This window comes from Dryobates pubescens, chromosome 8 (genome assembly GCF_014839835.1).
Source record: "Dryobates pubescens isolate bDryPub1 chromosome 8, bDryPub1.pri, whole genome shotgun sequence".
Taxonomy (NCBI): Eukaryota; Metazoa; Chordata; class Aves; order Piciformes; family Picidae; genus Dryobates; species Dryobates pubescens.
This window is the reverse complement of record NC_071619.1, coordinates 14227654-14299582: the sequence shown is the minus strand read 5'-3', so window position 1 is coordinate 14299582 and position 71929 is coordinate 14227654. Positions and strand designations below refer to the sequence as shown.

General features: G+C 39.1%; 2 protein-coding genes across 6 annotated transcripts in view; one reads left to right on the top strand and one right to left on the bottom strand.

Moving 5' to 3' along the window:
• ZNF518A (zinc finger protein 518A) overlaps positions 1-10019 on the top strand; it is a 10158-nt gene extending 139 nt beyond the window's left edge. Inside the window, exons 1-3 of one of the 5 annotated variants that reach the window (XM_054163518.1) lie at positions 190-765; positions 1887-2007; positions 4393-10019. In XM_054163518.1, the coding sequence (XP_054019493.1) occupies positions 4492-9138 (4647 nt within the window). In that variant the 5' untranslated portion in view covers positions 190-765; positions 1887-2007; positions 4393-4491 and the 3' untranslated portion in view covers positions 9139-10019. Of the gene's footprint in view, positions 1-189; positions 766-1198; positions 1229-1886; positions 2008-4392 lie in introns of those variants that run through there. The other 4 variants (XM_054163520.1, XM_054163519.1, XM_054163522.1 and 1 more) reach the window with 4 other exon arrangements.
• Positions 10020-15306: 5287 nt separating this feature from the next.
• BLNK (B cell linker) lies at positions 15307-59442 on the bottom strand. Its single transcript, XM_054163687.1, has 23 exons — positions 59335-59442; positions 44241-44306; positions 38897-38953; positions 37593-37642; positions 36607-36647; positions 35649-35805; positions 34336-34505; positions 33767-33848; positions 32915-32995; positions 31455-31480; positions 30859-30887; positions 30458-30553; positions 29667-29709; positions 27282-27306; positions 26904-26976; positions 26396-26426; positions 25318-25360; positions 24479-24554; positions 24033-24064; positions 20709-20788; positions 18045-18128; positions 16948-17103; positions 15307-15753 (listed from the first exon to the last, which is right to left on the bottom strand). The coding sequence occupies exons 1-23, from the start codon at positions 59379-59381 to the stop codon at positions 15634-15636; spliced, it is 1665 nt and encodes a 554-aa protein (XP_054019662.1). The 5' UTR covers positions 59382-59442; the 3' UTR covers positions 15307-15633.
• Positions 59443-71929: the final 12487 nt, after the last annotated feature.

Below are 71929 nucleotides of genomic sequence, written 5' to 3'. Positions count from 1 at the left end.
TCTGAGCCACGCGACAGCAAGCGGCCCTGCGCGGGCTGAAACGGGAAGGAGTAAGCAAGTGGTGCGAACCGCGGAGGGGCAGGAAGCTCTCCGTGGTAAGGCTGAGTCGTTAAATAGTCCGCGCCCCCCGCCCCTTCTGGCCGCGGGAAGCTCGTAGGGCAGCCGGGGCTGGCAGTGGAGCGGCCGGGAAAGCACAAGCAGCGCCAGGCTGTGGCGGGGAGAGGGCGAGAATGTCTCATGCTTGGCGCTCGGACTACTTGTGGCACAGTATTCCTCCGCCGGTCTACGCGGAGCCAGGCGAGGCGTCGCTGGCAGCGCGGCGCCCTTCGGGCCGTGTGAGCGCCCCACGGCGGACGACCCGGCGGAGCGGGGGCGGCACTGCCCACTGAGGCTGCCCGAGGAGCCGAGTGGCTCCCAAGGAGGAGCTTGAGGAGGGGAGGTGTCCTTCTCGCCCCCACCTCAATTTCAGGGAGCGCCTAACACTCTTGCCGCGGGCGGGTGGAGCCTCGGTGCGGCCCTGAGGCGGTGGCAGCCCCGGGAACTCTGCCGCCGGGTAGGCGTCTCAGACCACCTCGTGCTTGTCAATGCTGTTTCCTGCTTCCTCGTCCCTGGGACGGGGGATAGCCCGCACCCTGGCTCTGTTTCTTGGCAAGCCCCGGCAGCGCCCTGTGGCACGGCTGCTCGTGAACAGCGTGGCCGGGATCGCGAGTCGGGAAGCGTCCCCTCCACATCGCAAGTGTGGGCTGAGAAAGTGGCGCTTTGCAGGTACGTTGGTGGCAGTCGTGTATCGCTGTAGCGTTGGGCTACTCTTCCTGAGAGGCGCGTTTGCTGTGTGGCACGGGTGTCTGTGTTTGGTAGTTTGGAGAGTGATTTGGTCATTTATTTTATGCTTTGCTTGTAAAAAGTATCGTTTTGCTGCGTCAGATTATATCTGAATGCCAGAAGCTCTAGCAGTAGGGGTTCTTGATGATCTAGTTCTGTAAGTTCTTGCATGTGTTCAGAACTTCGTAGAGATGAAGGCACCGCTCTGGATCTGCAGACAGCGTGTAGGATGGGACCAGACACAGAAAACACTTTAGCATAGTTTGTTTGTTTTGTTTTCCTTTAAAGTAATAGTTAAATAACTGTAAACTATTTTTACAGAAAATTTGAAACGACTGCCTGCCTGGGAAAGTGTTTTTTTTTTTTTTTTTTTTTTCTTCCTCCCCCCGTGGAAAAACTATAAAAGGTATCAAATAGAGGTGTCTTGTTCCTATCTGGCATTTCTCCCTGAAGTATACAGCTAAAACTTTTTTTCTCTGTGTACTTTTTAAAAACAAAATATTGATAAGCAGGAACATTCTGAGAACAAGAAAGTTGAGGCTTAAAGCCTCAGGAGGGTACTCACGCTTGTTCTGTGTGTGGGCATTTATTTATTTATTTATGACGAGTTAATTGTGATGCATGCTTGTTTTAAATATAGGGAATTATAATTGGGTCTTTGCTATAGAATTTATTACAATTTGTACGTAAGAAAATCTAAGTGTCTTTTGAGTTCAAGTTAAAATTTGATGGCCTAAGGTACCAGTTACTTTTTTCTGCCTTGTTTTTGACCTCTCGTATGTTTATGCTTGCTAGTTATGAATGCCTGAGATGAAGTGACAAAGCGAAGACCTTGTTAGGAGGAATTTGCTAGCAATTTTTTTTATTTCACTCATTAATTCAGGGTTTGTATTGTATTTCATGGTGCTCTTTGGGAGAGAACGTGCTACGTATTTACAGGTTTTTTCCTGTCTTTGTATTAAAAACACACATAATTTAACACTGGAGGATTTGTGCTTTTCAGCTTTTTCTTTCAGTTATGCTTTTATGTATAGCTTCTAAAATACCTTTGCTTTTGTTTCCAGACCCTTTTTTTGGTGTTCCTCCTGACTGTGGCCTTTTCTGAGTCTTAACATATTTACCTCTTCTTTGTGTGTATAAAAATGTTGAAAAGACTGTTGAAGAATTGAAGTCAAGTCTTAATGTGTGAGTCTGACTATTTCTTTGATGATGTACATTTAAATGTCCCTTGGAATTTTTTTCCCCGTTTTGAGTAGCTGGTTGTTTCTAGTAAATATTCTTGTGTGTCTTGCTGCTGGTGCTTGATTATAGTTGCATGCTAGCCAATATTAACAGAATTAAGTTGTAGTATGTGTGGTTAATTAGTTAAAGGAAACCTCAAATCAGGTTTTAATATACCCAAGTGAGACTCTGTCAGGCGTACATGTTTTATTCAGTTGGTGAAGTGTTGCCCAGTTGAGGACCACACTGGCCCCATGTTAAAAGCCTGAGGCTTATTTTCTGCAGCTTACTTTCTACACTCCTGATTTTTATAGTGTTAATTGTGTGCATATTTCAGGTTTCAGTATTTGACAATATAATCTGAATGATAGGCAGCCTATCATCAGGCTGGTGTATTGCATCATACAACCTGTAATCTTTATGTACTGTGTATTTAAAAAAAGTTTGTCAGGCAGACAAGTCCAAGTAATTTTTAGTTATGTAGTCTTTATGTGGGAGTTCAGCTTGCTCCTTTTCCAAGAGGGGATTTACCACTGATGTGAGAAAGCATCATAATATGGTAATTTTTAGGTGAAAATGAGTGTAACATAGATAAGTTGTTCTATTCTGAAGGCTCAAAGTAGAGTAATGTTCCCATGTATTAATATTCTTCTTGAAAGAAGGAAAATAAACCATTGCGTTTTAAAAACCCCACAGTCCTATACACAATCCTGTGCTTCAGTTGAAAAGTCTCCCAAAGGGGGAGTGTTTGTGCGGCTATGGTTTGTGGGTGTTTTTGGCTTTTTTCCATGTCATATGTATAGATGAAATCTTACAGTCCCATAGCTGAAGGATGGGGTTAATTGGATTTATTTGATGTAGGAGCCTGTATAAAATGTCAAAGTCTGTTTTGCTTATTATTTTCAAGCATTGTGCCAAAATACTGTTAACTTTTCCAAAGAAATGCAATGCAGCATATGCATAATTTGCTACAGGATACATTAACACAGCCTTGAAAATTTTTATGCTGCTGTCCTTTTTGTCAGGTACTTACATGTGTAATACCAGATACTTTTGTGTAGGACTATGGGAAAATACTTGCAAGACATTAGTGGGGATGCTTATGATGGCCCAGAGCTCTAGAAGCAGCACTTGCACTTCATCACAGTGAGGGGGAGAATGTGATCATTCCTTCATTTTAAATATGAATAAATAGAATGATCTAATGAGTTCCAAGTCTCTATTGCTTCAGGGTGGGCAGGAGAGTGTAGTGGCAAGAGAGATGTTGATCGGATTTCAACCTATGTTTTACTAACTTCTGCTAGTAAAGAAGGAAATGATGCTGTGATTTCTGCTATGGAAAGAGTTTCAAGTAGAAAGTGCTAATGAAAACGCAATTATTCCTTTCGAATTTCCCTCTCATCTCATTTTCACTGCTATTCTATTTCTGCTTATTTTATGTTGACATGTGCATGTGTTGTTTGAGCATAGACTTGAGCTGTAAATTGTTTGTGTGCTTTTATGGAAGCACTGATGTTAAGTCTGTAGTGAGACAAAGATGCTGACCATACCTACTCCAGCCACTTAATCCACGGAAGGGTACTGTTGTCAGTCATGCGCTGGTTTTGAAAAGATTAACCTATACCCAGGAACATATGGTGAGAAGCTAGAGTACAGTTTTAGCTCTTGACTGCTTCAGACTTGAGTGTTACTAAAGGTGGGCATGCCAAAAAATCAATTGTAGATGAGTGTGGTGGGTTTTTTGGTGTTGAGAAAGGCATCTCCATTAATTTTATTTCTGTATTTTTTTCTTTTGTTTTTAACCATAATGGTTAGCTACTAGTAGAGTATCAGACTTGAGTAACAAAAATAGCAGATCATGATGAATGTCACTTGTTATTAGTACTTCAGCTAAGTTCAGTTAGTGATCCATGTCACAGTGGAGGAACTACTTGTCTGAAAACCAGAGTAAATCATAAACACTAGCTATTTATTTTTTTTTCTAGAGAAGACCCAGCTCTTGGGATTTCTTGTGCTTACAGGCTCTCCTAATAGGAGAAGACCAAAATTTGATGGCATGAAACTTCATGAAACTTTTCAACTTTCATAGATACAATTCTTTAAAGATTATTTTTCAAGATTCATGTAACCTTTGTGAAAAACTCTCCTAACCAACCGACACTTATCTTTCCAAATACAAAGACTGCAATGTAAGGTCTCGTTTTTTGCCTCATCCTTTTTTCTCTCAAATGCTATTATAAAAATAAACAATTTCTAAGATCGGTGCCTATTTATTAATGAATTGTAATGAGTGCTCTAATTGCATTATTTTTAAAAGTAATATTTGCTTTGTTTGTTTTCTGATTTCAGGAAAATAAAATGGGGGAGTTCTAGAACCTTGAGAACAACTCGACTCAGTATTCTTGCCCCAGGAACGAAGACTAATCCCAAGAGTTCGCACCTAAAATCATGCCATCTGAAAATGAACATTTTTTTTGTGATAAAAGGCAAATTAACTTGTTAAAGCACAATGCTGCAAAGAATTTTTCTACAGATACTACTTTGGAAAAAGCACTGGTGAATGATACTTTAAGTATGGTGACTCAACCAGCAATTGCAGATGTCAGTCTCTCTTACAAACTAAAAAATGTGAAAATTGAGTTACCTAAGGTGAACATTCCAAATGAAGTATTAATGAAGCACGAAGTTGATAGATTTAGAAAACTCTTTCAGTGTAAAGAGCAAACTGCAAGGAAGTCCTTAAGTTTAGAGAAAATAAATGGAAGCAATCTCAATTGTTCTGAGGAAATCCACTTGCAAAATAAACCAGAAGTGCAATTTGAAGAAGGGTTGAAAACTGCAGCAAAGATACTGAATTTCACCTGTACGAAGTGCAAGAATAATGTTAGATACAGCCCAAATGACCTGCAGAAACATTTTCAGTTGTTACACTATGGCGAGTTGCCTTCCTATCCTTGTGAGATGTGTAATTTCTCGGCTAATGACTTTCAGTCTTTTAAACAGCATAGACGCACCCATCGTAGCACTTTAGTAAAATGTGAGCTCTGTAATGATGAGCAAATATACACTTTGTTGGATTTGACAAAACACTTCACATCAGAGCATTGTGTAAATGGTCACTTTAAATGTGAGAAATGCGGGTTTTCTACCCAGGATGTGGGTACGTTTGTCCAGCACATTCACAGACATAATGAGTTTCCATCTAAATGTGGAAAATGCCATCACGTAAGCTTTACAAAAGAGGAGTTCCAGGAACATCACCTTGTTCATACCAGTACATTTCCTTTTGTTTGTCAATACTGCAATTACAGAACACCACAGAAGGACTGCCTTTTAAAACACATCATAGCTTTGCATAGAGACCACTTATATGCAAAAGAAAAACTGGAAAAGGAGAAATGTGAAAACGGAGTAGTGAAGACTCCAGCAGGACTGAAACTTGTGTTAAGAAGGTATAAAATGGGAGCATCTAAAAAGGCATTCTGGAGACGGGAAAATATAAGTGATAGTGGTGACAGAACTGGAGAAAATGTGCAAGTACTAAGAAGCGTGAATGAAAATCAAACAAAAGCTGAGGAGCGGAACCAGCGTATGAGTGATAAGAAGACAAATGAAGAAAAAGATCAAACTATGTATGTGGAAAAGCATAATTTTATGAGTGGAGTGCTCTCTGCTACTGCTGCACAATACAGTAAAGCAGATGATGGAACAAGTTACAGTTTGGGATTACTGAGAAATGCTGTTCATGGGCCAACAGTATTGATGGTCAGAAACAATAAAATATCTGTTCCAGCTAATTACAGTGCTAAATTTATGGGATTTAAAATTGTTGATGGAAAACAACATATTGTTATAAAATTATTACCTACAAGTAAGCAAAACACACATTTGATGAGGCAGAAAGCTGATCCTGTTAAAGGTGGTTCTACAACTCCTTTGCCACAGACTGCTGGTCCCTGTGGCTTGTCTTCAGGTGCTATTCCACATGTAACTGATCAGCCAACCGTAAAGAACAATTCTGTTCACCCATTCGTCTCCCCTCTATTTTCTTGTTCTGCTCCTCCTTCAGCAAAAACAATAGTGGAAAAACAAAATAGTTCCTTATTGTGTGGTAGGAGTGTTTCTCAAACTGTAGCATCTTCTAATGTAGCTGTAGGAAAAAGTTTGAATTATTTGCCAGTGAAGTTGAGCTCAACTATACCTGCATGTGATGATGTGACAAAAGCTGGAACTCAGAGTAGCATCTTGTGGGGAAGCTATAGTCCTCCATGTCATCCTCAGGTGTTACCACCCACTATTACAAATACACTTCACTATGATTCTATGAAAATGCCTTTCTTTCCTGAGCAGAAAATACAAAATGGTAGCCTGAATAATAGTAATGGAACTAATAATCTCTATTATTCAACTTCAGTGGATTCTTCCAATGAGGGGTTGCTGTCTTTTCACAACTATTCAAAAATGGACACTTCGTCTAATCCATGTAGCATTTGGATGTCAACTGATGACAGACACAAAGAATTTGTATCTAGTAAAACAGTTTCTTTTCAAAACAGTAGGAGAAATGAGTCTGCATCTTCATATTCAGAGTTGGTGAAGGGCTTAAAACCAGAGAAAATTGTATCAGCCCACTCAAATGTTTATAAAACTTGCGGACATACAGAAACTAAGAGTAACTCTTCGTCTTCTAAAAGCCCATCTAAATATGTTGTTGATGGCAAGTGTTTTGTGGAGGATCAGTATAATGGTCAGCAGTATTTGGATGCAAGCATACACCAAGGCTTTGAGAACATAGCTGAAAAATACCAAGAAAATGCTTCTGATTGTGTTAACTCAGTCTTAATGCCTAAAATCACATCTGTTTTCTCATTGCAGAGTGAACAGGCAGCTAATTATTTATCACCCGAAATAAACCAGTTGCTGCAAGATGTGTTAAAAGTGAAAGCCACTAAGCAAGAATCCCCCAGCAAATCAAGTAACTGTGTGAAATGTCATTGTGACAATCTGCTCTCTTGTCACAAGGAAGGGAATAAAGCCTTTACCCATTTAAAGACCTCAGCAACTCCTTCTGGTTTTCAGAGGCCTCCTTCTAATGTAGACTTTCATTTATGTAAGAGAGAATTGAACACAAGATGTAGCACAAATGAAGGTACACATTGTGGGAGAGAAAGACAGACACCCAGAACATCATTTGATTCACAGGGAATGGATAAATTGTCCAGGCATCTCGGTGGTGGTACGTTGTTAAAACCTCTTACAGATGCAATCGTAGCACAGCAGTTAGTAAAAGATAAAATGCTATCTACAACCCAGCATACCAAGGGCTTCTCACCGGTTCTTCATGAACAGAAGAAAACTCTTTTAGTTCAGTCACCTCCATCAGGAGTTTTTGTTCCTTTGCACCTTGCTAACCAACCTGGACTGCAGGTGGTTTCAGGAAGATCTCTTCCATCAACTAGTTCAGAAGGGCATGTGACTAAACATGTACCTGCATCTTGTGTTTTAAATAAAGGACCTGGAATGATTTTAGCTTTTGGTGGGGCAACTGGAACAGTTGCAGATGTCCCTAGTGATAGTTCTCAGGTTTTAGGGGGAGTTGCATCTGGAGAATATGGTAGAATAACCATACCAGCTTCAAAAGTGGAGGGGAAAAATGACAGTTCTGAAAGTGTAAGAAGGTCCTGTAATAGGAGACTATGTAGTACGGCAAATGTCTCATTGAATAGTGTGCCATTCAAAGGACCTCTTGTATTTACAAACTCATCAGAGTCATCTGCGAAAGGAATTTCTTCTGTGAAGGTGTTACCAGAGCATCAGGATACTGTCTTTGGTTCCTTGGAGTCGGTAAAGCAAGAGGAAATGAAACAGAAGGAATGCGTTTATGCACTTTTGCCCGATGGACAGCAAGCAGTTTTTCTGAAACATGCGACACCAACCAAACCTGTGGTTTGCAAACGCAGTGTTTTTCAGGATAATGCTCAGTATCAAAATTGTCAACCAAAGAAAACTGGAGCCATGCAACAAAAGCTTTTGCTGAAAATTGAGACTTCTATGTCAGATACCCTGGCTGATACCACTCAGTCAGTAAGCAACTCAGTGCCCTCACTGCAGTTGGATAACTTGCAGTCTCTTACTCCTGCACTAGCACAGAAACAAACTGATCTTACTTCTAATGATGCCTTAATCTTACCAGGTAGGTTAATGCCAGCAAATGCCTCTTTGGCGAGCTCCAGTCCAGTGTGTTGTGTTCCTCCCGTGGAACCTGTTTGTTCTATGAAATCTGCAGGGGCACTGTGGCAAAAGGGTTCTATGGAGAGTACACAAGTAATAACTGCTAACAACAGGAATAACTTCGTCAGTCAGAAGTCTACATGGAGCACACGAAACAGAACTGCAAAAGTAAAACCTCATTTAAAACAAACTGGGTCTAAAAGTTCGGAAACTGTGGATGTACAAAGAAACAAGAATTACAAACGGAAAACTAAGGATAACCACCCAGCACCTCCAAGAAAGAAAGTAGTGTTGCACAGAAAGTGTAAGGGAAAGAATCAGCCCAATGTTTTTAGTGAATCAGGTGTCCTTTACAAACCAAGGGCATCGAAAGACACTGTGAGGACTTTGAAATTACTTCCTTTTAATTCTAAACAGCTTGTAAAATGCCCTCGGAGAAATCAACCAGTGGTTGTGCTCAACCATCCTGATGCAGATGTTCCAGAAGTTGTAAATGTGATGAAAACCATTGCTAAATTTAGGGGACATGTTCTTAAGGTTTCATTGTCAAAAAGAACTATCAAAGCGCTTCTTCAGCCACCCCTCTGCAGTCCTTTGAGCGTAACTACTAATGGGCCTTCTCAGAAGAGGCACAGGACAATAAAACCTGTTAGGCCTGTAAAAGAAAGATTTGTCTTAAAATTGACACTGAAAAAGACTAGCAAAAACAATTACCAGATTGTGAAAACTACCTCTGATAATACCTTGAAAGCTAAGTTTAGCTGCTGGTTTTGTGGTAGAATATTTGACAATCAGGATAGTTGGGTAGGACATGGACAGAGGCATCTGATGGAGGCTACTCGAGACTGGGATTCATTAATATAATGATGACCAGTGAAGAAAACAATTGTCATACCTGACAGAGTTTTAAAAGAGAATCAATTGAATTGGGATACACAAATAATTTTGGTGTGAATTTCAGTGTTGTAACTGAAGTTTGAAAATGATGTAAGGTGCTTGGGTTTTAAAAGGAAGAGCAGATTCTCTGTTGCCATCAGGCTTTGAAAGAGATCAAGGAGCTTTGTGGTTTAGGTAACTTGTAACTAACTGCAAATACGATTCCATAAAAATACATATATTTTTTTGTTACTACTATCATGTCCTATATTTTTATTCTATAGAATGAGTCTTCAGGGCTTTTGTTCGATACGTATTTAAAACCTAAACATGTAAATATTTTTATACTTTTCAGTTACTTGGTATAATTCTTGCACAGAAATTATCCCTCCCCTTGCTATTTTTCAGTTCTGTGCATGCACTACTAAATCCAATTTAAGACAATTCAACAGTTGTTATCCTGGGATTTTTATTTTCACTTGTTAGCTCTTGATATTGTTTTTCAGGGATTGAACACTATTGTTAGCAAGTGCCTAAAAGATGTGAAGCAGTTTACATTATGTCAGCTGTATAACCAGGTCCATATAGGGCCATTTCCCCAATAGGTTCATTTAAACAAAGCCATATGTGAATGCTTTAAGCTATATTGCTATGCACATGACACTTCTACTATTTCTGTGCAGTTTGTCTACTTTCTTAGTGAAGTATTTTTCATATAAATAAATCATGTTATGATTGTGTTAATAAGGTGAGCTTGAGAATTGAATCAGTTGAAAATATATATATATTCATAATGTCCGGTGTTTAAGAATGGTGAACATTCCTAACCTGTATGGACTCTGTCACTATTAAATTCGCTATAACTTGTGTTTACAGAATATGCTTGTGAGCATTTGTGGAAAATATTTCTGGTTTTGTTTTATAATATGTCTGCTACAAAACCTATAGGAAGTCCAGGATATGGTAAAGTGCGAAGCACCATTTCAGGCCTGTAACTACATTGTAGTTTTATTCCAGGTGGATTTAGTTTGGCCCCATAATGACTAAATAGTATTTTCTACTATTGCTTATTGAGATGGAACTCTCTTTCAGAGTACCAAGGGTTTGGCAACAGCTGCTTGCTTCCTACTTAACAGTTTTAGGGATAGTGTTGAAGGGAGAGTATGCTTCATATTTCTTCATGTTTATGTGAGGGTATGTAAACAAAAGACCTTATCCATAGTGGATAAGAGAAAGTATGTAAATGATGATCCTTATTATCAACAGTAATTATATTTAGGGTCCTTGTCCTTCAGATACTTAATGAGTTTGGAGGCTTGATCCAGTCTTCACTGGGAGTACCCTTAACCATATGGCACCTTTTCCCCCATGTACTTGCACATCTTAGATGTGCAAGTCAGCATCCCAAAGTAATGATGGAAAAACTGTCAAAATTTAATACTAGACTTGGAGAGGACTGGAGCATTTATATTATTTCTATGTCTTGAGGTTTTAGATTGTGTGCAAGCCCAAGGGTAGTTCTCTGTGACTGTTTCCATAAGATGAAAATAAAGATCAACTTGCTACCAGTGAAACAGCTGGAAGTATTTCACAGATGTCACAGGGAAGTCACCAGTAAAAGTTTGACGTAGGTTTTAAAAGTGTTAAAATTATTTTTTAAAACTATTAAATTCTTTAGTAGCTAGATATATTTTTCTTTCTTGATGTGCCTTTTGGCAGGAAGATGCACACTAGCGTCGTAGCTGGTGAGTTATGTATGGGAGTCAACTGAAGTACCTGAGACAGTTAATGTAACAATTAATGTGTTCTGTATCAAAATTGGATCATTTTACCCTGCCCAATGGACTTGAGCTCTGACATTAATTAACTGTGAAGACGACTAGTGTAGTGGTGAGGAGGTGTATTGGAAAGACAGCATTAGGAAAAAAATTGTGTTAAGGTTTTTTGACTTGAAGGATCTATTGGCTGCCTCAATCTTGCTTTTCTCTAAAAACCCTGAAATTGAACTTTCGATTTCTGGATATTTCCATTGCTGCCTTTGGCAGAAATATCTGTGAAGTTAGTTTCTAAAACCTACTTGTCCAACTTGACTAAGGATGAGCAATTCTTGTTAACTGCTACTTAGCACTGAGGTGGGAATTCTGATGCAGAGTTAGGGGTTTTTCTCTGTACTGATGAATCATGAGTGGATTTTTCCCCCCCACCCCCCCAGCTTGTTTTCCTATGAATTGGGTAACCTTAAACAATATTGTGAAAAAGAACATTGTAAAACTAAGAAATGTTGAAATAAGGCTGCTTTATACAATCTTAATTCATTGCCATGTGTCACGTTATCCATGGACATCCATCTTGTTCAGCTCACAGAATTGTTGCTCCTTCTTGAGCAAGTGACTCAATATTTTGTTTCCCTACCCTTAATTACAGCCTTGTGTTACTTAGCATATGTTGCTCAAGTACTGGTCTGAATGTATAACTCTTTTTTTCCTTACAAGCTCTTCCATAATGCGTTGTTTGAGGTCCTAAGAGTTTGGCAGTTCTGCAGATCAGATTTCAAAGAATTTTGAGTGAAACTTCAGTGGAATTAAGATCACAACTAATGATCATCAGGAGAAAGTTTGGTTTAAGCAGTTTGACATGCATTGCAGTGGATGGTGCAGTAGAAGGTGCAGGGACAATACGCAGTTCTTCAATGAAATGTTCAGCTGCTTAAACAATAGAAGGCCACCTTTTTACTGTAGGCTGACTCCTACAGTAGTTTGCACATTTCTCTGTGCCTATGGTAAATAGGAAAGGTACCTTACAAATATCCTACTAATCACAATCTTTCATTGCACACCTATGGTTTATTCTTGAAGGAACCAAGTGAGATACATCCGTATGGAATATGTCCGCGTGTAAAAATAGTCAATCATATTTTTAATGCTTGTGTTGTAATGGACATGTGCTGTGACAAATCAAAGTTGCACAGGTTATCTGATTTGAAGTGTCTTGAGTTTGAGTACTTGATTTTGCAACTATACCATTTTAGGATGGCTTTTAACATTGCATATATAGCAAGATGAGAAAACCTAGAAAACCTTAACTTGCTTGTAGCATTTCGGGACATACATAAATAAGTGGAAATGCGAGGTCAGCTCTTTGCACAATATTCATGTGCAAACTGGCCTTAAAGAGGCCTATCATCGAACCCATTGTATATTATTTGCATGATGTATTAATCAGTAAGTCATAATTTCTCTTTCTTAGTAATTCCAGTGTTTTAACAAAAAAAAATGTGTTTAGTACTTGTTCCAGGGCTGTTGTCAAGGGATCTGTTTGTTGTTTTTTTTTTTTTTTTTTCACAAGACTTCCTAAGAATATCTGCTTGCTGCTGGTGATTTGGAATGTAATTTCATAACTTGCATGTCTGAACATTTGGATTTTTGAGAATGCAAATTCTTACTTTTTCATGGAACAGCAGTGTCAAGAGTGATGTATTCCTTTCTGTATCAGGTAGGCAGACAGCACTTTCACTTCTGTATACATTAGTAAATATGATACATTGCCCTGAGTTCTCCGACACGCCAAAATATATTTCAAAGCCAGTATTTCAGTTGGTTTAGGTCTTTGAAAAATATCAAAGCTAAAAATATCAAATATGGGGGAGAGGTGTATTGTTATGTCTGTCAGAGGTCTGACATAATTGTTACCCGGTAGAAACACCTAACAGTGGCAGCTGCTGGCACCGCAACAGATGTAAGATAAAGTGTCAGTATAGGATTGCACCAAGTTTCCTAGATTCTGCATTGACTGCTGAAGCAATAGTGTCAGAATTTTTAACATAGCATGCCCCATACTCAGAAGACTGCTGCTCCTTGCCCTCATCTCCAAGTGCTAATTGTCTTAAAAAAGATATACACTCAAATTTAACTTTTTTTATGCCTTTTTTCCCCTCCAGTTGTACAGTGATGGTAATACTACACATTCAAATCAGAAAGCAGTGTCTGAGAAGCCTAGACTCTTATGAGGAGCAACATGTAAAGCTTAAAGGAAACAGACAGTTTTGTTAAGAACAAAGTTTAAATATGAGTGAATAAGGAACTCTATATCAAAAAATGTAAACAGTGAGAGGTTGCTGAATATTTTCCAATGTGAGTATTGCTTGAAATAGTATTCTTCTATAGTGATGTTTCATGTAGCAAAATAATGGATACATATGGGAGTAAATGAAACTTGCCAATACTAGTAATTTTTGTTATATTTGAGGCCTTGGCTTGGCAATCTTACTGTTCTAAACATTGTACTAGTCCTAAATGTAGGATTAGTAGAAAATTAATACCAACTGAACAATCTATTAAAGATTGTGTTTGTGTAGTACTGTGAACAGTCTGCCATAGGTAAGCTTGTGTAAGGTCTGTATACATTGTCTTGCCAGTGTCTTGTTTGCTTCACATCTCAGGTGTTGCCTGCATTGCAGATGGAAGAAATGGAGATTCAGTAGGGTAGGCAGCCATATGTTGAACATCTCTATCATAGGACTAAGTGTTTTTTTTCTAGAAGATAGGTTCATTACTTGAAGTAGAAGCAATTGATCAAAACCACAAGGAAGTAATTGCAGAATACTGCAACATAGTTCTGAGTGACTTGCTGAAACTTTGCAAGTGCAGTGGAGAAGACTGCATAATCTGGAACAAAAACCCAAAGCATGTGTATATAGCGAATCAGTTTAAGATGGATGAGTTTTCAGGTCCAGTGAAATCAAACACCTCTTGAACTAGTTAACAACCATTCCTAAAAGTTTTTCATTGCAATTTATTGTTGATTGTAAATACTCATTGCAATGTATATATTAACCAATGTAATGTTCACCACTTTAACCTTTGTGGAAGTTACTTAAGGGTAGGAAGACTTTATAGAGGGACGTGGACAGGCTGGATTGATGACCTGAGGCCAATTGTATTTGGTTCAGCAAGGCCAAGTGCTGGGTCCTGCACTTGAATGACAACAGCCCCATGTGAATGCTCCAGGCTTGGGGAAGAGTGTCTGAAAAGACACCTAGCAGAGAAAGACCTGGGGGTGTTGATCAGCAGCTGGCTGGCTGAATATAAGCCAGCAGTGTCCTCAGGTGGCTGAGAAAGCCAATAGCATCTTAGCCTGTACAGGGAAGAATGGGACTAGCAGGTCCAGGGAAGCAGTCCCCCTCTATGCAGCTATGTGAAGCTGTTCCTTGAATACTGTGTTCAGTTTTGGAGCCCTCACTACAAGAAGACAGTGAGTTGCTGGAGCATGTCCAGATAAGGGCAACAAAGCTGGTGAAGGGTCTGGAGAACAAATCCTAAGAGGAATGGCTGAGGGAACTGCAGTTGTTTAGCCTGGAGAAGTTGAAGCTGAGGAGAGACCTTACTGTTCTGTACAGCTGCCTGAAAGGAGGTGGTAGCAATGTCAATGGTGATCTTTTTTTTTCTAGTAACAAGAGCTGGAATGAGAGGCAATGGCCTCATGTTGCACCAGAGGAGGTTTAGATTGGGTATTAGAAAAAATAAGGATTATGAGACACTGGAATAGGCTTCCTAGGGAGGTGGTTGAATTTCCATCCCTGGAGGTATTTAAAATACGCATGGATGGGGTACCATGGGACATGGTTTAGCACGAGACTTGGTAGAATTAAATCATGTTTGAACCCAATGATATTGAAGGTCTTTTCCAACCAAAACAGTTCTATGATGATATGAAATGTGTAGGCTAAATCTTATTTTAAAAGTGGTAGTTTGTGTAATAACAGAACTTGTGAAGAAGCACATATGAATATATACATTAACACATCAGTAACAAATTGATGCTTTCTTGCTGGCAATGCCTCCATATACTTACTAATTTTACAGCATTTAAAATTACACATTTGGAAATACAAATTTAAAAAAATTAATGAAACAGAGTAAAAGCTGAGTAAAAAGGACAACACATGTCCATTAATCCAAAACATTTAGACAGCTTTATTGCCACTCATCACATGAAGTACAGTTCTATTTTTAGCTTGTACACTGCAGTACATGAGGTCAAGTTACTCTTTAAGTTCTGGGGATGTGCACTTTTCAAAGAAACTGCTGAAAGCAGTGATCTGTATTACATGCAACAAATCAAAAAGAGTAGATGGCCGTGGGTATTCTCACTTGAAAATGTCCTACAGGAAATCTATCTTTAAACAGCAGTCAAAGGACCAGCCTCTGTGGTATGTAGTTCTTCACGTGACTTTGAATACCAGTGTTGTCACAGATGGAAACCACAAACAAGAGCAGATCAGCATTGGCTTCTCATGTTTAAGTATGAGGACTTTTCTGATGAATGCCATGTGGCCTGGATGAACTACATTTTATACTGCTTAGTAGGTGCTCTTAAAGAGTACATTCCATCATTTTAGATTCTCTTCTTTTGATACCTTATTCACGTTTTGGGATGATGGAAGAAATGATTTTTAAAGTCTTCATCTGAGCAGTTCAGGAAGAGTTAAGAAACTCTTACAATGTGTTTCAGTTTTGTTGAGTCTTTTGTGTTGTTCTGGCTGTCAATTAGAACCAAGGAGGTGTGCTGATGATTCTCTACTATTTCAGTGACGCTGTCAAAACGCTGGATGGAGAAAACAAAACTTAATTAGCCCTGGCTTCCTTTAATGCTCGAATGTCAACAATAATTGCTGTAGCATCTTTTTTCTCTGTCCTTCTCCACCATTGAAGAGAGTGGGGCTATGACTATGAAGTGAGATGCTGCTCTGCCTTTTCATAAGTGCACTGATCTTGCTCTTAGTCCTGGTTCTGGTCATAAACGTTAAATTTGGACAAGGAAAAATACCATGGCTGCTACCTGTCTCATCTCATGCTCCTTTCCGTTTCTGATTGCCACTTGCACAAACTGACACATAGGTTGTTATGTGGTATATTAAACTGACTGCTTTCAGTTTACCTTAATTTATGTCAGGCTGCAGACTGTGGCACTTCAGAAGCTGCTGCTTCTGTAGTTCAGCCACATCAGAGAGGTATCTCCAGGAGTAATAAGGCACAGACAGCCATCAATAAGAACTGTTTTAGTTAGCAATGTTAATATTTGTCACTGAAAATTAGTATCCAGAATTTGCTAGGGCTGTACCTTTTTCTTCTGAGGTAATTTATTTATTTTTGTTGAAGGCAAGATGAGTTCCAGGCTACTATTTGTTCTGTAACCTCAAAACTGTTTCCTGGGAGGCACATAATTAAGCTAAGGCAAGCCTACTCTGTGCCGCCAATTTCTACTGATGTTTGGGTTCCAAATTTCTGGTTTGCTGTCAGATTAATTATCTGTGTGGTATAGTAGCCACCAGTGATTTTTGCACTTTAGAACTAGAGTTTAACTTTTTTTTTAATGTGATAATAGGATTAAAAGTACTGTCATTCTCATTTTGGATAGAGGGTTGTTGGTTTTTTTTCTTTCTTTAGAGCATGGCTCTCGTTCCTTTATGATTTTCCAAGAAAAGGTAACTGGAGTCTTAGGTAGAAGGTGAATAGAGAGCTATAAAGAGCTGTAGAATTCATCTAGCAGCTGCATCTCTGATGCTGATAACTTCTCCAAAGGGTTCTACATTTCAAACTTGATCTGTGCTTTTATTACTGTATGCAGGAGCTGATGTTACACTGGTTTCTCTAGCTTAATAAATCAGTCATTATATGTGGTATACTTTTATCCTGGTTCATGAAGAATCTTTTTTGTCCTAATGCAATATCTCTTAATACTTGCTTATTAGAAGTATAGAATGGAAAACTTAGGAAAAATCCCAACACTTCATCTCACCTCTTCTCCACTTTTTTCTCTGCCCAGTGCATATTGTCTTGTCGATTCAATAAATCTTATAGGGATGTTGTATACTCTTCTGTTGTAAAACACAACCAGCGTGTATGGCTGCCGTGAATCCTGTCCAGAACTCTTTCTTACTAGAAAAGATCCATCCTGAAGAGAGAAGTAGTAAGTGCATCCAACTTAATTTTCCTAACAACTTAGTTTTTAGCTTAGTATTTTCATCTATTTTTGCATTAAACCCTTGTCTCCCATTTGAAAAACTCTGCATTAGGAGGTAAGAAGTGGGTGTCATTTAAGAGTCAGCTTTGCTGCTGCCTGCTCTTTCTCAACCAGTGAAAGAAAGAGATAAAACAGAGTGGCAGCAGCCTGTTGTGGTCCACAGATTATTAGGAAATTAAGTTACTGTCAGTGTCAGGCAAGAAAGCAGTGATAGGTAGAAATACTGTTTCTGCAGAGCTGCAAAAAGCACTCTTGTAAAGATGAGCCCCTACAGTTAATTGACACTGCAGCTAGCAGTAGCCAAGACTGGTCATAACCTTAGTGCTCTGCCCCTTTACCCTGCTTCATGGAGCTGGGTAAGAGTGGAAATGAAACTAATGCTGAGAATGCCCATCTACATGTAACTGTTCCCTTCCATGACACTACCTTTTGTACACAATACTTGAGGGAACTCAAATCCTCCAAATGCCTAAATGTGCAGCAGCATCAGCCTTTCCAAATAGTAGCTGGTTTCCCACTGTGGTGGGAATCATTTAAAAGTCAGGGGGTTCAGCCTTCCATTTAATGGATGCATGTGAGCTATCAGATCATCTGCAACTCTAGTGTAGAGTAGTACTCTCTGCAGTGCACCAGTCTGAGTTGCACTAATGCAACGTAGTTGCATAGTTTCACCACAACAGTTCGGTATTTGAAAGTACTTTCGTGACGCAGCATTCTGACTCGTTCAGAACACAGCTAATTTTCTTAGAGTATTTCTGGTTGTCTTTTTGTGGTGTGGTGTTTTGTTTTGGTTGGTTTGGGTTTTTTTTTGGTTTTTTTTTTTTAAATTTGAAGTTTCTTCATAAAGCAGACGTCCTTTTAAAGTCACCTACCATGTTTGATCGGTACAATGCATCTTCTGCTGTTTTCCTATCACATGTAGCAGCGTACCATGCTTTACTGTGAATGGCAGCATCCTGGAAAGAGAAAGCGTGTTTCCCTTGTAAAATAATAATGGTAAAAATAACAAAGAATATGCTCTTATAGGGGAGTGATAGTTGTTAAGAACTCAGAGCACTTAGAAGAGACAGAATTCAGAAAATTCTTTGCCAAGGAGCTCGGTGTGTGTGTTGAAACAGTGGTAACAGGTGCGTGATAGAGGGCTGATAAATGACAGAAAAGAGAAAGATAGCCTGAAAGAAGTAGGTTCAGTTGGAGGACAGTTTGGCATTTTAAAAACAGGAATCCATTCTAGTAGAGTTTAAAGAAGGTGTCCATAAAACGTTGGGGAATAAGTTGACCATTAACAGTTTCAATGTTGCTCAGCTGTGGGCTAGGCCAAGCAAATGTCCTGATTTAGTAGGCATCTAATATTTGGGAATGAAGTTTCCCATATGCTTAATGCTTTTGTGAACATGATCACGGTTACTTCCATTTGGATAGTGCTTGGTTGGATAAGTGCATCTTTTGCTTTTTGTCTTTATCAAACAAAGACAAATAGACTCCTACAAAACAGAGGCGTAATTAATGTCTTTCCTCTACTAAACCATCAGTTTATGCCTCAGTGCTTTCACCTTGGACATGAAGTTTTGGTTGGGAGTGAGTGGATGAGATTATAATTTGAGTAAGAGAAGAAGTTGTTGAAAACTGGGTGGGATGTTCAGAATTGAGTGTATGTTTGGGAACAGGAATGGAGTTTAGGGAAAAGGTGTGAGGGATTTTTAGATAGTATGAAAAGAAATGATACACAAAAAGAGAACAGGATAAAGGATTAGAGGCCACATGAGACCTATACATTATTAGACCTCAATAGCTAAAAGATTAACTAACATTTTATAAAACCAGTAATCATAGTGATTTCCTGCTGAGGAGGTTGATGCAAAAGTTGAAGTGAGTGGAGAGACTATAGAAATAGTGCTGAGAGAATTTCCTAGTGAATACTTCTGGATATTAACCTTCCTGGTAATTTGAACACTTTTGTTCCGACTGTATAGATGCAAGCTTAACGAAAAAAACCCCCAACAAAACCTATTCTTTTCCAGACAGTCTTTGTCACCTCTACGTAAAACAGGTTGAAGATGAAGTTGCACATTATGGCTGAGCTGGTCTGGTCTAGCTGCTGGCTTTTCACTGCCAAAACTAAAATATCTTGGCTTCTCTCTTGTGCTCATTCTGTTGCTCATCTTTACTCCATGCTGAGATAACTCCCTTTAGTAATTCTGTGGGGGAAGGGTGGGGAGAAGTTATGTTTTTGCTTGTTGTTTTTTTTGTTTGTTTGGGGTTTGTTTGCTTTTTGGTTGGTAGTTTTGTTGGTTGCTTTGTTCTTTGTTGTTTGTTGTTTTTTTTTTCCTTGGTTGCCATGTTGGTTTTCTGTTTTGGGGGCATTGCACTGAATCCTTAAATTGGCTTAAGCCACAACAAACAACTTTACCATTTACCTCCAGAGTTCTTCTAAGTATTTCTCCAGTCACATTATTTGCTGGAAAAAGGTAGCTCGAGAGGAACTGCAGGCAGGCATGCAAGATACTCGACCCCTTAGAGAATGAGGCCAGTAAACCAAACTGTTCAACAGAACAAGGAGTCAACTGGCCACGGACCTCTCTTCTAGCAGTATGCATGGCCTATAATCTGGAAGCAAAAAGTTGCTGCTAGTTTGGATGGGGAACAAATGAAAAATGAACCTTATGGGCATGAATCATATCTGCAGGCACCTGTGCTGCGCAGTGGGAAAATAACACTAGCAGTTCATACACTTTTTTAATGGAACAAAATAGATATTGAAGTTCTTTTTTTGCCCATGGCTGTTACATAAAAGCTGCAAATGTAATTGCTACAAGCTATTTATTTAGTGTCTGCTGGATTGGCTAGCTGAAAGCAATTTTTATAATAAATATCCAGTAGGATATACTGTTAGGTTTTTTCCAGAACTTTTTAAGTCCTTTGTGTTCTTCACTGTTGTATTATCTTTGTCATGTCAGGTTTTAGAACATTAACGTTACTGACTCTGTATAATAGAGCCTTTGTTTTGCCTTCAGCAGAACTCTTTTTACCTTGTTTTTGAATACTAGGCTAGTATGAATGATTTCCTGCATTTTTGCAGTCTCCATTCAAAATGAGAGCAAGGGAAATAGCACTGAAATGAATATAACTTCGCATTTGCTTAGATTATTCAAAGCATAATGTAACAAAACAAGAAAAAAAAGTTGGTTGTAAACCTGACAGCATTAATTGTAATGAGAAGAGGCCTGTATAAAGGAACAGAATGGATTAGGACTTGCCAGCGACTAAAACAGGTAGGGGGTGGCATTGGAGCATCATCCTCCAAGAGGAGCAGTAGAGACTTTATACTCTGTTCTTAAAATTTTGCTGACACCCCAAACCACGATAGAGAGGGCAATGAATCTTCACTGCAAAAGTGGGACACAGGTGCCCTCTACAAAGAAGTATCATTTTTATTTAAAAAGGAGGTAGGGGAGGAAGCACAACTTTAAAGTTGTGCTTAAAGTTGTTTAAAGGATAGAAACATTTTTGTAATGTGAATTTAGTGAGTGTTTTACCTGGTCTGCAATACTAGACATAGATGAAATTCTGCTATGAGAGGAGGTACCCAGAGAACGGTTTGCAGCTTCTGGCACTTCTAGAAAAGAGAACAACATGTAAAGTTTTCAAAGTATGTTTGTTATGCTGTAAGAAATTGATTTGTTACAAGTTCTCCGGGAGATCTGTAAACACTTGACCTTGGGTTTCATTCAGGAAATCTGCCTACTGTAAATGAATGAGCCCTATATAAGTGTCTGGGACACCTGCCTGCTCAAAACAGAGAAATGGTTTGGTTAATAGCAGTTTGGTTAACAACTTGGTTAATAAGCAGAGTTGTTAACCCCCACCCCAAAAAACACCCACCACCACCTAAGTGAATCAGTGTGGTAACAGAGGAAGAAAATGCAGGAATGCAATGCAGAAGCACTCGGTCCAGTGTGATAAGTAGTCACATAGGTGAGGGAGTAAGGAAAACAAATACAACTCAAAGATAACAAATACAGCTCAAAGGTAATTTTTCACTAATATAGTACAACTGAAATGTTTGTATATGTATGCAGGAAGTTCAAGCAGCTAAAGAGAGAAGCAGAACTAGTAGGCAAGATTATGAGACTTAATTGTAATAAAGCACAGTAAAAAATAGCTCTTAGGAGTGAAATACAGATGTCAAAGAGTTAAGAAGTTAGAAGGAAAATGGTTGAGTAGTGTTGCCTAGCAATGATACAGAAAGAGGGGAAGTATAGATAATTGTTCTCTGGTAAAACAACCTTGGCCAAAGACAGTACAAGTCCCTGCTAGAGGTACTTGTGATCAGAGTTGGGTACAGATCAATATTGTTACACTAGAGAAGATGATTGTGGGAAGTTGAGTGTTACTCTATTATGGGAGTCTTTCTTTCCTGTTTGTTTTATTTATTGGGAAAAATTGCTACTAGGGGTTGTTAGCACTCATCTCTTATGATACTTTGCAGACTCCTTTATAAAATTTTTCACTAACATGATTCTGATTCAGACTTTGGTGTCAGAAAGCAATAAAAAGGTTATAAAGGAGAATTAAAAAATTCAGTTGGACTGAATAGCTCAAAGACACCTGCATGAAGTGGGTTTAGAACTCATTTTGAGATAAAGATGGAACTGTCTGGAAGCTGCATTCCAGGTACAGGGAAGACTTTTTAAGGAGCAATTCTAGCTCTCAATGAATAAATAATCATCTGATGAAAGCTATTCAATATTAATAATTCTGGATGTTTTCTGTCAAATTTTGATGAGCTGGGAAAGCCATTGTATGAGTAAAGTAAGAATTGCCAAAAGTCAGGCTGAATTAACACATTACAAAAGTAAATATAAATGATAAGATTTTGCAGTTGTACAAAAACAAAAGGGAAGTGCATTGTTTTTAAAGATAATCTAGGTACTAAACCAATAGTAGTTCTCATACAGAAATGGAAATTTGACCCAAAATGCAACTGAATTTATGAACCCAGATAAAAATTATCTCAGAAAATTTAAAAACTGGCGCATGAATTACAGGCTGGTAGCAAATATTTTAAATAAATGTCATGTCAGGGTGGGTACCAGATGTTTAAAGAATACCAAGTGTAATTGCTACAATTAAAGTAGTAAAACTGACCTGAGCAACTACAGGCCTTTTTGTCTGACTCCACAGAACACAAGGCCCTAGGAGAGAATTTGAATGAAAGAACCCTAAAATTTGGGGGTAAAGGTACAACTGGCAAGAGAAGATCTGAAATTTACCCCAGCTCTTTCATAAACTAACAGAGTTCTACAAATAGGTACTGTACTTAATCTGAACTTCAGTAGAACATTTGATACTGTGTCATATGGAAGGTTAGTAGTTCTAATGAAGATTATGAAAGTTAGCACTAGGCTTGTCTGGTGTCAAGAAGAGACAGCAGTTTATGATGATGGGGACCAATTGTACCTTTGATAAAGCTGTTATTGGACCTGTCACAGAATAACAGTGTGTTAAAGAAAGTTACTGATCAGAATATCATTTAGCACCAGATGACTTCAAAGATTAGTTATGCTTTAGGGATTAGTGAAAATTTGTTACAAGTTGAAGCACATCAGTTGTGCAACAGGAACAGACAAACTTGAGAGAATCAGTCTACTGCATGAGTATGATCATCATTATACTTCCAGAGCACAACAGATGTAATTGCAACATACACCAGGCAAGCATTTCCAGGAAGTACTAATAACAGCATTTAAGTTTAAGCTACACTGCTTGCAGATTTCTATGTGCAATTCTCATAATCTGTTTACAGTGCAAAAAAAGTAAGTTGACTGAAATACGTGCAAAAAAAAGGGCTTGTAGGAATGACAGACAAGCGTTTGCCAAAAAGACTAGAAATATGTTAGAGCTAATTGACACTTCTATGCAAAGAGTTCAAAGGGAGATGGGTCTCTTTAGTTTGGAGAGAAGGACACTAAGGGGTGACCTCATTAATGTTTATAAATATGTAAAGGGTGAGTGCTGAGAGGATGGAGTCAGGCTCTTCTTGGTGATGCCCAATGACAGGACAAGGGGCAATGGGTGGAAGCTGAGGCATAGGAAGTTCCATGTAAACATGAGGAAAAAAATTTTCACTGTGAGGGTGATGGAACACTGGAACAGGCTGCCTGGGGCGGTTGTGAAGTCTCCCTCTCTGGAGATACTCAAAACCTGCCTGGATGTGTTCCTGTGTGATCTGGTACAGGTGATCCTGTTCTGGCAGAGGGGGGTTGAACTAGATGGTCTTCCTAGGTCCCTTCCAGCCCCTAACATTCTGTGATATACATAGTACCTAATTTGTTTTTAACTGTGAACAGCAATGAAGTTCCTCTTTGAAAGTATTACTTATAAAAGAGCTTTAGCATTTCCCATTATAAAAATACCTTTCTGGGTTTGGTTTTTTTTTTTTTCCTGTAGAGAAAAAAACAACATTGCTGGATGCAATAATAAGCTGTCTGGCTTCTAGGCAACAAAAGCCTGAAATAGCCCAGAAATGCCATATTTAGGCTTCTGTGGCAGGGAAGACTGATGGAATCTTTGTTGTGGGAACTGACCCAAACTGCCTTTGGTAGACATCTAGTAATAGAAATTTGGTTGTCACAAACAGGACTGAAACACTGCTTCCCATTGATTAATTCAATAGCCATGACACACTCCCTTAACTTTACTAGCTGAGTGATGCCCCTGGGTGCTTGATCTGGTTGTCTGCGTTACAGAGAAGTGTTAACTGCAAACTAATGGATATTCATAACATCTTGGAATAATTCAAAGATTAATTTGAAATGACAAGTTCATCATATTTAATTTGAAATATGAATTGTACTTACTTGGCACAATTGAGGGCTTTTGGAGCAAAGGCCTGAAATAAATGTCAAGAGATTACAGAAAGGTCTGCGGAGATCTACTCAATATTGAAAATACTAAAATTGTGCATTTGAGGCATGCAGTGGTAGAATGTGTTCCATCTCACCCATTTGCTCATTGAGATATAAAAGCCATAGAGAGGTATTTAAAAAAGTCATATCCCACTCATAGTGACAATTAGGAATTTAAACATCTAGTTTAAATCCCCATCACCTAATTAGAGATTATATCCTCCCATGCTTTCTGGTGGCATTTACCATGAGGTTTCAAGAAACATGACTTTCACAAAGAACATAAGGTACAGAGAAAAGAGTGCTCTGCTTTGAACCTCTCACAGCTGTGTTCAGATGGAGCAGTAGGAAAAAATATTGCGTTGGAATATTCAGAAGACGATAAAAAGGGATTTTACTTTTGGGCACCACTTGGAATGGGTGGAAGTGGAAGCTCTTGGCTGGAACCTCGTCGTTCTGCTGGTGTAGGTTTTTCTGTAGTTTGAGAAAACAAATTCTGGAGTCAAGATTTCTTCTGAAATAAATTGTCCCAGGTAAGAGAGCCCCAGTATTTGAAGGAGGGCTTCTTTTATTACATTTTTGGGTTTTTTTCCCCCTTGCATGGCAGCTTGCCATCCTGCTACTTCATTTATTAACTAGTGCCACACCACCAGACTTCTAGGCAAATAGCTGTTCTTTGAATGCCTGCAGGAGCTCAGTGGGAGACTTGCCTTATGAGAGGCTTGTTTGACACAGGAGATGACACTGGGGCAGGCTGCCTACAAGAGCTCAGCTGGAGGAGGTGTGGCTGGCTGGCTGCATCACCTTTGTGTTAGCAGCTCTTGCTGAGTGTTTGCTTGGAGGAGCTGCTGCCTCACACGGAGGTGAGATGCATTTTTCTGCCTGTGCAGGGGACTGGCTCTTGCCAGGAACCAGCTCCAAATGAGGTTCTTGCTGAATTCAGAACGATGCACTTGCACTTTGCCTCCCTTCCTCTTTCTCCACTTTGAGGATTATATGGTACATTACTTGGTATGTTATGTTGTATGTTACACTTCATGTAACCTCAATAGTTTAACCTCAATAGTTTTTCTGTGGCTTCTTTAAGAGAAGGATGATATTTAGTACAACTAAGGCTGCCTAGATGCAGGTCAAAACTACAACTAAGCCCCTCTCAAAAACCTAGATTAAATTGAATGTGTTGTTTCACGTTTTTAATAAAAAGAGAATTAAGTTCACAATAGGAGAAATAATTTACCTTCGTTTGGAGTTAAGATATCTCTGGAAGGTAAACATGGTTTCTGCAATAAAACAGAAGGAAATTGAATATTAAATGGCATGTGACTTGTACAGCAAATATTTTTACTCTTTTTTTGTGAACTAGATTACGTTTAGAATTGACAGCATCCTGGAAGAATTAGGAGATAGGTACATGGCCATTCTGTGAAGAGTCTCAAGTTGTATGACCTTGAGGCTTGGAGTTTTACAAAGTAGATGTGGAAAGAGTCCTAGTTTGTCTATAGAAGTGTGTGGGCAAAAGTAAAATGTAGAGGTGTGTGGGTTTTCTGTTTTATTTGTTTTGTTGGATTGGTTGATGGGTTGGACGCGATGATCTTGAAGGTCTCTTCCAACCTGGTTTATTCTATGTAAATGGTATGTCAGTTGTTTACCCCCTGCCTTCCCTCCCCCACAAACACCCATCAGTAAGTTTGTGGTGTAGCAGATGATTTGTTCTGCAGTCCAAAAATGAAGGGTCTGTCACAAATATGAATCAAATTTTCAGTATTTTCATCTTTGTTAAGCTATACTCACCAATTCAACACATTTCTTTTTACTGCAAGGTAAATTGTCAGTTTAGCTTACAGTAAAAATTCTCCAACCCTCCATTTTTTTTTTTTTTTAATTTTGAAACAAACTGTCAGTTTCAAAAGAGTTTTCAGATTAATTTCTTTGAAAAATTTCAACCAGTTCTCTCACTTTCTTCCACAAGAGATATCAGCATACTTTTCTAATGATGAAATACTTCCTGAATAATCTGGTAAAATCCTGGATCTTTCTTACAGGAAATATTTCTGAACAGCCTGTGTTCCCATTTCTCATTCACTGTGTTTGTTACATCCTACAATACAAAATCCAAACATCCCTTTAACAAAAAGAAGTTTTCTACTTGAGCTTTCTTTCTGCTGCTTAGTTCATATGATGGCACCCAAATATTTCCTGTCTTTATTAATCTCTCTTTCTCTATATTGTACCCAAAGTCATGATAAAATTAGGCTTTAGACTAAATAGAAATAATCTGCAAAATAATTTGATTATGCAATCATGATTCAACTTACTAGTGAATTCACTGCATTAGAAGTTTTCTTTCTGCAGATTGAAAACAAAAAGGAAAAAGTATGGTTACTTAGCAGATACATGTTTTCATTTAGCAACTCAGCATAGCTATAGCTATTAGTGGGGGGAAAGAAATAAAGAAGTATCAGATGTAATGTTTGTACTCAGGAAAGATACTTATGCAGAGAAACTACTCTCTGCTCCATACTTAAGATGACAGCTTGGGTGTGGCAGAAGAGTTTCAGTAAAAACCACAGCTTTCTGGATTTGTAGGCATGGATGTGCTATTGCTGCAGTGTGTGACCAAACTAAACAAGCCAGCCAGCATCTACCATCAGTGGCAGGCAATGAAAGGCAGTGCCACTGGCATACAAACATTATTCCTCCAGAAATACTGAAATTGCAGGCAAAATTACCCTGAATTCCTATTGCCATAGGCAGAAATAGGAGCTAGCTCCTAATATGCTTATTAGCCCCCTCCCCATTGAAGTAGTTTTATTTTTCACTCACAGGCCCCTTGGTAATGGAGATGGAGCTGCTCCAGTGGGAAATCTGGATTCTTGTGTGTTATTGAAGCTGTGATCTAGAGATGCAAATGACATAATTAGTATGCAAAATCAGCTGTGTCTTAGCAGTGAATTTTCCTCACAGTCATTTCAGTGTTAATGTAACAAAAGTAAAAAATATTCATTGGTCTAAATTTTGGCTTAATATGTTTTCACTCTGAGTATACTAGGAAACAGTTCAGTAACATTTTTTGCTTACTGCTGACTGTTGCAGATAAAATTCACACTGACACACTCCACTACATGCTGTATTAGAGTCACCAGTGATGTACTGATGACACACCCCTCTCATATTGCCATGTTTTCATTACAGAATACTTACTTCTATCATTGTTTGCTTCATGTTCCTGTAATGGAAAAATACAATACATTTGATAAGCAATTTAAAAATGGATTGTATTTAAGGGGAATTAAAAACAAATTACATTACAAAAATCATCTGCTCTTTAATTTGTAATAATGTTTAAATAAATATTTGTACAGAAGGCATATGGTATGCAGAATACTTTTAATCAGCTTTATTGACAGCATTCAAAACATTCTAGTAAACCTTGATCTAATTTTGAACATTCTACTAACCATGTAGTTGCTTGTAGTTATTAAGAAAATTTGAGCTGAATTTTTCAGCAAGTCCTTTTGGTTCATCTTTCATTTCTGAACTTGAAAGCAGAAATTCTGCAGCAGATCTGAACACATCTTCCCCTGAGTGGATGATACTGAGAAGACCTTTTTTTCACCATTCCAGAATTTAAGTGATCCAACTAGTTTCCCAGGTTTTTTTGGAGATGCTTTTTTCTGGCTCCCCCTTAATGTCTTTTAGGGAATCAGACTCCCATATGATAAGTACCTTTCAAAGGGGCAGCAGGTATAAATTTACTGGTCATCATCCATCAGATTAATACCTTTTCATTAATATTGATCACAAGTGCATCCATTCTCTGGCTGGAGAAATGTAATCCATCATCCAACACCTTAGGGATTCTTATGTGGAGAAATTTTTCTCCCAGTCAGTCCAGGCCTTTTTAGAGGAACAAGGGTTACAGGTTTGTTAACATGATCAGTACTGGTTAGTGTTGAGAATGGACTGAATGAGAGTAGTTAACAGATGTTCCAGTTACTGATTTGCTTTGTCTGTGTGTACAGTCAGGGGTGGAAAGGTACAGCGCAGCTCTGGACAAACATCATGCTCATTCCCATGTTTTTCTTTCAAACAGTAAGAGCTGGCCACTTACACAGCAAGTGAAGACCCAGAAATTTACACTACCCTAGCTAATTTTTTCTCAGGCTGACTTCTGTGACAAACTGGAAAGCTACAAGCATTTAGAAGCTGAATACACCTATAGTATAGATTAATATTTGGAAGTTCTACCCTTGGTGTTGTAAGTAACTCAGTATGTGGCCCCAGCAGAACAATAGTCTCCTGATTTTGCCAAGCTAAGATGATATCCATCTCAGAGGTAATCTTGGAAAATGAATGTATGGAGAGGGTTCAGTTGCAATATAGCACTTGAGTCCATTCTGAAGCAGTAGTTTTCTTTTTAGCACTGATTAGAAAGTGGATTTTCACCCCAACATGCTCCCCTCAGAAAGAATTTATTTTTTTTTTCTCATCTTATATTGGTCGAGGTCTTGGGCCTAGTCAAGAATTGTTCAGTACCTTATAGGTTACAGATCTAAATGGGAAGAATCTTGTGATGAGGTGGAAGGGAAAGTAAAATGCTGGTGCTGTTGTATGTAGAGGTTTGCACCCACCCCCAAAATACTTGGTATATCTGGAAATGTAAGGATTGAAAGTAAGACTATAAGATGTTTTTATACCACCTGCATTATGTTGCCATAACCTCTAATGCTGTGGTAGTACCCTAAATGCTTAATTTTAAGCATCTAATTTCCCTCCATATTATTGATAAGCTGATTATTTCTTAAGAACATTCATAGCACTGGATTGGGACAGAGTTTGATGCATATTCCTAATGCAGTTACTGTCACCCTGTTTCTTGGTAGTTTGTTCCCCACTTTCTTGTGCTGTCCCACCTGTTGGTAATCTATGGTGCAGAAGAAATTACGGATCTAATTTGGCTGAAAAGGAAGCTTTTATGCATTTACTTTTGCTTATTTGCTCCAGTTAGACAAGTTTCCAGGTAGTTTGCTTCAGAAAACCTTTGTTCAGCACAGTGGAAGAGACTAACTAGGCACAGGAGTAGAGGAAGAGGATCGAGCCTTAAGAACACAAAGCTTGTAATTACTCCTCCATGTACTGCATTTTCTAGTGATGCTAGTTACTCAAACTACCAAGTCAGACATTAAGAAAAATGCTGTTTTCAGAAAGTATTAATCCTTCATCATCTGAGAGAAGTGAGGCTCAAAGAAGGTGCTTCAGATTGGGTAAAACAGCCCATTGCTGAAAATAGGGTTCCTGGAATTCAGCTGCTATTTTGTAATACAGTAAGCCATTTTTTGTGGACAGAGACATACATCCCTTAAAACATGTACATTTTTCCTTGGGTCAGTACATCTATCTACTGTATCCATTTTGTCAAAAAGATGAATAGCCACAATTACAATATTAGATCAATCTGACAGAGTCATCTGTTTCTGTTGTTTAATCCAGGTAACAAAAAGCATCCATCTATTTGTTGCTATATATAAACCCCACAAATAGCCTAAGTTCAACACATTCTTTTATAGTGACACATTAATTACTCACTGCTTTTGGATGAAGACGATTTCTGGGAAGAGGCAAAATATTTCTGGAAAACATACACAATAAGATGAGTAGTAGGATTTACTCATTTAATTGCTTGACTCAGGTACGTGGTTCAAAATCTAAAGGGGAGGAGGAGGTCTGCAGTACATGGATTTAATTGCAGCTTGCGCCACTGCAGTGGTTGTGTGATGCTCTGCCGTTACTGTGCCATTACTGCTCTAAAAGAGCTTCTGTCCTGGACCTTAGGTTCCCTGCAGCTGTGCACAGGACCTTACTAAACACCACACTGCCTGCTCTTCCTGGGGTGCATAGCCTGTTTTTGTAGGGCAGTGTCCGAGAGATGAGACAGTGGTTACAAAGCAGCTTCCTACACTTCTGGGGATATGAATGAAATAGGTTGCATACTCAAGTTAACTTTGTCTCTTTTCTTCCACAGACTTGGAATATAAATCATGGATTTACTGTACCCAGTTTTTTTACAAGCAATCCTTGTGCCCCATGCCCTGCAAAAATATCTCATTTGTAAAGGTGCAGAGATGGGTGATAGAGCTTTAAACTGCCCTGAAGAGATGTTTTAACCTTGCATTGGATCCCTAAAGGGATATTCAAGAAAATAGCACCCATTTGGCAAACTAGCTTGAATACAAAAGTTCACAAGGAGAACCTCGTCCCAACATCCTTAGCTGTTGTGTGTGCTGACAGTTACTTATTGTCTGAAGGCTACATGATAGAGAAGACACAGTTTTGTCTCTGCTAGTAATTCCTATTGATATAAGCTGCTGTTGACTTACCTGGAAGTATCTAGCTTAGGTGACTCTCCGGCTGTGCTGCGCATGTGGGAGTGCTCTATATTCTGAGCGGGCATAGATGGAAGTGGCTTGGTAAACCTAGTAATAAAGCATGAATTAAGAAAGGAAACAGTGAATACAAAGGCAACCTATCTTTCTCCTTCCCTACCCCTTCAAAATTATTAAAAGTACCCTTAGGAACTATTTCTTTGTACTACTTGAGGCTTTTGTGTTGTTGAAATTAACAGAAACAGGTGAGAGTCTTTCTGTGGGTAATCTAAAGAAATAACTACTATATGTATATCTTCTAGAGAGAGAATTATCTAACATACAACATCTAGGTGAGAGAATATATTTCCTGACAATGTAAACATAGGGCACAAATATTCCTAGCGATGGATTACCTGGTTGCTGGTACTGGTACTGCTTTTTCCTGTAAGAGAAAATACACAGAATTATTTGGTCACTTTTTGATTTCAAAAACTTCATTTGTATGATCCTATTAAGTTATTGCAGCAATGCCTTATTTTTTGCATTATGGTATACATTTCTAGTAGAACTCTGCCTGATAGTCTGCACTAGGATGGGAGTTCACAAGGTCATCACCAGTAAATCTATGAAGCCCTAAGCAGACTGCTTTGGCTATGTGTCATGTCAGTACCAACCAGTGGGAAGAAAATTACTGTGTCAGAACTATCATTGCTCCTTTGCTGCAGTTCTGCTCAGGAAAGCATTCCCCTAGGCTGCTGCTTTCCAAATCGGATCATTGTCATACAGGACTGGGAAGCTTAAACCCCTTCCTATTCATTCTGTTCTGCAGGCCTTTTGATTTGGTTAGACAGCTTTTCTGTAATGGAAGTGTCACAAAGTGCTAACTGCTGACATATTTGTTTGCATTTTTCCCCTTTGAAAGACTGATTTATTTATTTTTTTTTATTAACAATCATATTTGTGCCCTGTCTGAGGGAAATTTGAATCATAAACTACAGAAAGGCCTTACCTCTTCTTCAACAACCTCGTAGACTTCTGTAGGAGAGGGTGTAAAAAAAAGAAAGTGTTGTGGAGTTAGCAAAAATGTACTGCTTGTTACAAGAATTTGTATAAATTATATTTCTGCCTGTGAAAAATTAATCTGGAGAATCTGCTCAATGTTTAATTCTGCTTCCAAAACCCTGGGACCAGTGGCACTGTCAGGAAACAACCCAGGAGTCTGATAAACAGTCACTGAACCTTACCCCACCCCACAACCTTTGTTTTGCTATTTTTCTTCCCCCCGCCCCCCAAAGTAAGATGAATGCTTGTGTTGTGCAAACCTGGAACAGTTTGGAAAACATCGTATCTGTGGTAGCATTTAGCATTTCCTTGACTCTCAGGAAGGAAGAAATCAGATGAATCTTAAATGCAAGCTGGCTCATCTGTGTGGCTACCATCCATCCCTAAGCACTGTCCCACATGTGTATTTCAATTTTCAGGCATTAAAGCCCCAAATTCCAGCATCTTTATCTATGTCCAGTTTCTTCAATGAAAACTGAACCATATTTCAATAAATCTCATGTCAGGCTCCATTACTTTCATTGCAGTGAAAAGTGTCTGAGTTCCCACCAGAGGGAGATGTTTTATTTTTTTTAGTACCATCTGTCAGGAGCCTGTCTGTTGCTTGGCACTGATTTACAGAAAGGCTAAGATTGAGGCTAAGTTTTGTGAAGGCTAACGTATTTTTAAATGCCTGAAAAGTAACTAACAATCTTAAGTCATTCAGGAAAAAAACCCAACAAAACAACAAACCACTTTGCACTTTATGACTTGAAAGTTAAAACACATTGCTAATGAATATGCAAAGACTTTTAAACAACTGTGTGATCAGTCTCTAAAGGTTACATTCCATGCAGTTAATGAGATGATGAGAATGAAAACCAACTGAGACTTTGCAGGGCTAAGAAAGGGTAAGTTAGTATATCTGCACTTACAACCCCAAATATAATTCCTCATATTTGCTTCTGCTTTGTGTCATTTTTCCAAATGAATTACTCTTTACTGAATTTAAATGGGAACACTTTAGGACATGCAAAACATCAGCCTATACAGAATTTCTTTAAAATCACACTGAGATTCAACCTCAAAATACTGAGTCTTGATTCATAGTGAAATAGGATTACTGACATCCTGTCCTATAATTTGTTCTGCTGTATTGATCCATTTGTGTTCCCCTACTAGAGCAAGAGTCTGAAAATAAATTAGTCTGGGACAAATGACTTGTTCTAGTTTTATTCAGGCTTAAAGCAGATTTACTACTCAAGCTGGGCAAAACAACTGCTACAACATAGGAAAGCCTGAAGGGGAACGTATTTTTGTTTTACTGGAGCATGTCATATGGTTTGTGCTGGGAGTACATCGAGTATAATTTAATATTCCTCAGTCTTAAAATTACTTTATTTTGACAGTGATACAAACTCCACATACCTTGCATATCAGAAGTACGAGAAGGCTTTGGAGAAGTAGAGGGGGCTGTCTTTGTTGCCTTCATAAACCTGTTCACAGGAGCTAAAACCATTTTATTTGTATACATATATACTTGTGCATGTGTGTCTAATATATATATGCACACACTTATCTTTTTATATACACACACCCCTTTGTGTTAAAAAACCTAACTGCAACATTGATCCAATAAGAATCAATATTAAGTAGGTCCAAGCCTTTTTGTGTGACCCTGAACAAATCAACAGAGGCAGAAAACAGCTCTCATTTTAAAAGGAAAACATTATTCAGTGTTCATGCCTTGGATGAATAGGTTTGATACGGCCAGTAATGTCAAGGAGCAGAACTATATACACTTCTCTTTTTTACTTTTCACCTTTGGCCTGTAGTAGTTTCACTCTCCAGACAAATCTATTTCAAATAGTAAGGTTAGAAAAAAATATAATCAAAGCCTGTCTTTATCTACTGAAAATCTAAAAAGGCTTGTTCTTCTCTTGAGGCACTTCAGCAAACAGAATTTTAATGCTATGGGTCCTTTGGATGAGGAGTGAGATCACATACCATGAAAACCTTTGTGGTTATACAAGGGCTGGACTTTGAAACAGCTGAGTGAGAGAGGCAGGAATTAAACATGGCTTTCAATAACCTTAAAAAGGATTTTCCTTGGCCTTCTTATGGTCCAAAGGAGCTAACTGCCTTTTTGCTGGCTGCATACTCTTTAGTAGCTGCATTTCTACTCTGTGAACCCTAGAATCAGACATTAATCCAATCCAGGTTTTAACACTGTTGTTCCTAACAAGGTAGCAATTATTAGCTTAAAAGAGTAAAACTCACGTCTTGTAGGTGGTGACACACTGCTTTCTGTGGGTTCAATGTAGTTATCATCATTATTGTCCACTGGCACAATGTAATTATCCTGTGAGAAATACAGAACAAAGAACTACCAATTAAACCTCTGTCACATCAACAAACAGTTGGCATTGAAGCCCTGGCAGCAGTTTACGATAGTTGCCATTTCACAGTGGCTGCTATTTCAGACATTTATTACCCTGCAGGGATGGGATTCTCAAGACTGATAACCCATTGACGGATTACTCCAGTTCTAGACTGGTGGATAAAAGCCCCTTCCCTTTGGTCCTGGTGTGGCCTTTGAGGTGCCTGCAGCTTGTTATGAATGAGCAGAAACTCTCCTGTGCTGTAAAGAACCTGCTTGATGCCTGAAGTAGGAAACTGTTTCCTAGGAATTGGCACAGTGCTTGCATGTCACTGCTTGTGAAATACAAAATTGTTTGTACCACAGAGGCTACGGAAGAGAGCGAGCCATGGCATTACTGTGTAGGTATGATGGGTGTGGAGTCATCATTCATTTAAACTGTCAAAATAAGCACATCTAGAAACATTACCTCATCATCATTACACTCCTTAGGCTTTGGTGGTACTTTTGGTTTTGCTGCAGGAGATGGCAATGCCAGGGACGGCACAGGTGGCTTCTTTGGTCTGAGTGTGGCTGGACTGGGTGTACTTGGGAGAGTTCTGTTGACAGGAGGAAGCTGCTGGTGGCTGGTGCGATTGTCTTTTCATGTGAAGAAAACAACAATTTTAGTAAAAATTACACATTAGCTTCTGGACTGTCTTCTACTATGTGTGCATACAAGTCTTTACTGTGGTTGCAGATCAGGCCAAAAGGGAGACTGTGTGCAAACTGATCCTGTTCTATCACCCAAGGTAGCAATCGAGTTCTCTGTATCAGGGTGCAGATGATCCTTACATGCTGACTGTTGTATGAAAAACTGCTAACTCCTTGGAGAAAAGGTGGTGGCTGGGTAGCATAGCCCGTTAGTTAGTATGTCCTGTGCTAGTATGAGCTTTGGTGATAGGAAGTGAAAAAGAACATACCTGACATGAGAAAAACAACTGCTACACAGCACAAATGGTAGGACCGACACAAATTATACCAAGTCCTCTGGGGTGTAGCTTTCAAAATTCCTCCCCCTCTCAAAGAACATGTAGGTGAAGTCCTGATAAACTTCTCTGAGTATGTATGTGGCATTTTAGCACTTTGATGCACTTCTATTACACAAAAATGAAAGCAGGCAGCATACCTATGTTTCTTTTCCCCATGGCTCAAATCTTCACCTAATGGAAGCTAACTTTCATTTACTTCAGTGAGATCTGACCACAGTTGGAAGGAATCAAAACAGGAAGAAAAGGTGTCTTTTTGCTGAACAGATGTGAATAAAACATTGATCTGTCCCATTTCCCAGGATATTTATTCTCCTTAGTACCAACTCTGAAGGACAATATGGAATGAATATTTGGGCTGCCTTGTACACTACTGCCTTTGGAATAATGATTGAGATACAGAACAGATTGAGAGACCTGTTTAGTCTTATGTACTTAATCTTCAATGCAAATTCCTGCATTAAAATATGCAGATGAGCCTAGAGTCAAATTAGTGATATCACCCATACTTTTCCTTGAATTTCATAGGTAGCACATGTCCATCAAGGTATCTCAGACAAAGTAAATCCTTAAGATCTCTACCAGCATTTCTAATTTGTTTCATTCTGTAATAACAAATCATGCTCTGAAAGCTGAAGATCTGACTGACATTTAAAAGCAAACTCTAAAGGACCGGTTAATCCACTTGAGGCCACTTCTGGTGTTGATAAATAAGCAATTCTCAATGTGACGTAGTCAACTATTCCATAACTACCTGCGTATTCACCCCTAGAAATAGGGAGTGCAGAGGGAATCTTCTTTTTCTCCTGCTCACTTGGAGGTGGTTCATAGCTATCATCAGGATTCTCTTCACTGGGGACCACATACATCTCAGAGTCAGAATGGTCATCTGGATTTTCATAATCACTGTCCTAGAAAGACAATGTACCATCTCATAACATACTTATGGCTCCATAGCAATGTATTACACAAATTTCCTTGCAGAAGTACAGTTACCTAAATTATGAGAATGTATCCTTTTTAGTGCTCCCTAAACAAATAGGCACTCCCACCTACATCCCCTTTGGCTCCTCCCAGGATCTTACTGCTTCCTGTCTCCTTGCTATCTCCAAGGAATCCTTCCACACCAAGAACTGAGTATTCAATTGTGGACTGACAGCCTTTTTCTCTTCACAGGAGAGTTCCTTCCTAGTTCCAGATGTGATTCTTGAAATGTCCTATCACTTCTTCTCCCTTTCCTGTGAAAAGGGTGCTCAGTCTTGAATTCCAGAAGGAAAACAGTCACTTCAGGCTGATGTTTTTACCATTACTTTACATGGCTGAAGGCCATGACTTGTTTCATTCTGATCTTCTCTAAAATCTTATCAGAAGTTTTTAAGGAAGAATTGGTTTTCTGCTCCTCACCCCTCCCACATTCACACCCAGAGAGAGGATCTTAATAGTTGCTGAAATTATTGTTCAGTTTGAGAAGTCCTTCAAACTGATCCCCATGTGCTTACTTACCCAAAAAGCTACAGCTGACAGTGCTTCTAAGCCAAACGTAAGAAAACTGGTGGCTACTTGTTATCTTATTTGTTACATCCACATTATTTACATTTCAGTAGTATTAAGTTAAGCCACAAGTAAATGATTAAAAAATAAACTTTTATTATTGTTGTTTGTGCAAACTTGTTGCTACAGTAACTTCATACTACCCCAAAATATGTACTTACAAAATCATCTGACCATTGTTCCTCTTCATTGTCTGCATGTTCTAAACCAAACATTAGAGTTATTTAAGGAGATGGAATAGTGAACATAAATGTTTATCTTAGATTGTTTTTTTCAATCTATACTTATCATACCCAGTTAAAAAAAAAAGAGTGGCCAAAATTTCCTAAAGGGTTCAGAGCAACACATCTAGTTTGGACTGACTAGTAAAGTAGATGCCTGCTTGCTTCTTTTTGAAAGACTGTTTCAGAGCTATGAGAAAAGCATTAGAAAATGGCAAACTGCAGATGGTCTGAAAAGCAGGGAGTGTACTTTACCCAGAATGACTTGCTAAAGAAGCTAATTTTTAAATAAAATTAGCAATTTTTATGTAATGGTACTATTGCTGACCTCTGGGCGTTGCACTTTCCAGTTTCTTAGTCAAAGCTCCAAGACAGCAATGCTAATTACAAGTGTTTACATTAAATATGGAACAATTGTCTGATGACTTGCAAACTCTGTCCTCTTTGCTTCAGCTTTTGTATTGTTTCCTTAACCAGGTAGCTGCTTACTTGTAAAAGTTGGCATGTCTGTTGGCAGTGCTTCAGGTTAATTCATTACATCACCACTGACACCTTAACAGTATTAAGACTGTGAATCTGTGAGGATCCATTTGTTCATTGTTTCCCCTATTTACTTTGACATAATTTCTGTCAGAGAGGGACCAAGGGTGAATTCTCCATTTTAGAGCGGCCTACGTGCAGAACCCTGGTTAATACTGATTTTGGAAGAGTAACTGCTTGCTACTTTCTTCATACTGGGACAACTTGCCACATTTTGCTTGTTGTGCCTTTCAAGAGGTGTTAGCTACCTTTAGTGTTGATAATGGTATACTGTGCTCTCATTAAAAACAAATTATGAGGAAATGTGTAGCTGAAATACTATTTTGGTATGGAGATACCAAATACACACAGACATTTGGTTTGTATTTACACAAACACAGCATTACCTGAAGCATAATCCCTCTGTGGTAGACTTGGTGGAGGTCTGTTTTTTAGCCTGCAAACAATAATTATTATATTTATTATAAACCTGTAATGTTTACTATTATGGAACATTAGCCAGACACATAAAAAAGCTGATAACAAGAGATACCTGCAACTGAAGAAATATAGATTACTGTCACAGATGCTTAGCAAACAGATGCAGGAGAATGCTTTGAAAAGTTAGAAACAGATGAGAAGTTAGAATTTGATCTGAGTTTTTGGTTTTGTTTGCTTGGTTGGTTTGTTTTTTTTTTGTTTATTTGCTTGGTTTGGTTGGTTTTAATGTTTATTTTGGCTAACAATGTATTTTGAAAGAACAGCTTTCCTGCTCACCCTTCTTCATTTCCAATGCAGAAATAGATAACATATGGGTCAGATTAAAACACACGTCTGATGATGAAAATCTGTGCGGGCTCCCTGAGGCTTTGCTAAGACTATAGCATAAGAAAGTGGTGCGGCACTCTCTGTTTGTGTTTTTATAACGGTCTTATTTCAGGCACTTAATTTTCTGATTGATGTTTAAATGTCTACCAGGTCTCTCAGGGCCAAATTCTGTTTTCATTTACTATTATTTTGTAGTATTATGCCCCTTTATTGGTAAACACTGTTACAATGGCAGTAAATGGTGAATAAATGGTGCAGACACTGCTAAGGCTAAAACCAAAATCCACCAAAGCCCTAAATCAACCACCCCCTAAATCAAACCCAACCTAGGCACATCATTTTGGAAGTGTTTACCTGCTTTTTTCATCACTAGCAGCACTAAAGATATACAGGTGCTTCCTCTAAGTGTTTAACTTCAACAGTATATAACTTAGTGTATGAACAGTATATTATAAAGCATTCTCAACAGCCCTGCTATTGTCTTCTGTCCAGGTTAGCACAGGCATGTTAGAAAGGAAAACCTAGGGCCACCGCCAGGGCAGATCTCAGGTCTTAGGGAGGATTGACCAAAATCTATTAATCTACTTTGCAAGATGTCTCTCATGAGTTGTTCAAAGAAGTTAGAGACTTAGAAAATTGTGGGACCAAGGCAACAGTAAAAGGGTATCTGGGTCATGGTGTAAAGTATGTGGCTTAAGCCACGTACACTTTCCAAGATGCTAAGCAGAAGAAGACTTCAATGCTTTGTCCTGGGCCCTGGAAATCCTGGCAGTGGCCCCAACAGAAAATGTAAATATGTTACAACAAAAGCATACAAAGCACAGAACAGAGGTCTGTGTCTAAGAAGCCTATCATGCCATTGTGCAGCTCTGAAATTGCATACCGATCCCAAGTATCTTTCCCAGTTTTGCAAATAAAGGCCACTTGTTCATTTTGGAACCTGAATATCAATAGAAGGAAAAAAAAAAGAAGAGTTTCTGTCACAGAGCTTAAACAGTTCACGGCCACATCTATATTGGCTTCAAATATATTACATACTCTACAATTCTAATCCGCTTGGAAAAAAACCAACTCTGACTACACCAGTATGATTTACTTATCACCAGAATTAAAATCCAGCCTCTTCCAAAGCCAGCTGGAGCTTCACTTTGCAAGGGCCAGAACGTCATAAAAAGTGCAAACCATAATGCAAACTCAAAAGACATAACCCCAGTGTCAAAGAGAGGTTGCCACTATTTCAGATTCTGACATCACTGTCAACATAGATGCTTGCAGAGTGACGACTGACTCCATCCTGTCCCGTGAACTTAATGAGAAAGGAATGAAAGGATCAAATAGAATCCAAATAAGCACACATATTTAAGTGGAGGACAGAATAATTTCTTAACATACCTTCTAACAGTTATATAAAATCATACCAATTGCAGTTTCCGAGTAAAATATTCTAGTGCTACTCTGCTCTGGAATTAAGTTAAAAGTGGTTAAGTATCTCTGTCTCAGCTGTGATAAAACACAAATAATTTGAGTTTAAATTTAATGTTACTGGGACTAATTTTTTTTCTCAAATTTAATAGAAAATAAGTAATTTTCTGGAGATATTGGAATACCCTTGAGAAAATTCAATTCTAAAGGACTCAGTGAAATCCAGGTGTGTTTTTGAGAATATGTTTACAATTTTTAAAAGCAGCATAACACATTGTACTATATTTATTTAAACTTTGACAAATAACCAGGTACTGAGACATTTCCCATAATCATATCTAGATGCTGCTCGCACTGGAACAGAATCCACTGTAGAGAAATTAATTGCTTCTTTGAGGACAAAAATCCATTTCATTTAAAACCAATGTATTCTGGGATCTCCTCTCTAGAGCATGCTGAGGTTGATCCTACAAAATATTTAGGCACGTGCTTAACTTTCCTCATGTAAGGTGTCCTGTAGTGATTGCAAATATTGATCATGTGCTCTGAGTTCATAGCACATTTCTGTGTTTTCCTGTGCTAAACAGGGAATTTTTTCAATAAACAGCAGCAGAGGAATGAGTTTTCTGCTCTAGCAATGCTTGTTTTTGCAGGCTATATCGAGAACATTAACCAAATGTACACAGAAGTAGCCCTTTGTGAATAGCACTTAATTCTTCCACTGATGTATTTCCTCACTAATATTTCTGCTCAGTCCCCTAGCATCTAATATGTGCCTAAAACCTCTTTGCTTTCAAGAATCCTTCACTTTTTCTTCTATTAACTCTGTACAAAGTCCACTCCCTTCTTAGGAATCATTTTAACTTACTAAATTTTAACTTACAAAATTTATATTGATACCTTTACTGAGTTGAGTATTTAGAGTATGTATTAATTCTGAGTGTACTAGATATCACACTTGTGATTAAAAGATAAGGTAACTGAACTTTGCCAGAAAGGTTTTCAGAATTCCCAACAGATGCAATCCAGCTGACAGATAAATTTTCCTGAGCTGTGTTCTCATGGCCTAGTGGAAAAATTTTCTGTAGCTTTGGAATTGTCTAGCAATTGTGCAAGATAAAATTAATCTGCAACTTTTTTTTCCTTTCACAACTTGAGCCAAAAATCTTGACTTTGCTGTATATGGAGTATGACTTTTAGCACTACCTTTGGTGGAGCTGGCATCTGACTGAACAAAGCCTACAGGCTTAAAGTTTATCTTCACAGATGAGTGCTGTGGCTTTATAGTGTGTTTCAAGCATAGGCAACCCTGCAGAGTGAAATCTACAATTTCTCTTACTTCCCTGATCTGTATTATCAAGGATGTAAATATTAAACAGAGACCCTGGCTCTCATTGTTTATATGTACAAAGTGTGACAATTCCTCTTGCTTCTACACCTGAGTACATAATCCTCTTTGACATCATGATCTGCACAGCAGCTGGGACTCGGTATTGTAAACAGGTTTGCATGTGATTAAGGGCAAGCAGGTGAATGCTATGCTGCAGTGGGTAATATTTTTACTGTCAGAAAATTTTGAATCAGGATGGGGAATAAACAGCAGAAGCTTTTAAGCACTGACGAAACAGTCTATAGTTTTCTTTCCTGTTGAACACCACTGCTCAGACTGCTCTCTGCAGACCTTCAATACACACGGGGTAGTAGACTTACCCCACTCCACCTGAACCTCACAGACAAACTAGACTGGAGAGGAGGAAACATAATGCAAAAACTTCTTTTACTTTTCTGCATAATCAAAAGCAAATCAAGATTTTATGAGAGTCTTTATAAATACTGGAAACAAGGAAAATATATTTAATGGGTATTCTTTCAGTTTCGGTGTCAGAGGCATATAGGATGCATGTGTGACATTGTTAGGCTTGGGAGAGGTAAATACACTATTTGACTTCTCTAAAATGATTTCTACTTATAGGTTTGAAATTGAATCAAAAAAGATGTGCTACAAATTCTAAATCTGTGCTACATAAGCCTTTTTTTAACACATTTTTTTCCTGCTTCAATTATGTTTAAATCCTTGACATTTAGTAAAATAATCCTGTTAATGATATGGATGAATTGATCAACTGGATATATGTCTTTTTTTAGGAAAAAGCACCTAGAATTGAGACAAAAAGCCTCCAAAGGGCACATTCAGGGGAATACAGGCAGTTGTAATTCTGTAAAGCTTGGCAACTTTTGTACATACCCTTATCATATTGTTAACTCATGCTTTTATATCAAGTTTCATTATGTGCTGGGTCCAAGGTTTGAATTCTGAAGTCATGTGCAAATGTAAGAATTTTTTTCTTCATTAAAAAAAGAAAACTTAAAGTTTCTGATCTTCATAAATACAGAAGAGATTATAATGGCTGAGATGAACCACTGAAGTATCAGAAAGATTATTGTGTGCTTTTTTCTAAATCTCAATTTGTATTCTTATAATTGGAGAAGGTGAAATGTGAGCTGTGTGTTGCAGTTGTGCATTGAGCATTTTGATGAGCCTGCTCTTTTTTTTGTGGATCTTTTTTTTTTAATCTTGAGAAAAATCAAAGAATTGCAGTGTTACTGCAGCAGCCTTGTATCTGACATTTAATGATGGCACCTCTGACACTCCCAGCTTCAGTTACATTCAGTTCTTGTTATTTTTCCCTTGTCTGTTCTTCCCCTTTTACTCTCAGAGAAGGACGCCCAGTCAGAACAATACCAATTAACAGCAGAATTCGTGTCCAGGCAACTATGGAAGACAATTTTCTGCCTCAAACTATGAATTGATATATTTCTATCCTTTCTACATCTGCTTTCTTCTCAGAGGCACCTGGACCCACTGCAACATTATCAACATTAACTAAAATTAAACTACTACTGTCAAGTAGGAATTCACTCTTTATTGAACAGCAATGGCAACAAACTTCCCCAAAAATCCCCCTTATCCCCTTCACCTCCAAAAACCCACCCAAAACCTTAACAGCCTGAAAGCTCTTCCCTGTGAGCAGGTCCCAGGTGAAACTATGAGTTTTATGCAGATTGATCTCTGAATACAGTGGTCCATTTACATACACACTGTGTTAAAATAAAAACATGTTTAAGTTACATTCAAGACACAAACAGCTGAGAGAGGGTCATTTGAAGGGAAAATCTGCCTATGTGCTGATATGTAAATGACAAGTACCTATACCATGTGACTGTGATTTACTGTGATTTGCAGTGATGCTGAAGTGAAAGAGGATGAGTAAAGAAAAAAGAGATCTCAAGAACCTGTGTGATATGTCAAGTGTTTCTATCAGAGCTTGCTCGAGGTTTGTAGACAGAAACACAGCTATGATAAAGAGGCCACAAAGGAGGGCCTGCAGCATGAGGTTACTCCTGTGTGGGGAATTAGAGAGCCAGGTGGGCACTGCTGCTCCTAGAAGTGTACCCCTCTCCTCTGCTAGTGGTTTCACCACAAACCGCTGGCAGCAGCGGCAATAGCAGAGCCAACCTGACTTGCCAGAGGTCTTGCATAGCCAAACTGGGCAAAGCCGTCTTGCTTCATCCACCTACTTATCGCTTTGTGTATACCTCTTGTTAAAACCCTACCTTTCCTATCATGATCATTCTTTAAGAATAATTGTAAACAATGTTTGTATGTGCCTTTTATGTGTGAGAGCTGTATTTCTGGCATTTAATATGGTCATTCTGCAAGCACTGCAGACACTGTACACTAATTAACTTTTAAAAGTACTTAGTACTTTTGCTGTCAATGACCTATGTAATGAAAAACATCTGAATGAGAAAACCACATCCAAATGGGAGTTCAACGCAAATGAACATTAGGAAAAAGAAAAAGTGTGCTAAATAGCTAATAGCCAGGTGGGGGTTGGTCTCTTCTCCCAGCCAATGTGTGACAAACAAGAGGACACAGTCTTAAGCTGTGCTAGGGGATGTTTAGACTGGATGTTAGGAATTCTTCACAGAAAGAGTGACTGGCCATTGGAATGGGCTGCCCAGGGAGGTGGTGGAGTCACCATCACTGGAAGTGTTTAAAAAGAGACTGGATGAGGCACTTAGTGCCATGGTTTAGTTGATTAGATGGTGCTGCATGATAGCTTGGACTTGATGATCTCAAAGGTCTTTTCCAACCTGGTTAATTCTGCATTTCTGTAATTGGCTTAAATAGATATATGACTGGAAACTGTGAATAATATCTTCATTTGACAAGGATGCAGAATTACTGAATTTTTTTTTCTATGTATAAGTACACATGAATATTTCTTGTGATACTTGTATGGACATGACATTAGTATGCATGGAATAAGGGTGTTAGGTAGTCCTGAGGTTTGTGTTGTGGAACTGAAACACAGGAGGACTTAGCATTTTTATGGGAATTCTAACTATGATGTCTGACCAGTTGGTTCAAGGTGGAGCTCAAATTAAAACTTAATTGCAGCAGGTAGCCTAAACAGTGACCTGAGGAGAAAGGCACACCCCCAAACGACAAGTGGTGGTAATTCCCAAAGACTATGTACAAAAAATGCATCTTACCCCAATACTGCTTTATGAAGGCTACAAACATAACCTGCTGCTCGAGGCCAATTCTGCAAATATTTTGCGTTACTCTTAATACTGATGACAATTCCGCATGTTACAGACTGGGCTGAAACTTTTTTAAATATGCTGAAGTGCATTTCTCTAGAATAGCATGGTCCCACCACTAGAATACTATATGCTATGCTAGCAATCTGAACTTCCCCAAAGTAGTAAAACTAGGACTGGCATTTCAAACTCACCTTTTGAACTTGTTTATTATCCCACTTTCATTTTTCTTGATGTCGTGCACCATCTTTTGAAGCTTCCTGTAAGACAGTACACAAAGGCAGCATTAAAATTACCATGTGGCTGAATATTCATTTATAGACACGGACAAAAATACAGGAAATGCATTTCAAGTAGTATTTCACACATTAAAAATGCTTAATATATGTTTGATAAGTAGTTTAGCTGCTAAATCAATTACGTATGAAGTTTTTCTCCCTTTTAAAGAGAGCTCTTTGGCATGATTTGTGTTGTCCTTCTCCTTTATACAGTTAAGTGTAGTTTAAACAATCAGTTTAAGAGTAAGTGCATTAGGAAAGAAATTTGCCTAAATTAATAGTTTAAAATATTTCAGTGTTAACATTTTGTGCAGAACAGACTTTATGACACTCCACAGCTATAATGGGAATGCCAAATGCCCTCTGATTTCTGACCCTGAGCTGTAAAAATGTATGATCTCAGGAGTCCAGCTATGTGGACTGGCATCTGGCATCATAGATTGTTTTTATTCATCATCTGCATTGACCTCATTAAAATTTTACTTATAATCTGCACTTTACATTAGATCTGCAAATGCAGGGTGAATTGCTCAGAAGAACTTATGCTTTTCTGTGGGGCTTGGGTTTTTCTTCCTAATAGATTCAGCTTCTGGTTATGCTTGAAACATCACAAATAGACATCTGCAGATTACTGTTTCTGTCCTGTGCCTCAGCTGGCACCTGGCAGTGTCTATAAATGAAAAGTAACGAGGAGTAAAAAGAATGAGAGGAGGTTTAAATGGTTTAGTTCTAGTTTGGGGGGAATGATTGTCAGCAAATGTTTGTGTCCTTTTCAAAAAGGCTTGACATCTTTTAATTAGAAATGCATGTATGCATCACTTATTTTTCTTCCCATATTTATTGCTTGCGATAGAAACCAACCAACCAAAATCTAACTGTAGATTTAGATCTAAATACTGCTTATTGCTCATCTCTGACATTAATGTATCTTCACAAGAGTGAAAGACATTTCATTAAAAGAGCATTTCAATATGTATATCCATAAAAAAAAAGGCATTTAAGTTAGAGATAAACACCTGTGTCGCTATTGGAGCGATCAGTTACTTTTCCCATCCAAATGGACTGAAATCAAAACATTCCCATTTTTGCATAATCAAATTTCTTAAAAATCTCTGCTGCTTTTATTCCTCCTCCTTCTTCCAGAGCCATTTCATTTCCTAATTACAGATTGTGATCAATTAGGCATTATCTAACATGTATTTGTATGAATTTTTCCAATTTTTGAAGTTACGTAGTTCTTGTAGGAGTTGCAGAATACTTTGTTGATTCTGGACAATTGTGGGAGGACCTTGCCAGAGCAGCAGCCCTGAAACTATCTAGTAAATGAAGGCTACTGTGACCCAGTGTAGATAGCCTTTTTTTCAGGTACATAACTACATCTTCTTGCTTCATAACACATCTGAGTCAGGACCTTGTTAACATCTAATGTTTATTCTCTAGTTGTTCTCTTGGGATGAACAGATACTAGAAACGTTCAAGGACCTCAATCAGCTAATGCTGCAAATGGAAATAATCTGTAATGCTAGTTTTACCATGCCTGTAATTAAAGACAATCAAGAGGTCAAACATAAGAGTTGTTTCTTAACTACAAGCACTAACTCTTCATTCAACTTTGCTGAGAGCATTTTATGTAAATCAGGCTTACAGATAAAGGTGCAGTCTGTGTCACTGTTAATCTCTGAAAACACTTTCCAGCAACAGATAGCTACTTTGAGAGCCAGTTGACTTGTGATAAGTATAGAGTGGATGGGACCCTTTGATCAGGAACTCAATGCACACAAAATAGATTTTTGGACTTCTGCTGACAAAAATTTTGGGAGTCTTGGCTGTAGGTGCTTCTGAAAAGTTTCAGGTTTCCTTCAAATAGATTAGAAATTCTACATGTTGGAGGGAATAATAACAACAATGAAAAAAACCCAACGAAAAACCTGATAAAAAAACCAACCTCCAACCAAACTGTTCAATGAATCCTAAAAGGAGACATTTTAGTCCTGTGTTGCTGCTTTTTGTATCTTACCAGTTTGGTTTCCAGCAATTCAGGATTATCAGATATATTGAGAAAGGGATCACTAGTTGTGATCTAAATGGGGATGTAAAGGCTTACAGTTGCAAATAAAGTATACCCTAAAAGAAGGATTTTCTGTGTCACAATATACCTGTCTGTGTGCAAGGACTGTCAGAGCTGCCTTGCATTAAAACAAAATTAAACAAAACCACACTCTCTTTGATCTGGTCACAGCTCAGCATGTAAGGAATGTATGTCAAGAAAAGGGTGATGGGTGGGCCAGGCCTGTCACATATCCTCACTCTCAAACATCACCTGGAATCCTTTGGCTCTTGCATACAGGGTTTCCACAAAAGCTTTCCAAAGTTAATTTAAAAGATAGGGGAAAAAAAATACAAGTAACATGAAGAAGAGTGAAGCATGTAATTAGCGTTCAACTCAGAGGTGAGATGAGGTACAAAGTTCCCAGACCTGAGAAAGAGGAGTCTGTCTTTGTTTCAGACAGATCTGTATAATAAGGAATTCTCCCACCATTTTGACTGAATTTTGAGAAATTTTATTTGTCAGTAGTATAAATGTGAAGACATCTGTCAGTTTGTGAATATGTAGGTTCTGGCTCTGAGAGGTTGGCGTGAATGGCTCCTCAGGGGCCATGGCCTCTCCCTGCTCCCAGGAACAGAGCAGGATCTCCTGTGTGCATGAACAGCACAGTCCAGCTGCCTGTGCAGAGTGAATTCAGTTACTTGGGACCTTCAGTGCACACACTGGTTGTCAGTATTTTAGCTGTACAGATTCCTGTGTCAGGTAGGGAGTGACACTCCTCTGATTTGCGATTATATTACAAAGTCTCTGGGGTGGGAAGATTGGGCACAGTCGCTGCAGTGCATCTGGCTGCAGGCACAGATGTGTGCACTTGCAGTTGGGAGTGGTGCCGATAATGTTTTTGGAAACAGGGCTGACTGCAGCGTCAGTAGGGAGTGGTGGCAAAACAAAAACCAGTTTTCAATGAATCACAGGAAGTTTTCTGTATTGAAAGCACACTTACTTCTGTTTATCTGGAGGATTAGAATTATACCTCCTTAACGTTCTGATGCTTACAGGACTGTCTTTATTACCTGGTTTGCCCCTTGAAAAATCCCCATGTGCACTCTCAGAATAGTTTCTCAAGTTAAAAAAGGGCAGAAATTTGGACAGGATCTATTCAGGCAGGTCTGCAAGGGAAGCTTTGTAAACAATATTGACACACTCAGTGTTAAGCAACCTGTATACTCCTCCTCTTCCTAACGTCAGATCTTTAACTGATGAAATTGAATTGGTTTAAAAATATTAATGAATTTAAAACACACTGTGTATCAGTCAGTTTGCACTTCAGTGTCAGATCTCACACATTTTTTTTGTTACCTCTGTTTCTCCATGTTAGGGCACACTGCAATTCTGTGTCTTAGAAAACTGTATTTCTGAGGATCATTACTATCTCCATTCACTTAAAGTAAAATTGTAGTTAAGTATAGCCCTCATATTTTGTCTTGAGAAGGGCAGCATAAATCATATATAAACAAAAAAAGTAGGTTTTTTTCCTAATTTTTCAGGCAAATTCAAATCCTTAGCATTGGAAGCCTCGAATGGGACTTACAAAGTACAAATTTGGACTGAAACCAAAACTGTCTTCCCCAAACCCAGCTTTTACAGAAAAAAACACACCACCAAAAACAAACCACAAAAAAGAAAACAAAAAGTGAGGAAGTGTATAATGGAACATGCCCAGCCCCCACTCCTTTACTACTTCTCATAGCACAATAATTCCACTACCTTCTCCCCAGCTGGTCTTTATTTTGTGTTTTGGTTTGCCTTTAGTTTTATAAACAGGTATGCAGATAACCAAATTAAGAAAGAAAGTTATTGTTTCTGGATAAAGCAAAAGAATGCTGCTTGCTGGAGGAGTGCAGGACTTGCTCACCTAGAAGAGGATTTGTAGAAGTGCCATTTGAGGTTTTGAAAAGCTTGAAGCTCTTAACTTGAACTATCTTCTCAAACTAATGAACAAAACAGTCCCACCTTTCTTACAAGAGGTTTCCATTAACACAGTGCTCTTGACACAGTCTTTGGGGAAGAACACAGATCTCAATAAACTGGGTGAGTGTTTTCACTGGGCATGTGCCTTCACTAGGTGTATTTTTGTATTGCTTGCCAGTTTGGTGCATCTAAACCAACTCAATTAAACAACTCCATCTCCTTCCATCTCTCTTCTAATTGTTCAGCAGAAAGCAAGAGGAAATGATATACAAATAGCATCTGATTCCTCTCATTAGGCCTTGAGGTGCTTGAGGTATCCCCTCAGTTGTGTGTTACCTGGAACAGCAAGACTGGAATTCCTTTGCAAGGAAATGAAGGCTAGATCAACTGGCTGGATTGGAGCTGGTGTTTTCAATGGCTGTTATGTGTGTATAATGCATAAAGGCATAGATGAATTCTTGATATTCAGTCAGATAAGCTGCTTCAGTTGCCGTTGGTCTAAGACAAAGGTTTACTGCCCCTCATCCACCCTGGGAGCTTATTACAGCTCACCCCCTGCAATGCCTTTCATGACAGGAGAGGAAGAGATTTGAAGTTGGAGATAGTAACCTGTGACACCAAACCATCAGTTCGAGCCACTGAGCCTTTGATCTTTATGAGTAAAGCTATCTCAAAGCTGTGAAGGACAATTGAAAGGGGCTTGCTTAGGGGAGGCACCTATCCAAGAGGAAGAAAGAGCAACAAATTGTGTTCTGCCATGTTCATCAGATGCACAAGAGGAAATGACTATAAATAATTTTAGAGTGTTGATTTTATTTTTCTTTAAAGTCTGATCACTTTTCAGTCATCCAATATTTTGTCTAAAAGCAAACCCCATTATTAGAGCAGGTGTGCGTTTACATGGTACACACAGAAGAATAGAAAAGCTAAATATTGATTATACCTTTCATCTTTGTATGCCCTCTACTCAATCTTCATAGCGAAGCTGTTAATCTCTCTCATACTGGTAAGTGTTACCATAGACTGAGTAAATGAAAATATGTAGCAAGTAAAGGCATTAGATATCTTTGACAGAAATCAGTCCTAATGTGAAATTAAATAGCATAATAACTTTGAGGTAATGAGGAATTCTGTGCAGATTTATTGGCAGGACTGAGACAACTAAGGCCCTACTGATGACACCAACTATTTGGTGCAACTGCTTCCTTATTTTAGATAAAGGCTAATGCATGGACAATGTATTAATGCCAAAGACTTAATATGCTTAAGTTGTACAGTATTTTTTTTTTCCCTTTCTTGTATTTAGCAGAGAAGAACAGTAGACCTGGTTCTTGTTATCTTACTTTACTACTATTGGGTACTTCACAGCTGGTTTTGGATATCAGAAAGCAGCAATGGCCAGGTGCTTTTTAGTACAAGTACTGAAATACTTAACAACTGAAGTAATTTAAAGTTTGGACACCTCTTCCCTCTTGAAGAACAAGTCTTATGAGGAGTGGCTGAGGGAACTGGGATTATTTAATCTGGAGAAGAGGAAGTTGAGGGGAGGCCTCATTGCTCTCTACAACTACCTAAAAAGAAGTTGTGGTGTGGTGGTGGTCAATCTCTTCTTCCTAGTATCGGGTGGTAGAAGTTGTGCCAGGGGATATTTAGATTGGCTTTCAGGAAAAAATTCTTTACTGTGAAAGGATATAAAAATGGTGTGCTTTTGTTTGTGAAACTTTGTGGGCTCAGTAGTTTGAAGGTGAGGTGCTGTGTGCATTAGAAAAAAGGGAGGCTTTTCTAAACAGCCTCCTAACTTTTCTCCTTAAACCAAAAGTGCATTTATATGCATAAGGGTCTCAATTTGCTCTACAAGATGGTGCTCCAACAGACAAATAAAACAGAGCAGAGCTTCTAGATACAGCCTTAAACCTTAAACACACTAGCTTACCTGTGGAGACAAAATATTCACAAGTCACTAAGGCTGGTTCTGTGACAGTAGCTTTTGTGTGTATAGCTTCTAGATACACTGAGTAGATGTTAGAAGTTAAAAGAATCAGTCATTTTAGGATGCTTTTAATTTGCATTGCTTTTTTGTAGAGCCATATTTTTTCTTTAAAAAGTATTGTGTTATTGGTTCTTTTCATACTTGCTCAGCATGAATAAGAGTAAAGGAAAATCCCCCAAGACTGGACTTTCAGCATGTTTAAAAAAATTGTCCTTTATGGCCCAGTACTTCCTTTTCTATTGTCTGACAAGATTTTTCCCTCTGCTCCTCTACAGGAGTCCCTGAGCTGGAAGGAGATGAGAACTCTCTCTTGTTCCTTGCTGAAGTGTAACTTATTTTGATTTTCATTTTTTCTTACCCATTAGTAACTGAAGTCTAGAAACGAATTTCTTCTGTGTGTTTTTGCTAATGTAATGCTTATAAAACTACAGATGTATTTTATGCCATTAACATCATTAACATTATTATACTGAATGTCTTTAGCATTAATTTCCCTTCCACTGAAGTGACTTTACCACCTGTTTAGAATCAAAATGGTAGAGGTACAGCATAATGGACATATTATTTTGACACATCTGACAAAACCCAATGAACACTGCTGTACTTAGGTTGAAAGTGATTTTGCTCAAGCCACAGAAGCATTACAACCACCAATGATGTGGGGTGGCAGTGGCAGGGATCTAATAGGGGCTACACATGGACCTGTTTTGTTTATTTTGTACTGAAGTCCATCAAAATTTTCCAGAAGTTGGAAGAAGTGTTTTGGTCCCTAGAGTCATAAGGCCACTTTAATGGAGTCCACAAGGGCTTCCATTGAAAATGGAAATTCTGCACTTCTCTGCCCTTGGTGCTTACCCAACTACGATGAGTCACGGAACTCAGAGCTGGGAAGGTAACTTCTTTTTTCATTTGGTAATTTAAGTATCAGCAGGATCATATCCAGCTTCATCACGTGGTCATGGGAATCCCAGCACCAGTGTGGGGGTGGAGACAAGTAGCAGGGTGAGCAGGGGCACAGAGAGGGTGGAAGAAAGGAACTGACTCTTTTGGCAGCAGTTTAGACTTATGCTGTTAAACTGGCCATGTAACTACAGATTTAGTAGCACTGAGCTGCCTCTATGCTTCTTGCAGAGATACCCATAATGCCTATATTTTAAGACTTGAAGGAATCATTCAATCATATATATGACAGCTACTTGTATTAATAGCCTTCTTCAATCAGTTGCCTTTGCATTAAATGTGAAAAATATATGCTCATGTTTTTCATAGTGCTGTCTCAGGATACATTATCTTAAGTCTTTCTAAAGTATTTACTGTCTTGTTTATAATTTATCTTGAAGTCATAAACCTGTAGCATTCCACATCTGGATTTGCTTATATCTGGAAAATGAATTTGCCCAAAATGTACACACTAGCAGATTACGATAAAGATGCTTACAGAATTTCCATGCTTCTTTTATCCCTCAGTCATTTACTATGGCTATCTCAAAACAAACTTATTTACACAGTCTGTAAAGTCCTTTAATGGTGTCCCAAAAATCTAAGATAGTCCCCTAGAGCCAAATGAGAAAATATTGTCTTGTGGCCACTGTTTTCCATCAGTTTTCCAATTCTGCCATTTGCTTCAGGGTACTTAGACTACAAAAGATGCTATATAAAATGAAAATCGATCCTCTATTTCAGCAATCCTTTTAAAAACTACATAACACATATAAGAAAAAAACCCTACCTAGTGAGCAGAAATGTACTTTCTTTTCTAATGACCAGGGATTTACAAATCACCTGCAAAAGATGACTGACATCTGAAGATGGCTGAAAATTACTTTTTACTAATTCCTGCAGTCAAACTTCAGCTATGAAAGCAGCAGCATCGAGGCATTTCCATTAAATAGCATCAAATGGAGTGCATCATAAGTTTCCCTCATTGCAGTGTGCACACAGTAATGTGCTATGGAACAGAAGCATAGTTTAATCCTGAACTGTACTACTGGTCCAGCAAATTGAAAGGGAACATTCAGGTTTTTTAAATGTCAAAAATTTTAGTTAATGTAACATTGTGAGAGTTAAGTAAAATCATATGAACCCTACAGGTCGTCATTTTTTCCAGTTTTTGTTCTGCAGATAATGGAAATCTTATTTTTTCCCCTAGGTTTGGTCACAGTGCTGAAACTTGCCTGCAGTGGAACTCCAGATTTCACTTCTTTATACAGAAAGCAAAACCAATGGAATTCTCAGAATGTTTAAAAATGTTCCAGCTCTATCTTTTCTGGCCTGTCATAACCCTGAAAATGATTGGTCATGATCATTCATGAGGTTAGATAGTTTTCCAGAACCAACTTCAGCAAAAGCAGAACTAAAACTTGATTCCGTTACTCTCAATCAACATTTTCAACTGTCCACTGTCAAATGCTTTGCTTCTAAAAACTATCAGAGAGCTCTCAGAGAGATAAATAGGAGGAGCATTTTCCAAGGTGAGAAAGGAAACCACTAAAAACAATATTTGTTTTCAAATAAATAGGTATTTATAGCAATTTCTAACAATGTAGGAGCTCTTCCCCCACTCCTTGATCATACTGTAATGTTTTCCAACACTGTTATGCCTGACATAAGCCATAACAGTGTGGATGGCTTTCTTTGCAATATTCCATGATTGTTGTATTTGCCTTCCAGAAGAAAAGTATATATTACATTATAATGTAGTGTGCATTATGTAGGTTTTGGAGATTCTGTAAACCCCCAAACTGCTTTATTCTGGGATCAATCCCAGAATCAGTGATGTCACCATATCACTGGGTCCCTGCAATGTCATATTATGCATTAATACCTAACACTCTGCACAGTATATGGGGTATAGTTTTACAGTAATGGTGAAAAATGGTTATGCCAAGTTTTCTGGGATGTTGTATTTTCCACAGGGCCACAAAAATTAATTTATTGTGTTACCTGCTTGGCTATAGGTTGATTATTACTTGATTAAAGAAAAAAAAAGAAGGCAAGTCTTCAAATCCAATCTATATTACCAGCTTTTGCTGAAGAACTGAAAGTCACAGGCCTAAGGTGATACCACTATGATTGCTATAGTTGACAAATGCTCCTACTGTGGATAGTTATTTTGCAAGGTTACTAGAAAAACTAAGTTTATTTTGAAGAGTGTACATATGAGGCTATCCCAGTGGCTGAACAATTTTGCCAGCACAGATAGAATGAAACTGTAGGTAGAACAGAATAGAACAGAATAGACCAGACCAGACCAGGTTGGAAGAGATCTTTGAGATCATAGAGTCCAACCTATCGTCCAACACTATCTAATCAACTAAACCATGGCACCAAGCACCCCATCAAGTCTCTTCCTAAACACTTCCAGTGATGGTGACTCCACCACCTCCCTGGGCAGCCCATTCCAATGGCCAATCATTCTTTCTATGAAGAAGTTCTTCCTAACATCTAGCCTAAACCTCCCCTGGCACAGCTTGAGACTGTGTCCTCTTGTTCTGGTGCTGGTTGCCTGGGAGAAGAGACCAACCCCCACCTGGCTACAACCTCCCTTCAGGTAGTTGTAGACAACCATAAGGTACTCTATAAGTATAGCTGATCTTGTGAATAGGTTATATTCTTACACTGCTACCTACATACAGAGGCTTTCCACCTTGGTTTCAATATTTCACCACATCATTTTGCCCACATTGCCATATTTTCATTTAAATCACAGGTAGATCACAGTTAAACACACTTTTTTATAAGCAGCACCATAAGCAGGAAATTCTGTATGAGAATAATTTTCTGTGTGCAAATTTAGGTTTAAAGAAAGAACAAAACCTAGTGGTTTCAGGTTGTTTAATTTTTGGGCAGCTTGGAGATTGGTCCAGTCAGAGTGACATAGCTGGACAAAAGTTGAGAAGCAAGGGGGGAAAAAAAAAAACCAACCACGAAATAAAACAAAAAACCCAAAACAACTTTCTAAAGAGGTTGTTATAATGAAATGCTTGTGCAGAGAAAAAGGAAGAAAGGAAGACAAATATAGATAGGATGGAAGCTATAATATGCTGAGGCAAGATCAGAGGGAGAAGCAATGCAAGATTTGGCTGGAGAAGACACACTAAGGGTGAATGAAGGGATTTGGAAAGGTGGTATTTTGGGAAGTTTGCATTTCATATCTCATTCCATTCCAAAGTCCAGAGGTGAGAGAGATTCACAAACTGTTTAAGCTGACAGAAAGCTAGAAGATTATACAGCTTTATCATTTAATCACAGTCCCATGCTTTGTATAGCAAACTGGACCAAACAGTTCTACAGAAAGGGCTTTTGTACTCATCAGCATGGCAAATGTAGCTAGCAGCCTCCTTTTCTGCCATGCCAGTGAAATGCAGCTTTAAAGACTGCATACTGTTGGCACTGATTTCGTATGACCTTACCTTTGGCCTACATTTTATTGGACTAAAATGTGAGTGCACCACAAAAAGGTGGTGTTGTTGCAAAGGGTAACTGCAGTGGAAACTTGTCAGGAGAAACTGAAAACTGACAGAGAAGGCTGCTGGAAATGGCAGTGAGTGGTGTCCTAGAAGATCTTCACACCTATTATGTCCTTAGGGCCTGAGTGTGCGGTAGATTAGACTGGCTAGAAAGAGAAGAGCAGAGCAGGTAGAAGAGGAGAAGCATGGGAGCCATAACTTGTGAAGAAGAGGTAACAATGAACACCTAGAAAGGGTTGGTCTAGAAAAGTCCTGTGTGTGAAATAGTTAAGATTTGGGCTTTTAGACCACTGAGCAGTATACAAATAACTGGGCATTTGCATATCCTTTTCCTCCATAGTCTATGTAACTAAAGAAAAATGATGTTGAAGCTGGGCATGGATTTTGGTGCTCAGTTCTGCCATGGAGAGTATTCTCCAGCTTACTTTGAAATTCAGTTTCTTTCCTTCTTGAGTTTATTCTTGTTATTTTGTCTTGTTCAAGTCCACTGATGCAATAAACTATGTTAAAATTTTACTTGGAAAAACAGTTTAAGTTTCCAAGTCTGTTTGCCACAGTTAACTCTTCACAGGAATTAGTAGAACTACTGCAATAAAGTATTTTCTTACAGTGCAGCACTAATGTTCTGGTATTCCCCATTTATCTTCTCAAAAAGTGAATGTTGCTTATGATAAAACATTGTGTACAAGGAAGGTATCAGTTTACAGTTAAATATTGTTTCACTTCTAAATGAATCCATTTTATGCTTACAAGCTTTCAAGAGGAAACAGTAACAGAAAATCCTCTGGTAAAGAAAAGACCTTGTAGTTAGAGTCAAGCTATCTTTCTCAGTAAAAAATTAAGTGAGGACCATAAATACCTTTACATTTGAAGGACTTTTGGGCCTTAAGGAAACTCCTCTAGATTGCAGTAGAATTGGGACTTAAACCCTCCTGTTTAGCAAGGGATATGAAAACAAAATGTCGCAAATAAATGGCCCTGCAACTTGCTTTTCATTTGTGAATTGTGGTTGGAGGTTTGTTTGTTTTGTTTTGTTCTGCTTTGTTTAGTTTAGTTTAGTTTTTAAGTGGGAAAAGAACTGCTGCAAATTAGTAATGTCATCTAAAATGAACATGAAATTGCATTTGGAAAAGTCTTTTTGCAATCTGGAAGTTGTTGGCTGTGTGACGTTAGGCAAGTGAAAGCATGTGGCACAATTCTGGCTCATGCCATGGTTTGCCCTTCACTGTAGTGGTGATGGTAATGATGCCTTTGAAAAGGACTTTGTGATACAGAGCCACAGACAGCTATAAGCAGAAGCTCATTGTTAAGGTTTGTGGTCATAATAAAAAAATGCATCAATCTGAAGAGATGTTTTAACAGTCATATATAGCAGCTAGAAACTATTTAAAGACCATGAATCAGTAGTCTCATAGTCTAAGGAAGCCAAACCAAGAAAGAGTCTGCAAGTTCAGTGCTGTATCTTTTGAGTTGCTAAACTCCTGTTACCTTTGCCACCTAGCATCCCTGATTACGAGTGAATGTCTTCATGTGTATATTTGCAGCATATGCTTTTTCTCTGTTCAGGCTGAAATCAAGGCACACTGAAGCCTGCCATGGCAACATGGCTATCACTCATCTGTTCACTCCACACTTTGGAAAACCAAATACCAACTTATTTTATGCTCCACATAAATTAACGTATTGCACAATAAATAACCAAGCCTTGGAATGAATGTAAATTCTTTTTTCATTCTCGTTGGAACACATGCTCTGTGAGAATACTTGCATAATTCTTTGCATACCTTATAACAAACACTATATAAAAATAATACTGAAATTCCATGAAGTTCCACCATTCCTATCCAACTGATATTAAAGCCGAGTGACTTAACTGCAGACAATGTTCATACCACAACATAGCAGTTAGAGGCACATAAGAATACCTGTATGCCTTCTTATTGCAAGAAACAAACAAATGGAATATATTAAAAATTCACATCTGACATTAAGACTTCCTAATACAACAAAAAGCTAGGTCTGCTAGGTTCAAATATACCCCTAGAGAATAGATGATCTTGGCAAAGCCACATAATATCTAGTTTTTCAAGTCTACACTTAAAAAAAAGTGTATCAAAATTTCAAAAGCACTGCTCTCAGACACTGACTCAACAGCAGTGCTACTTTGATTTTTGCTGCTACAAAGCAGAAATTTTATAAAAGCTGTCTTTAGAAAAAATTGAACTATAATTATACCAACTGAAACTATGTTGGGTATGAATATTCCTTGGCTCTGCATCTTAGCTTATGGAGGAAAGTACGTTTTCAACATAGCCATTTCTTTCATATAACATTCAGTACTGAACCATCTGTGTGTCTTCCATGCAGATAGGAGTCTATATCAGGAAGTCAGCTGCACTGTCAGCAAGTCACAGAGTGCAAGGAGGTTTTCACATAATGGTGGGAACCTCCAGAGATATCTAGTTCAAACACCCTACTAAAGCAGGTTCATCTAGATCAGGCTGCACAGGAACATGTCCAAGTGGGTTTTGAAAGCCTTCAGAGAAGGAGACTCCACAGCCTCTCTGAACACCTCAAAGTACAGAAGTTTTACTTTGGTTGTTTCAAAGGAGGAAGGCTGCCACCATGTTATGCTGATGCCTTCCTGTATTTGCACATCTCTCCTAAATTTGTACTATGACTATGTACTCATGGAAAGTTCAGCTTTCAATCTTTTTAATCCTGATTCTGTAGTAAGACTATGTAGCAAAATACTCAGGCTTCTGTCTAAGGAACTATTTCAAGATGCTCATATCAAAGCATGTATGCACTTTCACAGTATGTAGTGAGAAAACACTTGAGAGGTGTGTGTTCCTATGTTCCTAGCACAACTGCGGCAAATTGGCCAGGAGAAGGAGAGAAAAAGGCAGATTTTTTTGTACTTCAAGATAATACAGGAAAGCAGAGCTACCTCCTCCTGTTCCTTATTTTACAACAATATTAGAACTTCAGGCAAGATGAAGAGTGTCAGCCAGTGTAGAGACGCAGCAGGGGCATGATGGCTGCCTTTCTCGTCTAGGGATTTGAATCTGTTCACAAACAAGTTGTGGACCATTATAAACGTGACATGTAGACCTTCTCTGTATACTTGAAAGTAATTCTGCTTAAATTGTTTGCAGAGGTGCAGAAGATGCAGCCCAGCCACAATTTTGCCACAGCAGAGAGTGTGTTTTATTTATTTACACACCACTAACTGTCTTAATGACATTAAGGTTTCCATCAAGTCACTTGGCTTACTGTCCTGTGATATAGTATAGGTACTGGTATAGGTGATCCTGCTCTGGCAGGGGGGTTGGACTAGAAGACCTTTCGAGGTCCTTTCCAGCCCCTAACATTCTGTGATTCTGGATAGATGGTTCAGACCAACATTGAGTCCTGACACAATTTAGGCCATTTTAGACTATTTAAAGTGAGATGACAGGAAAATTAACTGTCATCTCCCCCTGGTTCACAGAGCCCTGTCCTGGGTTGTAGGATGCAGTCTGCTAGACTTTTATTTAGGTGTGTTCTGCTGAGGAATACAAGGGTTATTGCAGTTCTTCAAGTACACAACCCCCTCCCATCTCCTTCCCCCCTTTCCCAAGATTTCAACAGTATAGAAAGTAGACATCAAGAAGTGCTATTCCATCAAAATTCATTTTACAAAGGATTATTCTGATTTGCATGAAGGCTTGTGGGGAGAGGAAAAGAGACTTGAGAATGCTTAAGTAAGAGTAATTTAAGAAGAAATGCTTTTCAGTATTCCATTCTTATTTTTCACAGGAAGAAGAGGTTTCTATGTTACTTTAATCTGAAACAGGACTTTTTTTAAAGTATTCAGAAAACAAAAAGTCACGATGAAAAAGCCTTGAGGTACCAACTCCACCAGCACAACAACTGAGTCACACTAAAAATACTTTGGTAATGGTCAGCTTCTGTGGGTTTTTTGTTGTTGTTGTGTTTTTTCCTTGTCTTTCTTTCCCCACCTCAAACCCTGCTTTTAGCATTACTCTCCTTCACTTAAGCACGTTTGCCATTTCCTAGTTCTGTCTGTTTCACCAATTCTTTCGAGAATTAGAAACCAATACAGAACTTAGCTGGAAAAGCTATCTTCATAGAGACTCTGGGTAACCCATTAAGCAATTAATTAAATTTTTCTGATTTGCATAAGGCTCATACATCTTACTGAGTCAAAGGCTGTTTTCTTACAGCTTCAAACCCAGACACTTTAAAACTATTCTTCACTGTAGATGAAGCAGGCGCACCTTTTGCTTTGAAATCTACGTCCAATTAATTGCTGCAGACCTGCATTTACCTTCTGCACTTCCCTGTGCCGCCCTGGCAGCCACCGAGAACTCGGCTTTACTCTAAAACTTTTGCCAACTTCCTTGTGCCTCAGAGTCCCCGTCTCCCCTAACTCCAATGCGGAAAGCGGCTCCTTGCTACCTCTTCCCAGCCACCTCTGCAGGCCCGCAGCGGTCCCCGCGCCGCTCCCCTGGGTGGAACAGACTCTACCTGAACTTCTCGCCGGCCGGCACGGTCAGCTTGTTCAGCTTTTCCATCTTCCGCGCCGCCGCCGGGACACGCTGCTCTCGTCCCCGCTCGGCACCTGCCGGGGCGGCCCCTGCCACGGCACGGTACCGCTCCCCAGTGCGGCCGGCACTCAGAGAACCACAGCAATGCCTCCGCTGAGTTAAATCGCGGCGGCTGCTGTGGCGGGCTGTTGAGGCCTCTCTTCGTCCTAGCCGCCGGCGCTAGCAGAGGAGGGACCCGGTACTCGGGGTGCTTAGCTTGGCCCCTCCCGCCCCCGCCCCGTCCCGTCCCGTCCCGTCCCGTCCCGTCTGGCGCCGTGCACAGGTGGCTGAGGAACCGGGAGCCGAGGTAGAGCGTTTGGAAACGGAAACTCCAGGACGCTTTAATCCATTCCTTCCTTTAGACCTTTCGGATTCCCTTAGGTTTGGCCTCGGAGAAGGGCGAGCCGGCAGTTCGCTGGCAGGCTTTACAATAAGTTAGATTTAGGTAAGGTTCAGTGGGCTGTGTCGAGGCCAGGTAACCTGCTCTCAGCTGCTTGTCTTAGCCCCAAGTCACTTTGCAGGCTGTGGGGATTGATGCAGTGCTTGGCTCCCTTTGACCTCCCCACCCTGCACTTCCTGGTGAAGATGTGGCAGGTAGCAACATGCTGCCGTGGGAACTTTTCCCTTTGCAGAGATTCTCCGGTAAAGCTAGAGAAAAGCATTCTGTTATCCCCATCTTTTTTACTATAACTGTAAGGGGGAAGAAAAAAAAAAAATCCTCACCCTGTTTCTTAAATTAAAGCAGGAGCAAACTGTGATCTTTCCAGAGTCACAGGGCGAGGCTGGTCCCAGCCAAGATGTAGGCAGCTGATCTGTGGTTTATAAGCTCTAGGTATATCTGAGCCTGGGATTTTTTGCTTAGTCTTGGGCTCAACCATTTTTTCCTCTTTAAGGATGACCTTTGTAGACAGCTGTTTGTTTCTGAGGTGCTTTGTAAGAAAATAGTTATGTTCAAGGAAATGGTCATGTTCAGCCTTTAACCCAAGGTGCTAATTGATTTGAATTTTGCAGCTTTGGAGAATGACTCTTGTTGCTCTCTTTTTCTGTCTTTGGCCAATCTGCAGCTTATTTTATAAGCTCAGTTTGCTCAAGGCAGGAACCTACTCACTCTCTTTTAAAAAGAAACATCTCTTTGTTGTCATGCTACAATGTTTTGATTGATACAATATGTTTTGAGGACACCCAAAGTGATTTCCTGGGGAGATTTTCATTGCCACTTGGGCTAGGCTTTCATGTGGATGTTCCTCCTTCCCAGACTGTATTGACTGTAGTTTTTTCTTGTGAAAATACAGCAATAAACCAGATTTTTGTGGTTAGTGCAGATGACTCTGGGGAAAGAGAGTGCCACAAGATTTCTGTCTTTGATATTAATGTTGCACTGTTCTCGGCACGGATGACACTCTTGGTCTCTAAGCTTTCAACATAAAAATCATTCAATTTAGAGTATTTCTCTGGGAAGGGCCCACAATGGGGAAAAAAAAAGTGATTTTGGGGGTATTTTATAAAGCTCATGGGCTTTAAGGCATAACAGAATCATGCTGAATGTCATTTACTACATGAAACTCTGGAATTCCACCCTGTGTTGTATCTGATTATGAATTGGACGCATTTGCTATTTTATTTCCTAAAAATTATTTTGAAAATTAAATTAATTTTGAATTAGTTAAAATTAACATTCTGGCAATGTGAAGAAGTGGACATAAATAAAATACAGTGTTGCTTTATTTTTAGACATAGGATGGATATGATATAAGCAAAATACGTGTCAGAATATGGGATTTGCTCAGTAGGCTCATGCTGTGACTTCACTCACACAACAACTCTCTCTTGCCTGACTGTCACAGAAATCTCAGAACATTTCCCTTTGAGATCTTTGGTGGCAGCCTGTCATTTGTGCTGCCATGCTGATTTTGCCTGCTTTCTTCCTGACTCAACAGCTTACAGGTCTAGTTTTACCGCTCTGCACTGCTCAGTGCACAGGGCTTTCAAGCTTGTCCTTGCAGAGCTGTCACCTCGCTACTCCCGGCAATGGGCTGCTGCTGCCTTGTGCTCAGGGCAGTCCCCAAGTCCCTTGTGCTCAGGGCTCAGCGACAGTGTGGCTCATGCAGAATCCTCTCATTCCTGTGGTCTGCCAGCCCACATATTTTTGTAGCTGTGCAATAAAATAGAGTGTGAAAGGATTCCACTTCAAAAGATGCAGCAAAAATTAATGAAAAAGGGAATTTTAACTTAATCAGTTCCTTGATTTGATTTAGCTCACAGGTGTTTGTGAAGTTGCAGCATGGGGTGGGAGAAATAGAGTGTGTGGCTGCTTAAACTGGTACTGCTGCCAAGAAGTTATCCCTAAGAAAGTTTCTATGACACAAGACTTGTTCATGAGATTTTGTCGGTCACTGATTATACCTCAGCCTGCTTTCTTCTCCCATACACACACATGGCCAAATACACAGCCCTGCTTCACTTCAGTATCTACAAGCAGCTGGTATGCAAACCCCTTCAGACCCTTTATGACTATCCCATTAGGGCTTGTTTTTACCTGTCTAGAAAGCAGTATAGGGGAAGGAGGTAAATGTTTGTCCTCACAGACCCTTACACAGGATGTACAGGGTGCTTACACAGGATATATCTTACTTCCCTTCATGTTGACTCCTACCAAGACACTAGCATTGGGATTTTTCCTTGAGAAGAAGAGTCCTGGCTTAGAATTAACAGAGGTCACTAGTACCAAGGGATGTGGCTCTTTTTTCTCATGTAGAACCTGGGCAAAGAATACATTGCTTCTTTCCTTGCCAAAAAAACATATACAGGACCTAGTATTCCTCAGTTCTCTTAAACTCAAGGCACCTGAGAGAGTGGTTTCTCCTAGCCAAGATAGAATATGCTGTTCCTGGGAAACCAATGGAAAGCCAAGTGCAGGCAAAGTGCTGAAATAAAGAGAAGAAAGCCACACTCCCCCAAAAGTCAAACAAAGGCTGTCTAGTTGCAATGAAATCTCTCTTCTTCCCCATTTTAAATGTGTATGTGCATCAAAAACATTTGGATCTCAATGGTGTAGCCTCATCAGAAAATTGCTGCACTTTGCTCAGCTCTTTCTGGTCTGCCTCCAAATCTGCCTCCTATCTGGCTACCTACCCTGGTGTTCGGAAAGCTTGGTTGGATGCAACAAGAAAGGAAAGCCACTAAAGAAAGACCTTAAATACAGGAAGAACATGTTCAAGCTCCTCCAAAGAGCCCTAGGCCTCTTATTTTTGCTCTGCATGTAGTTTCAGAGTCCAAATATCTGATACATATTTAGACTAATCCTGTCTCTGGCCAAAAGGGGTTTTGTATAGTTCATTTGGAGAGGAGCAAACTACGGTTTGCAGCTGATGAGGAGGGGCCAGCAAACCTGCACCAGGGACAGGGCAAGTGAGTAGCAGCAGTTCCTCCATCCTTAAAGTGTTACTCATCTCCCCAGAATGATGTCTTCAGGAGCCCAGACTGGCGAGAGGGACAGGGCCTCACAACCCCCACTCTGGGAAACACCCTGCCTTCCTCTTCAGGAGCCCCGGGAGGGCCTGTAGGCGGTGGCAGGTTTGAGCCATGCAGCAAACATAATGTCATGCTATTTTTGTAGTTGTAGCCCCAGCAACTGTCCCTTGTTGATCTATGTGCTCATCTGAAGAATGCATAAGAGGAACTGGGATTTGTTTTACCATGTGGGATAGCATCTTGGCCACAGTTAGTACAAAACCTTTCTCCCCAGCCATGAATGCCATTCTTGGCAGAGGAGGAATTTGTTATGAGGAATGCTTGTGCCACCTCCATGCTCCCTGGCGCATCTGGGGCCAACAGGGATGTGAGATGCATGGTCACTGTCTGCCAAGTGCTGCTGCCCACTGAGATGTCATCTGGCAACCTGGACTAGTCCATGCTGCCCAGCTAAAGGTCAGGTCCTGGGGTGGTTAGCATAGTGGTGATTTAGGAGAATCGATCTTGACATATTGGATGAGGCTTTTTGCAGCGGTGTTCCCGCAGTATTAGTCTTTTGGAGCATCATCATTGAAGTGCTTTACATAAATGGTATTTTCTTTCTAATGTTTTAAGAACCTACATTCACTCTGCTGTTTTTTTATTGCATTGATAGATACTAGTTTTATTTTCCTGTGTATGGCTACAAAATATACAGAATAAATTCCTGGCACCATTACCGCACACAGGTGATGGAGGGTGCACTGGTAAATTCCCTTGGCAGGATGGTCCATAGAGTATGCACACTGGTTTACTTTATATTTTTGATGGTCAAAATGCCATTGAAATTTTGGAAAAGACCTTCTAAATGCTTAAACAGAGTTTCTAAATGCCACTGACTGTTACAACATAATTTCCCATCCTTTCAAGTGTTGTGGCTTAGTCCAGGTTTCTCTGTCTGATCCTCCCAATACAACTCTGTAATTATTTATGATCATAACAAAAAATAAAAATTAAAAAAATCAAATTATTTCTCTTGTATGTTCAGAAACTAAAATTATTTTTTATCCCCTCTGCTATTTTCTGCTCTTTATTCCCCTCTGGCTCATTCCTTGTACATACTGCCTCACTCTGGTGGCATGTTTCTATTTAAGAGCTGTGAGGTCATTGAGGCATGGTCAAAATCAGACTCAGTGGAATAAACTCTGTCCGAGACTATGAGTATCCTACCTTCATTTGGTAAAAATTTGTTGTGATTTGCCAGATATTTCCTGTTTACTCAGGGCTCCAGTTTTCTATACCCTACTGTTATGATCATTCATGGTTTTACGTTGCTCCTCTGAGTAGATAGAAAACTCCTGTAGAAGAGAAACAATGTATTGGAAGACTTGTCTGAAGCATGTCGGTTCTTGGTAAGTGGTGAGGCTAGACCAGGACAAGAGTCTTTTAGCCAATCATTGTAGAGAAACCATTAGGCAAAATCCAGAGTTTGATATCACTGACAAGACTGATGGTTTTCATGGCTGAAGGTTTTTCTCTGACTCCTTTGATGACTTTTTCTGATTTGGTGATAAGACCTTTTCACAGAGACCAGTCATACCATTGTCTTAATGTGCATTAAAGATTATGACTATGTTTAGGCTAGGGAACTAAGGGGCCTGTTTGAGTTCCTGATCTGGGCTGACAGCTGAAGCCACATCCTGACTGCATAGTGGGGTGAGGCTCAGTGATGCAACAGCATCTGCCTGTGACCTTCTCTGCATGACAAGAAACCCTGGGAATATGTCCCACGCAGGAGCTGCAGCACATAGGAGAGATGAGCGATCAAGCTGCAGGAAAGTGTGTGAAAAGTCCAAGCCAGTGTGTAGGTACAGCCTTGGCTCTCAATTGCATTTCTGACCTTCTAAGATTCCACATTGTTGGAATAAAAGGCAGAGATTTTTTTTTTTTAAACTGTAACATAAAAATTTAGCAATGATATGGTCAATAAAAATAAATGAAAATAGCTTCATTTAAAATATCAATTTACAGTAAATATTTTTAATGCTTTGAGGAGACAGTGCTGCATCAAAGGTTCTTAATGACCTATACATGACTGTTCCAAGAGGAAGTTATTTTCTGCAGATGGAATTAATGCTCATAGATAGTCTAATGCCTTCTGTGTATATAATACAGCTGAGAAACCTGATTTGAAGCAACCACTTTGATAACCTAATTTCCGTTTGATTCATAACATGAGCATGTGAGACTTACTTTTCCTCTCAGTCATGCTATTAAACCTGTTTCTTAACCCCTTCTCAATCAGCAACATTTTCTCTCCAACATTAATAAGAGAATGTTGTGCTAGAATTTGTTCTTAGAAGTACTCAGGAATCAAGGATGCAATGATTCTTTATAGGAAAGAGTTCTTCAAGTGGATTTCATATGCATGCCAAGTAGCTAGTGTATTTTTTCATTTTAACTTCCCCACTTCTGGGGAGTGTGTGGAACCACAAGATGTTGCACATTTTCCTCTTTAAAAGACAGCTTCATGATCTTGTGCTTGGCTTTCCCTTCAGGAAGTTTGGACAGAAGAGCAGCAATGTAAACTCTGCTGAGCAATATGTAAAATGATTGAAAATTCACTTCAAAATGTCTGATTTTGTTCTCTTGAGATGACAGTATTTCACCTAGCTCAGAGGTACTTCTCCCTGCCTGTATCTACATGCTATCTTCAGTCTCTCTCAGACTCTGATAATTGCTTCAAAGAGAATATCTATTCATACATAAAGGTCTCTGGTTAAAAACTGAATCTACTCCTTGAACTCTGACTTCATGCTACTTCTGGGATAGCACTAAAACAGAGAGGTCCAGCTGTGAAAGCAATGTAGTGTGAATATAAATGTAGTCGGTAGCAGGAATGTGGCTTGATCAGTGTGTTCACGTGGAAGTCAGGAAATGATTGCTGCAGTTCTGTTTTTTGAGGATGTGGAAGTTTAATGAAAATAGCCCAAAATGGTACCACCAACCGTACATGCCACAGGCTCAGATTTTTCCTGAAGACCTTCTATTTTAAACTGTTTTGTATATATTTGTTCTCTTCTGCTTTCAGAATATCTGTAGAAAGCAGCATGCTTGAAGGACGAAGAGCAGGGGAAATGGAGAGTTACCAGTCACATGCTGCCTGGGAGGATTTTGTGCTTGATCATATGGATCTGAATACAAATTTGTTGGACTTGGTACCAGATCTGAAAAACACTAACTCTATTGTTTTAAACAATGTCAATTTAGACTTTCCTCCCTTCCCTCCAATTCCTATTCTGGTTGATACAGTGTATACTTGCTGTTCAGTGTCCCATAGCTGGTATTTGGAAACCAGGGGTTTATGAGTTCTCGCTACATTCTCTGTATTTACTTCTTACTGATTGCTGTAAACGGATGAAACACTGGTGCTTCATGTTTAAAGTAATACATCTCTGTTTTTTCCAAGCATTGCTCTCAGACTGTCATTAACTAGTCCATTTGAACAGAATTTTTCCATTTGCAGGATGCATTTAAGCTGTTTTAAGCTAGAAGATACTACTTGTACAAGAAAAGTCACATGTGGACATTTTGTTGTGACTTAGCAGATAAAAGGAAAGCACTTTTCTGTCCTAACTATTTTAAAATAATATTAGCTTTCAGAAGTTTTAGTCTCCCCACTAAAGACCCTACTGTGGGTCCAAAGGCTCAGTCCCACAGTGTTAATTTTGGAATAATCATAGCAACTGACCTAAAACTCTTAAAGCTTTAACCTGTTACCACTTTGGATACTAAATGGCATATTCAAAACCGTTCATACAGTAGAAGATGTATTTGAAAATGTAACTTTAAATGGAATTGATGAGGATTTAGGTTTGTCTTCAGGCTCACTGGAGGAAACAGGATGTATGTGTAGGCATGTACTGTGGGGTAGGCAAAGATAGGAAAACAGCAGACTGAGTAGGATTTTCTCATGAAGGGGTTTCTGAACAAACTGGTTTTAGCACCTGCAGAGAAAATGTGTTTTATTTCTCTGGGGACAAACCTACTGTGTAAAAAGCTGCACTTCTGCTTTTCAGTTTTACTGTCATCTGTTTCACATGCACACAGAAACACAGCAGTTGCTACTTCAGACAGACTAATTATTTAATGTTAAACTGAAAGCATTTGAGGTCAAATTACCTTGGAGACAGTGACCTGTGTTGCAGCCAACTGACAGCTATAAAGACTCTGAAGAACAGTGCTGCTGCTTGGTCTGCTAATCTTATCCTCTTCCAGCAGTCCAGAGTGATTGCAATAGAGATACTTGTAACTGGCCAGCTTTAATCTAGCTCTAATCCTAACCGTGGGATAGAGGGCACAAGGGAGCAAGCTTCTTTGCAGACTAGCAAGCTGCTCTTGTTTCTGACTTTCCTCTGGGGCTTGTATACTCTGCACTCCTTCCTCATTTCTTCCTGCAACTGCATTAAATCCTGGACCAGTTTGCTTCACTGTCTGTCCTCCTGTTTTGAGTGTGGATTTACCCTGGAGAGTACACAAGAAGCCTTAGTTGGAGTGCTTAGAAGAGTAGGTTATTTGACCCTGACACAGACTTGCAAGGGGCAAAGAAGGTTGGAAGAGGAGAAACATTTTAGGTCCTTCCTTTTTGTGAAATAAACAGTGAAAGATCTTCATATGCTTCTGTCTCAGCTGACATTCCTGTGTATACTCACAAAGTTTTCAGGTTCCAAAATAAAAGGGATGTCTTAAAATGAGGTTATTTTTCTATAGCGCTGATGATGTTTGCATGTATTAGGATGTGTTTAGTACCTGGAAAATGCTGAAAACCCAGTACTTTTAAAATTACTTCTTTCCTTCACTGACTGGTAATATCTACAGCCAAGGAAAATGGTTGGTGCATCTTTTATCTAGCACAGTTTGGTAATCTGCATTGCTTCACTGACCATAATAATTGCTGTCTGCTCAGGAACAGGAAGAATACTTTTATCAGTAGTCTTTTCTTGTTTTATGTGTTTCCATCTTGTTAAGACTGCTCTATTCTGTTTCTTGCATAACTGGAATTGCTTAACACTATGCTCTAGGAGCAGAAATGTCCCTGAACAGAGTCCTTCTCATCCTGGTGGAACTGATACCACCAACACTTTCCTGAATCAGAGTTCACAGTGTAAATGTATTTGTTTCAGCATGGTCTGTTGGGGTGTAACACCAGCTCAGCAAGTGTATTGCTCTGCATTTCTTCATGTGATAATACAGAATGCTAACGGCTTAGCCAGAGGAATGAGATGAGGAAGATAAATACTGATATAGGTAGTTAATTATATCAGCCAGATCAGAGGTTTAGAAAAACATCTGATTACTTTTATAAAGTGTATGGTAAGGCAAATTAACTGAAGTGGTAAGATATTTTCAGGTTATAGTCTGTAGTCTCAGGGTTTATTAAAATAATAAAAAGCCATGAAACTGGGCAGTGAGGAACTAAATAGGAGAAATGACAGAGCTGGTAGCAGGTGTCTGGGGAAATTGAAGTGCCAGAATTGTGAAAGAGAAACTTGAGAATTAATGCTCTGTCAAGGATGTCATTGGAGAGTATCTAAAATGTGCTATGGCAGCAAGTATAGGAGAATGAAAACCAGCAAAGCTAGTATACAAACTGTAAAATACTGAGAATGTTTGGTTTTTTTCTCCCTCAGAGCTCTTGACTGCTAGGAAGAAAAGGAGATTGTCAGACTGAAAATTTAGGCATGGAATGTGGAAAAATAGAATGAAGCATTTTGAGAAATAGTCCAGGCAATGCTGCTTCATTGTATTTTTTTATGGCACTCTGAGCTCAGACCAAGATGGCTTTGGGAAGGGAGTCTGAACAGCCATCCTGCTCCGGAGAAAATGCTTTCATCCCTCTGTTGTCCAGGAGGTTGATAAGATAACCTGTGAGAGGTGGTCTGAGTAGTCCTAAACTGTAACATGCTGAAGGGAAGCTGCATATACTCTTGTTAATGGGGCAAGAGATTGGCCATAGTCTAGCCTGAAAACACTTTTATCTCGTCAAGAATTCAAGAGTTCAGAGCATGTCTGAATTTTACTTCTAAAAATAGTGAACATACATAAGGATTGCAAAGTCGAAGTGTGCTTACACTGTGTGGAGGAGCACAGTGCCAGAGCTGGTGATAACTGAGACGTCTCTGGAACAAGGCATAGTGGAACTGCACCTTGAGACAAGGCATTTGAGATCATGTGCTGTAGGTGATCTATACAGAAAGGCTCTCTGATGCTCTGAATCATTGTTCATGACTATTAATACTGTCACTTAGATATGCATAAGTGCTATCATGTCAGTGTCTGTGCTGCTGTTAAGGTAGTTTTACATTCCTTATATTGATGTTGCTCTTGGAAAGGGAGTTTATGAGGAAGGTGCTAGTAAAGAGGTATTTATTTAAATGCTGAATTAAATGTCTGAATTTTTTTTTTTTGGGGGGGGGAAGCTTTGAAATATATATATATTTTGGCAAATTAATGAATTCTATTGGTTGCCATCTGTAGCTATGCAGGCTTCTGGGTTTCAAGTCAAATTCTGTTGCACAAAGGGCTGCTGTACTTCATCATTTACCAGGCCAGCTGTGCTAAACAGCCTCTCCTGAAGCTTGTTCAAGTGGCTGATTGCTACAGCACCAACTGTCTGGCTTGCAGCTGCAGCAGACCTTCATGCTACACTCTCTTAACTTCTCCTTGTAGCTCATGTTGTAACTTCTCTAGCCTGCATGTCTAGCTGACTCCATTTTTAACCACTCTATTTTTTCATGCTTTTGTATCTTATCTCAACTGCTTACCTTTCTCTTCTCATTTCTGAATTCAAGAATGTCTGAATGAAAGGGTTTAATACTTTCCTTCACTATCTTAGAAATGCTGCATAGACTACCTACCATCACAACACAAACACATGAACTAAAGATTGAGCTCTGCACGCTTATACAAAAGCAGAAAGTTGTTATGATTTCACTCATTTTCACAGGGGCTACTCAAAAGGGAGAAGAATGAAATTTCTTTCCTGTAGAGAGCTTAAATATGTGTTGATAACATGCTGTAAATTATATGTTGCATTTCTTTCAAAAACTGGGATGACTCTCTAGTTTGGAGACCTGGAGCAAAATAAGCCAAGGCATCTGGTCTGTTTTCTGCCCAGTGTGTACTTGAGCTGGGGCACATGGAATTCTTCTAAAATGAGATTATAAATTAATAGTCCTCCACACTTCATGGCTTGAATGAGCCAGAAGTTATTTTCTTCTGGGTTTTGAGTCCCAGGTGCAGCACTTTCTGTCTACCAGATACGATTTTCTAAAAAGGGAAGAAAGACCAGTGAATCGAAACTACTATAACCTCTTCTCTGTGGTCTGCATACAGCCATGTAATAGACAGGGAGGAAAAAGATCCTATCCAGACATATGATAATGATGAAGAACTGGTTTATGATTTGGGCAACGGCTTCCATTTCTGGTTCTGCATCTGGCTTTGTGTGCAAATTAAATTGTTTGGTGGTTTGTTTGTTTGTTTTTTAATCTGTGTCTTAAAAAAGTGACACCCAACCTGAGTTGCCCTGAGATTATTATTCTGTTGTTATTTAGGCTGGTCTAGAGTACTAACAAAGAGAAATGTTTCTACTTTCACTAAAACTCAGTGAGGTTAAGGTGACTGGCTTTCCCTACAGCTGAATCAGCACATGCTTTTTTCCTCAGGGGCTGATGCACTCTTGCTCTTCAAAGAGGGTTAATCGACATCCAGTATTATTTAGTCCTAGTCTGTCACACTGTTACCAAAAAAAGTCTGTGATTTGTCTTGCTTAATGTTCCTAAAAATAAGCAGAGTATTTCCAATTGTAAAGAAACATTTCTGTAATATACTGTTAACACCACCACCTCCCTGCCAAATGGCATTCCTTAGATGGCTGGGCATGATAAGGTACCAAAAAAGATGACTTGGCAATGCTGAATAATTCTAAAATTTTCTAATTTGGAAGTTGTCCTGAACAGTCTCCAGAACAGAAAGTAATGCAAAATCATGGGGCTGAAGAAGAGGAAGGAACTCAAGAAGCGGTTCTAGGTGTGTCCTGATTTGTATATTATATATACAGATATAAGCCAGCTAAGACTGCAACCTCTGTGCATCTCTCTGTATTTTCCTCTCAACTTGGTATCTTTATACGACTGCAGCTGAAGAAATTGTTTAGTGAGAAAGGCCACTGAAGCAGGGAGCTTTTGGACAGTGTGGTTGCTTAAAATATCCCTAACTTAAAGTTTTAAGGAGTGCTGCAAGAGAGGCAACGAAGTTGCCTAAGTACTGCATCTCTGAGTTTGTCTTAATTGTGAAGTAAAAGGATACGGTGTGCCGACAGGAGGCAAGTCACTTGTGATCTAAAAGCTGTACTGCTCAGGACTGAGGATAAGGTGATATACATTGCTCTTCAGATGAGCATTGCCAGCTTGAATGGCTTCTATTTTGTGTTTGGTTTTCATCCCACCGAGAGCACCATCAATGAAATTCCACTTTGCATGCCCACGTCCAGTTTAGAAAGAATGTTTGAAAATGTCTCCTGTGTCACTGCACTAGTAGGAGAATGTGATGTGCAGAAGTAGTTTCTCCCTGGTACAATATTCCTCATGCATTATTTTCAGTAAATAATAATAATGCATAAAGTACAAATTCACTGTGCAGTTATGGAAAAGTATCAAATGTTATTTGACTTAAGTGGTGGAGTGCATTATTTTGCCAGCAGAGACCATCATACATTTTTGGCAAATTTCAAAAATATGGCAAAGCTTGGTTAAAAGATTGGATTTGCTTAGTTCTAAGGTTCACAGTATTGGAATGTGTCTGCCTTTTGGCCTGACTAGGTGCTCCATTTGGCACGGGGCTGAGATGGTGAAGGTGCCATGTCTAAGCTTAAGGTCTCAGGTTTAAATGCAGGTGGTATATGATGGTGCTACCAGGATTTTAATGCTATGGCCTTTCCATTATTTCATTTTTAAATATAGGCAATACCCTTCAAAAATTATTTCAGATTAACAGTTTGTCTTGGCTCCATGGTAGTACAGTGA

Coding starts and splice junctions, on each gene's coding strand:
- BLNK (XM_054163687.1), bottom strand. CDS start 59,381: ATGGAAAAGCTGAACAAGCTGACCGTGCCGGCCGGCGAGAAGTTCAG. Junction 31,481..32,914: donor TCGTACTTCTGATATGCAAG/GTATGTGGAGTT, acceptor CCTCTCCTACAG/AAGTCTACGAGGTTGTTGAA. Junction 26,427..26,903: donor TCTCCATTACCAAGGGGCCT/GTGAGTGAAAAA, acceptor TTCAATCTGCAG/AAAGAAAACTTCTAATGCAG.